This window comes from Syngnathus floridae, chromosome 22, assembly GCF_059516105.1.
Source record: "Syngnathus floridae isolate MCC-2025c chromosome 22, RoL_Sflo_1.0, whole genome shotgun sequence".
Lineage (NCBI taxonomy): Eukaryota > Metazoa > Chordata > Actinopteri > Syngnathiformes > Syngnathidae > Syngnathus > Syngnathus floridae.
Genome location: NC_142434.1, coordinates 8,694,979 through 8,767,067, shown reverse-complemented (window position 1 = coordinate 8,767,067; position 72,089 = coordinate 8,694,979). Strand labels below are relative to the sequence as shown.

Genomic DNA, 72,089 nt, shown 5'->3' with positions numbered 1-72,089 from the left:
CAGCGGGCACATGGATCAATACATGAGCACTGCTCAGAAAGGGATTGGTAAAAACACCAGAAGAGCAAAACATCAACTCCTGGTGGATAGAACAGTCACCCAAGACTGCAAAACCAGACGTACCAACCTGAGCACTGCCTGGATTGATTACAAGGCATATGACTCAATGCCACATACTTGGATCACTGAATGCTTGAGGCTGTACAACATCAATGGGACTCTGAGAACCTTCATCGCCAACTCGATGAAACAGTGGAAAACCACACTTGAAGCCAATGGCAAGCCACTTGCACACGTGACCATCAAATGTGGTATATACCAAGGAGACGCTCTGTCCCCAATGCTGTTCTGTTTAGGACTAAACCCCCTCAGCCAAATAATCAACAAGACGGGCTATGGATACCAACTCAGGAATGGGGCAACCATCAGCCACCTCCTCTACATGGATGACATAAAGCTGTACGCTAAGAACGAGCGGGACATTGACTCCCTGATCCACACTACCAGGATCTACAGCTCTCACATCGGAATGTCATTCGGACTTGAGAAATGTGGCCGCATGGTGACTAAAAAAGGAACGGTAATCCACACAGAGGGGGTCTCACTCCCAGAAGGAACAATAGCAGACATTGAGGACAGCTACAAATACCTTGGAATTCCACAGGCAAATGGCAACCTTGACGAGGAAACAAGGAAAGCAGCCACAGCCAAATACCTCCATCGAGTAAGGCAAGTCCTAAGAAGTCAGCTCAATGGCAAGAACAAGTCCCTAGCCATTAACAGCTACGCCCTACCAGTAATCAGATACCCTGCAGGAATCATACGGTGGCCAAAGGAGGATATACAGACCACAGATATCAAGACACGGAAGCTCCTAACCATGCATGGAGGGTTCCATCCCAAGTCCAGCACCCTGAGACTGTACACTAGCCGTAAAGAAGGAGGCCGAGGACTAGCGAGCGTGAGAGCCACTATCCAAGATGAAACATCGACGATCCATAAGTACATCAGGGATAAGGCCCCAACGGATCACGTGCTCAGTGAATGTCTCAGACAATGGGCATCAAAGGAAGATGAGGTGCTGGAGGGACCATCATGGGAGGACAAGCCCCTACATGGGATGTACCACCAAAACATAGCTGAAGTGGCTGATATCCAGAAATCCTACCAATGGCTAGAAAGAGCTGGTCTGAAGGACAGCACAGAGGCTGATCCTGGCTGCACAAGAACAGGCCTTGAGCACCAGAGCAATAGAGGCCCAAATCTACCACACCAGACAAGACCCCAGGTGCAGATTGTGCAAAGAAGTTCCTGAGACAATCCAGCACATAACTGCAGGGTGTAAGATGCTGGCAGGTAAAGCATACATGGAGCGCCATAACCAAGTAGCTGGAATAGTGTACAGGAACATCTGTGCAGAGTATGGACTGGAAGTCCCAAGATCCAAGTGGGAAACACCTCCAAAGGTGGTAGAGAATGACCAAGCCAAGATCCTCTGGGACTTCCAGATCCAGACAGACAGAATGGTAATGGCGAACCAACCGGACATTGTGGTGGTGGACAAAGAGCAGAGGAAAGCCGTTGTGGTTGACATAGCCAACCCAAATGATGGTAACATTAGGAAAAAGGAACATGAGAAACTTGAGAAATATCAAGGGCTCAGAGAAGAGCTGGAGAAGGCCTGGAGAGTGAAGACTTCAGTGGTACCTGTGGTCATTGGAGCACTAGGGGCAGTAACCCCCAAACTGGAGGAGTGGCTGAAACAGATCCCAGGAAAAACATCTGACATCTCAGTCCAGAAAAGTGCAGTACTAGGAACAGCAAAGATACTGCGTAGAACCCTCAAGCTCCCAGGCCTCTGGTAGAGGACCCGAGCTTGAAGGGAAAAAGAGACCACCCACAGGGGGTGAGAATGAAGTTTATATATATAAATTTTTTCTAACAATTCCCCCCTGTTTATCATAAGTTCTCGGGGACTAACTTATCACCCATATGGCCACTTCAAAAGATTTTCAGCCAAGGGATCACATTTCGCAAGAACTAACTTACGCTTGGGAGGAAATCTGAGTCTTAATCGTCAAAGCCAGAGTCAGGAAACAAATCGGACAGGTTTACCACAATAGATTCGCTGAAAGAGTCGTCACTAGAGAAAGAACTCCCGTCGATCGAAATGTCATCCCTTTGGAGCAACGGAAAAGTCTCAGCTGGTGGAGAGATAGCAGTTGTAATTAGCCTGTTAATTAAGGATCGGAGACAAGGAATGCAACAACATCCACACAGGGTCAAAATGGCAGAGAAAACGGCAATGGAGACCAGGACCGAGGAAACCAGCGTGCGGTACTTTCCGAACACGGTCAACCAGTCGGTCCAAACCTCCGTGTTCACCCCACTGTGTTCCTTCATCTTCCCATTCAAGGTCCGCAGACCCTCAAGGGCCCGGGACAGGCTTCCGTCGGCTGCAGTATTATTTGGAATAAATGTGCAACATTGCTCACCAAACATGGCGCAGACACCACCCTCTTTTGAGAGTAGCATGTCAAGGGCCATTCGATTCTGGAAAGCCATGAGGGAAGTAGCGGCCAGTTGGGAGTGGCCCGCCTTGAAACCCGCCTCGGTCCAGTTTCCAAACCTCTGCACGTTGTAATGGATGTAGTTAATCCTGTCAACATTTTTGTTAAGAGTACACCACCAACACAGGGCGGATTCAAAACCAGCTGCTATCTGATTCACCAGCTTATACTCATTCGGTACTCCTCTAGGAACACCAATGGCGTCTCTGTAAGTTGGATTAGCTGCGCCCTGCCATTCGGCGTTTCGCTTTGTTCTCGGCCAGAATTCGGGCACTACGGACTTAGCAAAATATGTTAGATCATAAGAGGGCATTGGTATCGAATGAACAGGAAACAATAAGGTTACCAAAGCGCAAATTCCAAAGCTGTTTAAAGGCAACCTATCATAAAGTTTGTTACTATTACACCAAAACCAAATATCACTACGAGCAATGGGCAAAAAAGGGGAAGTGACATTGGTCATGGACCCACACCATGGAGTAGGTAGGGCGCCGAGCTTCTCACCGGTACCAGGTAATCTAATGCATGTAAAATTACCCTTAGCTACATCGGACGAAAAAAGGGGTTTATATTTTGTCATAGAGGCAACAGGGTAAACCTTATCCCTTTTAAAACAATCATGAGTGGCTGAAATGGATGAGTTTAACATTAAAACAACAGCACACTTCGGAACTATATTTGCAGGTATGATTTTCAAAAGAGGTCTTGGACCCATGCAATGCAACTGGTGTTAGCCATCTTTGCGGCTTGCTCAGCCATAAGAAGCCAGTTGTTGGTTTGACCACTTATTCCTATGGAGGCTGCAAAATAGCTGTCTCCATCAGTGAGGAGCATACTTGTGATTTTTGCTCCTGCTGACAGGGTGTAATTATTTATAATGGGACGGTCTGCGATCGACATTGTTTTGTTAATGCAAATAGCAATAGGAAAGTGAGGATCAATTCCAGAGGACCAAGCCCACAATTGAAAACCCCAACAGGAAGTGTTAAACAAGGTGGCATTTGGAGGACGAATTTGACCATCAGGGAGTGTAAGAGTCAAAAGGAGGCTTGTGCCCTGATTCTTCAAAGTTAGTCGTTTAGCAAAGAACACAGCCTCTTCACTGGAACCAGAGGGCCAAAAATCTTGCGTTTGTGTGGTGACAAGGGTGCCCCAATTGGTGCTAACCGGGTGACTAGTTAAATACCACCAATATCCGAGCCATTTATCCCCAGTAGTGGGGTGACCATTTCGAAAACCTTTCAAACTTTTCATAGTTAAAATAATAGAAGAAGATGTATTAGGAGCCACAGTAAACATTAATGAGTTATTGTAAGTCCAAGACAAAAGCCATGGCACGCAAGTTGGAACGCAGACGGTTTCTGGTGTACAAACAACATGATCAAAAGGGGATTTAGTGTTGCGCTTATGTCTAGCAATTTTTTCCCATGAGCCATATTGATTAGAATCAGCGTTGGTAGTTGCCTGAGAGAAGAATGTTCGAGGCTCATGGTACTCTATCCATACAAATAAAATAACCCCCGAAAAAAATATAACAATAACACAAACCAGCAAAAGCAACCAAAAGCACATGGTAGACTTTGCGCAGGCTGCAGCCCGATTAAAGCACTTTACGAATGACTCTCTAATGCTCATGTTTTGGATCTCCTCAGAGTCAACACCCTGAGCTTCGGGTTGGCGTCTTGGAAAATTGGCTTTTGCTAGCTTTCGTATCAACCCTGGATCTTCGCACCAGGATCAGGCACTATTACCAGACTTTGCTCATCTTCCGTACTTAGGTTGGGTCTTTGCGTAGATCACCGTTTTACAATGAGATAAATGCAGAAAACAAATAAATGCAGAAAAAACAATATTCTTTCCCTTCACATTTATGTAATTGGATATAAACCATATGTATTGTCTGAAACGGATACAATGGAGTCGGGAACTTTCCTCTCTGAGGTCTTAAATTGCCTTGTGAAAAAGCTGCAAAACCGTATGTTGTATAAATAGCTTCAACTTGTTTCACCATACCCACCCGTCGAGACATGGGTGACCCTATGACTCAAAATAGCATCCCATTTGAACAAGTTACGAGGCAAGACAGGTTTGCCCAAAGGTCACACAAAAAGACCATCAGTGTTTTTAGTTGCACCACGCTTTTCCCAAGAGAGTCGTTCCTGGGAGGGGCTCTGAGACTGCATGTCAAGCAACACATCAGGGGAGATGTGTGACATCGAATCATGATCAGTGAGAGACGAGAGGACATGGAGCAGGCCTTCTGCAGCGGCCTTAGCGGATTTGTCAGCAAAAGCATTACCGAGAGAAACAGGATCAGAGCTCGCAGTGTGAGCAGCACATTTGCAAACCGCCACCTTTAAGGGCAGCTGGACAGCGTCCAAAAATTGAAGTAGTAATGTGGAATGGGTGACGGGCTTGCCCGTAGAAGTTATCATGCCACGGGTGCTCCACTGCTGAGCAAAAATGTGCACTGTAGCAAAACCATGCTGTCTATCAGTCCAGATAGTGACGGATTTGTTTGCAAACAATTTGCACGCCTCAGTTAGAGCAATGAGCTCAGCGGCCTGTGCTGACATATAGGATGGCAGATTAGCAGCCTCCAAAACTTCGTCAGCAGTAACAATGGCATACCCAGTAAGGGTCACACCAGATTCATTTTTCTTAGAAGACCCATCAACAAAAACCACATGACCATCTGGCAGAGGCGTATCTTCCAAATCAGGCCGAGCCTTTGCAATCTGTTGGGCAGCATCGACACAATCATGGAATTCGCCGTCGTCAGGAAGGGGAATGAGAGTGGCAGGATTGAGTGTCGTGCATCTTTCAACGGTCAGGTGCGGCTGAGACAGCAACGTAGCCATGCAAAAAAGATGACGTGCAGGCGACAGAATACTCACTCACTCACTCACTCACTCACTCACTCACTCACTCACTCACTCACTCACTCACTCACTCACTCACTCACTCACTCACTCAATCAACCAATCAATCAATCAATCAATCAATCAATCAATCAATCAATCAATCAATCAATCAATCAATCAATCAATCAATCAATCAATCAATCACACAGGTGTTAACTAATTTGTAATTATATTGCAAGCAATTCCTAATCTTATTTTACCTTTGTATAAGGCACAGGTGTCAAATTGTGCTTCATATTCACGTCATTACTCGAATTGCAAATTATCTTCCCGTTTAGTAATGTTGTAAGTTTAAATATTAGACCAGTTTGTATTTGTCTGATTTGAAAGCGAGTTACTCATCAGCTTGTTTTGCAGCTCCCACAATATGAGGCGCTCACACATCTACTCGGGTATGATAGTCATACCAGCCCTCCAAAAGAAGCCATGACCACACCGCGGCCCGTGAACAAATGAGTTTTGTTAGAGATTTGCTCACTCAAACAATATTTTGCAAGAACCACACGGGAGACAAGCAAGTCCTTTTTAGACACCTGCAGGTGGAGAGTTCACTCGTTCAAGGAATGAAGTCTGAACCCTCGTTCCTGCGAGGGGATATTAAGAGAAACAGAGTGGGGGTTGAGAGTGGGGGTCAGAGTAGACAAATGGCCGAAGCCCCTGGCTGATCAAAGCACAGCAGGGGGTCCTTCACGATGTTGTGTGAACAAAACAACTTTGATTGCTTCCTCTGCAGCTAGTCAATCAGTTCAAAAGATCTTAGCACTTTGTTCTACTACTTTTGTTAAGACAGGACAAGCGAGTTTAATTATTACAGGTTACATTCCAACATAATCATAGGATCAAACTAACCTGAAAACCCTAACATCTCCCTCCTGATTTATCATATGATTATGCCACCCCAAACAACAAAGACAAGCAAGAAAAAAAACATATATATATATGTATAATGAAGAAAGAAGAATAGGAAAAATAAAAAACAACAAACAATGATAGCAACACTTTCCAGTGAAGATTAGGTATTACCTTAAAACCCCAGATCAAACTCATTGTGTAAGCGAAAAACCTGCTGGCCAGATGTTATTAGCAGGAAAATTCTTACACGGTCCCTTTGGCCTAGGCGACCAGAATGCTATCAATAAAAAAGAAAAAGAAAAACACAGAAACAATACATCATTGTATCCATCACTTGCGTAGCATTTTTGATGGTCAAATCAACAAGTTTCTGTAAAACATGCTCAACAGAACAGCATCTACGCAATCCACGTCTCATTACCATCATCACATCTGTCACGTCTAAGAAGTTGTATATGTGCTCGTGTTTTCGTCAGCTGATGATGTTCTAGGATGTAGGTGAGGTCTGGCGCACACACTCGTGTCCAGTTGACGGGCAGCATCGGATAAACCTTGTGACCACAAAACCATGATCCGTACTGAATAGGCACGTGCACTCATAGGATGCAGGTGAGGCAGTGCCTCTGAACTTCTGGATGAAGTAGGTCCCGTCCGATGGTGCAGCCATGTTGGTAGTAGAGCCCTTACACCTTGAAAACGGCTCTCTCATCCTGGCACACAGCGGTGATGTCCAAAGCTCCCATCCAGTTTCCTCCTGGAGAGCAGTCGTCGTCAATGCATTTGTGGGTCCTGCAACCTTGGATGCAACATGTGTAGTCAGCAAGACTTGGAATGGTCCCTCCCGTCGTGGCTGGCCCAGTTCCTTCTTTTGATGACCTCGATGTAGACCCAGTCTCCTGGATTGATGGGGTTGTCGACCTGTGAGGAGGAAAGATCAAGCGGCAGTAAATTTGTCTTTGACACAGTTTGAGCGTCCTGATCATATAATCTGCCAAGGACTGCTCTTCATCTGTTGTTTGCAACTCTCGTAGTCAATTGTCGTGCCCATTTAACTGGCAAATAGGAGTGTTTGCGGGAAGAGTTTGAACACTTCCTAATGATTCCCTTTAACCAAAAACTATTTATGACAGGGGCGTTCCCATTTATTGCCTCCTGGTTTAAAAGAGATTGTCTTACCCATGCCTTCTTTCTCCTCACACGCTCGCACCCACACAGGGTGTGAACACACACACACACACACACACACACACACACACACACACACACACACACACAAACAAAGGGATTCTAATCCATCTCTCATGTAGCTTCTTTTGATAGAATCTCCCATCGGTAACTGTATAGCAGACGTTTTAGCATATAATCCCATACTCTGCTCTCTCACTTCTACTTTTTCATGTCGGTGCAGTCGTAGGTGGCCCCTATTGCAGTCATCGACTTGTTAACTGTCGCCTTGTGACTCCTATGCATGATTGTGTGAATGTCAAAAATTGAACGTACCTAACTTTCTGACCATCCAACCTCCACTGTGGTACAAAAAACCTTACTATTGTATTGAGTAGGTACATTGAGCAACCTAGCTTCCTCCTGACTGCCAAATGTCCTGTTCTAAAATTTATATAACTCGACCTCTACGTCTTAAGCTTGATGAGCCAAAATATCAGATCTTGCTCTTGTTTCCTACCGTTTTAGCCTATTTGTTTTATCCAAATCCGTTCAATCTCTGATTATAATGCTTTTCTCTGTAGCCCTAGTATTTTTCAAATTTTTATTTATTTATTTATCAAATCTCCTCAGTTCTGTCAAACTCAGTGCACAATGAACCTCCCTTCCACTTTGAACCAAGCTTCACCAAATTTGGTAACGCCGTAGCAAGGAGTGCGATTTGGTTGTCGGACGCTCCAAGTCCATATCTTTTTGCCGCACTTCACCCTCTCAAGTTGGTGTTCTTTTGTTGTTGCTTCAGAGCGACCCCATCCATCACTCTTGAATGAGTCCATTGTTCAAATGAGTCAATTTTCATCATTTTGAGTTCCTCCGCTTTTCACTGTCTTTTCTCGTCCCCGAGGATGTTGTCTGTCCTCCGGAGTGTACTTGTTTCCCTCCAAGCACAACAGCAACCTTTTCTTGTCCTTCGCCAAAGGTCAAAGGTGCTTCAGAGCCAGGCACCATTTTGTAGTTGTTCACGGCTGCAGGCGAAGTCTCGGATTGGGTTTCAGGGACCCTGACACTGAGAATGACAGGCTGGGACATCAAACTTGTAAGACTATCTCCAAATGTAGCTGCTTCCATCAATTTGCTGGTAACATTTGTTTACCAAACTTCAAATTCTTCTAATAACAGCGGTCTCGTTTTTATATCGTGAATCCTGCAACTCATCCTATTTTTGAGCTACATTTTATCTATTGTTCCAATTTAATCGGACAGTATGTTGTCTTCAGTATCATTATTGAAAATCAACTCATCGAGGTCTGCGTTCCACATCAAGCCCTGATCTGTATGTCTTGACCTCTCACATGTTATTGTCATGCTTGCTCAAAAATGTGACTTAGAGTATGGTGCTGTGAATTCTCAATCTCCCCAATGAAATTGGATCCCTCCTCGTAGTTCTTATCGTTCTCATGTTCCTGTTAGCCTGCAATTGTCCAAATCAAAAATGTTTTCTTTTAACTGTCTTTCTTTTGAACCTCTAAATCTCTCGTGTTGCTAATCTATCTACACCAGAACAAAAAATTTACCACAGTATAACACCAAATGTATTCGAAAATTCATTGTCATAAAGTGTTGTATTCTTACTATCTTCCACTATCTGTCCTACTCACTCCCTCCTTTTGAGGCTTGGCAACGCCTATGCCTCACACCTTGACAAACTTTTTGGGCGAATGCGTTCTGTACTACATACGATTCCATCATCATTTAGTTTGACTTCCTTTCCAACACGCTTCTCAATTTCTCAGTTCACACCTTCAACATGTGTTACTGGGTCTCCAGTTTTTTCTCTAGTTAATTATCAATCCAAAAGCTACGTGTTTCTTTCTAACATTCAACCTGCTCAAAATCACTCTTTCATCAAAGTCGCTCTACTAATTTTCTATAGTAGTCGCCAACGACTTCAACCATTCAACCTCTCATTCAGGCAATCATTCATCAATGCTCATCATATGCATCTCACACAGTCTCCAAAAAGGAGTCATACTATCAGATTGGTCCCAATTCATCCAAGCTCACCACACAACATTCATATATCATTTTCAACTCATGTTTCCTGGTAGAACAATCCACCAGTCCAAAAAAAACTTAACTAAAACAAACAACTGGCAAATTAATCTGAATTTTTTCTTTGTTTTTAAATTTGAAGAACTCAATCTCTCAGATTTAGCTTGCATTTAGAATTTTGTATAATCTTATAACACAACCAATCAATTATTCCTATTAAATGTAGCATTGCAAAATCTTAAATTCACAATTTAGCTCCTTCCAATTCCTGAAAGCATGTTCTGTTTTCTCATGTGGGCTTGACACTTAACATGCACTAGTGTGGATTAGTTTCTGCTCGCAAACAGACTTCTCTCTTTTCCTCTCATTTTTTTTTCGTCAAATTGTTTCTGTTCTGTGGTGTAAATTGAATAGACAACAGTCTAGCAAATTTCTTTATACTAAAAGTTTAGCCAATCTTCATCAATTTGGGACTTTAACTTTAACTTTAACACATACGCACACACATGCACAGCTCTCGTGTGCGGAAGGTAGGTCTCAGCAACAATGATTCGTCACAGGCTGGCCATTTCCTGTGGTCGATCATGAGCTGGTCCCTCCCATGCACACGAGGACAGCACATTCTAATTTTATTTATTTATCTTCTAGAAGCAAGTTGCATTTCTTTACCACTTGATTTGCATATTTTAACTTTAGTGTAACACAAATTGATCTCTAGTCATTTGTAATTTGCCACCTTATTATTATTATTATTATTATTATTAAACTCTTGCCCCTCGCTTGAGCCGCGGCTTGAGCTGTGGCCTTGCACCCGCTCACAGGGGCCTTATTGTGTCCTGCTCTGACGAACACTTATGACCTCATCAGTTTTCATCTTTCTAGCTTTTGTCTCTTGAATTTGTTCTCATCTCTTTGTGAAGATTTCAACCACACTCTAGCACTTCTACTACTTCTTCCACATTTCAAATTTTCTTGTACTCCATACATTTTCTTCCACTTCAGCATGTATTGCATACAATTAAGAAATCTACTTGCCATGAACTTCTCATCTCAAAGAAGAGCAGAGCAAGAGATTTACCGTTCTTATTTCCCATCTTAATTTTAGTAGTTTAAGGTTTTACAATATTTTTTTTTTCAAATTTTTTTTCTTTGAGGATCCTCAATGCAGGTTTAAATTGACCTTTCAACAAATTACTAGCCTGTATTAATGCCGTGGATCAACGCTAGAACTGCTATTTAGTCAATTTATCCTACCAGTCACACACTCAATCACACAAACTCCAGCGCTTTTTTAGGCCTATCCAGGGATGGGTGCAAAACCCTCCCAAACAGCTTTGGAAAAACGGACAAAAGAAAAAATCTACGCCCTTCTTCAATTAAGAAAAAGAAGCTCTGTTTTTCTTAGCCCGTTTCTTCCACTGGGACTTGAACCCAAGCTATTCTTTGGCTTGGAAAAACATACAAAGAAAAATCTACGCCCTTCTTTGATTAACAAAAAAGAAGCTCTGTGTTTCTTAGCACGTTCCTTCCACTGGGACTCTAACCCAAGCCAGATCCCTCAGCTCGGAAAAACAGACAAAGAAGAGTCTACACTCTTCTTCGATGAACGAAAAAGAAGCTCTGCCTTTCTTAGCCTGTTTCTTCCACTGGGACTTGAACCCAAGCTGGCTCTCGTGCACCTCTACGTGTTACGCGTTTAACAACACAACAACACAACTTCAGGCCCTTAACTTACTTGTCCCCTGGTTCGTTGCACTGCCGGGTCCCGTCAATCCACCTCTGTCAGACGAAGGCAGACCTAAGATGCTGGCCCAGCGAAGAATTCTCTTCCCAGGACTTTCTTCTCCAGGTCCTCCTAATGGACACTGGCTTGTCGACAATGCAGCACATCCTCCTTCGTCAGCCAGATAGCGGGTATGAGGGATCCCGGGTTTCGGCACCAAAATGTTAGAGATTTGCTCACTCCAACTTATTTTGCAAGAACCACACGGGAGACAAGTAAGTCCTTTTTGGACACCTGCAGGTGGAGAGTTCACTCGTTCAAGGAATGAAGTCTGAACCCTCGTTCCTGCGAGGGGACATTTATTAAGAGAAACAGAGTGGGGGTTTGGGTAAACTGGCTAAAGCCCTTGTCCTCTAGTCTAAACATGTCAGGGGATGTTTTACGACCTTGTGATAAGGAGGACAAGGTAAGGTTTTTATTACCTGTTGCATTCCAACATAATCCTATGATAAAGATAACCTGGAAAACCCTAACAAAGCACATTTCCCTTTAGCTTAATCATTCTGTCATTCAGTCTTGCATCCTGTTTGTTATTTATTTCCTTGGACAACATGTCAAAGGTCTCTAGATCAGTCATGGGCACCGCGTCACATTCTGAACGAGAGTTGAGGCTCCTCAGCCCTGGGATTGCCAAAGGGGGCTCCACAATGACCTTCCGAAACTCTGAGAATAAAGAGAAATAGAAATAAAATACTCACTTAAATTACTGCAGCTGTGACCTCATTTTAAATGACTAATGCCTACAAAAAAAAACTCTCACTTTTCCCTGTCATGGGCGTTTCACACTCACTTCCTAGCTGTCGAAGAATGAAGCAAATGTTAGCTGCAAGATTCAAATGTACCATTCTCCAATGATAAACTTTGCCCTCTGCTAGGGTTGATAGATTAGTTTGATCCTATGCTTATGTTGGAATGTAACCTGTAATAATTAACCAAACGTGTCCTGTCTTAACAAAGTAGTAAAACAAAGTGCCAAGATCCCTTGAACTGACTGACCATCTGCAGAGGAAGCAATCAAAGTTGTTCTGTTTACACCCCGTAAAGCACCCCCTGCTGTGATTCCCCGAGAGGCCAGGGGTTCACCCCCACCTTGGTCACTCTCACCCCCACCCTACTTCTCTCAATAAATATGCTCTTGCAGAGGCCTAAGTCAGACTTCGTTCGATCATCGCTGTACGCACAGTGACGACTGACTTCTCCACTTGCAAGTGCTTAAAGGGCATACTGTCTCCCGTGTGGTTCTTGCAAAATAAGTTAGAGTGAGCACCACTCTAACATTTTGGTGCCGTGACCCAGATCCCAAAAATACCCGTTGCTGACCGACAGAGGACGACTTTCCGTCGACGGGCCAGCGTCCATTAGCCGGACCTGGTGAAGAAAGACCTGGGAAGGAAATTCTTCGCTGGGCCAGCATCTTAGGTCTGCCTTCGTCTGACAGCGTCTGATTGACGGGATCCGGCAGTGCAACGAACCAGGGGACACACCCAACACCTGCCACTGACCATCGACGGTGCTGTGGTGGAGAGAGTGAGCAGCACCAGATTCCTGGGGGTGCACATCAGTGAGGACCTCTCCTGGTCCACCAACACCGCTGAAGGAATGAGGTCGAAATACAAAAAGTCCTGCCTCGCTACAAAAACAGATATGCTCAAACCTCATTGAATAAAGTACATAAGCAGACAAGTATATTCACATATTAAATAAATAAAAGAAACATTTGAAGCATATAATTATACCTACACACCAAATCAATAAAGAAGACATAACTAGACATTTTTGATAAGTGGTGATGAGAAAGGTTTTTATAACTTTATGATCTGATATATATATTTCTGAGGACTTTGAAATAACAAATGACTTTTGATATATTGCCTAAATACCTTAATGACCCTTAAGGAACTGTGGAATGCATGCCTGATGTTTTTTCTCTGAATCATGGACACGGCCAGAGTCGTCTTGACCGTTCAGTACTTGATTGTATCTTATGTTTTGACTAATGCTAGACGCCAGTTTTTGATTACTACTGAACGCTCTGCACAGAGGGAAATAGTTTGCCTAACAAAGCAAAGATACGGTTGAATGCGGTACGACAGTGTATGTCCAAGATTGGAGAAGAATGTTCACAGGAAGGTCACGTGGAGATAAAACCAGTGGGTGCCAGAAGGAGCCACCCGAGAACTCGGCCAAAGATGATCGCCAAGGCCGAGAGACGGGATGGAAGACAACAGCCCCCTCCACACACACACACCAACAGCCCCCCACCAACACACCGAATCGCCCATAACCAGCACCACTCCAATGGAAGCAGACTCTCCTTCGAACTTGCCCCACCCCGAAGACTCATCACCCATCAATCCCAGCCCACAATGTGCTACTGAATATAAAACTGATCTAACAACCTTGGACTTTGCCTTTTCTGAATGGAGACTTTCCGCTCTTGAAGGGCCCAGCGCTGTATTGCACTTTCCTGAAAACAGAGCTTTTTGAACAAGAATTGTGATTGAACTCAACCAGTCTGTCTAAGTCTAATTTCTGCTTCAGTGTCTTTGCATTTTCCTAAATCTGAAGAAATCAAACGAGCACGCAGTGAGTAAATTGAATAACAGGTGATTGGCAAAGGCTTTTGCCGTGAGGCGCAGATAACGCGCTCCCTAAATTGTGGACAGAATCCAACACCGCATCACTGGCGAAGAAAGCTCAGCGCCGCCTGTACTTCCTGCGGAAACTCAGGCAAGCAAGTGCTCCTCCGGCCGTCATGACTACATTCTACCGTGGCACCATTGAGAGCGTCCTCTCCAGTTGTATCGCTGTTTGGGGTGGTAGCTGCACTGAATACAACATGAAGGCCCTGCAGCGCATAGTGAACATGGCTGGTAAGATTACTGGTGCTTCACTCCCCTCCCTGAAGGACATTTACACCTCCCATCTCACCCGCAAGGCGACCACGATTGTGAGTGATGTGTGTCACCCCGCTCACTCTTTGTTTGGTCTTCTGCCGTCTGGGAAGAGGTACAGGAGCCTGCGCTCCCGCACCACCAGACTTACCAACAGCTTCATACTCCAGGCTGTTAGGATCCTGAACTCTCTCCCCCCTTCTGCGTAGCGTCCTGTACTTTTGCGCTATAATCTGACTGTCTGCTGTATGCACACTTGCTCCATTTTTGCTCCTCTTATTTGTTATGTTATTTGTTTATTTATTATTTATTCATCACTCTTATTTATTCATTGTTTGTGCCTTCTTGTTTTTATTTTATGTGTTTTTTACTTGTGTGTATATTGTGTACTATGTCTTGTCAGCGTGGGATAGTAGGAACGTAATTTCGATCTCTTTGTGTGTCTTGGCATGTGAAGAAATTGACAATAAAGCAGACTTTGACTTTGACAAGTAAGTTAAAGCCCTAAAGTTGTGTGATTGTGCTGTTCTGAAACGCGTAAGAGTGAAAAGTGCACGAAATATAGCTTGGGTTCAAGTCCTAGTGGAAGGAACAGGCTAAGAAAAGCAGAGCTTCTTTTTTGTTCATCGAAGAAGTGTGTAGATTCTTCTTTGTCTGTTTTTCCAAGCTATGGGATCTGGCTTGGGTTAGAGTCCCAGCGGAAGGAACGTGCTAAGAAACAGAGCTTCTTTTTTGTTAATCAAAGAAGAGCGTAGATTTTTCTTTGTCCGTTTTTCCGAGCCAAAGAACAGCTTGGGTCCAAGACCCAGTGGAAGGAACGGGTTAGAAAAAACAGAGCTTCTTTTTTTTAATTGAAGAATGGCGTAGATTCTTTTTTGCCCATTTTTCCAAGCTGTTTGGGAGGGTTTTACACCCATCCTGGATAGGCCTGAAAGTAAAAAAGCGATAGAGTTTGTGTGGTTGAGTGTGACGGGTAGAATAAACTGACTAAAAGGCAATTTTGTTGAAAGGTCAATTTAAACCTGCATTGATGATCCTCAAAATGAAAAAAAAAGAAATGTTGAAAAAAAAATGTCATAAATGCATAATGCCCTCCTGCGAGGTTGGCGTGAAGGCTGGGAACGCAACCATATCAAGTTGGTTCCGAGGAGCAAGTTAACATGGGCGGGTATACACTAGGCATCAGGTTAACTCGTACCCTCGCTGGGTAATTTGGTTTGGGCTATATTCAACATAATTTTGCCTAGTTGCAGTGGGTGTCCGATAGTATAGCGGTTAAGCCGATCCCGAGTGAGTCTTTTCTTCATTACTTTGCGTCACGGGTTCAAATCCCGCTTATGACTGTTCCATTTTTATTTTTTTGTGTTTGTTAATTCTTGCAGCCAATCGGAAATGTAAACGAGACGTTTAGTTCAACGTTTTTATTGAGAATTTGAACAGTTTTGTAGTGAAGCCTGGGAACGCGACCATGTCAAGTTGGTTCCGAGGAACAAGTTTACATCCCTGTCAGCCATAGACGGCTATTAGACGTCTGGTCAATGTATATACCTAATTTAGACATCTAAAATTGGTCTCGGTATAGACCTAAAAATAGACGTCTAAATTAGAAACATCAAATATGATCATGTTTCAAAATTTAAAAGTCTCAACAGGCTGTAAATTCTCCGGGCTTGGAGTCTGAAAAAGAGGGAAAGGGAAAAAGAAGATGTCTGATTTGACAAATCACCCATTAACCGCTGATAATAACATGACACAACACAATTTTAACTTTTGAAGTGATTTGCCTTGCAGTTCCAATCCCTCTGTGACACAAAAGTATTTCACTTCTAAAAGTGCCATTCACACTCTAAAAGTGTCATTCTTGACAAGGAATATTCTATTAATGGCGCTGATTGCCTTAAACTTCTTCCCCTGCAGTAATTGCAGATTGCTGAGATGCCTTGTGAGAGTTGTTCTATGGTTGTATGTCAAAAAAAAAAAGAGAGAGAGAGAGAGACTACAAGAGTACCAGAGACATCAGGTTCGCATACAGAAATGACGTAGACACAACCGGCATGGAGGGAAACAGGAGGAAACGCTCTACCACGAATTTACACATCAGAGTCAAAATTGCACTCGAGTCTCGAGCCAAACACTCAAACAAGATCGTAAACCGAGGTAGTTGGACCAGATCTGCCATTCACTGACCGGTATTAGCAGGTAGAAAAAGAAGAGACGGGACGATGAATTTGGCTTTCTCCACAGATCACATCTGAATGACGGCCGCAATTGTTATCCAAACTTCTAGTTTCATGCGGTATTCAGGTTATATTCAAACTTCCAGTTTGTTTGTTATTGCTGTATTCAAATCATTACTGTATTCAAATCATATTTTAACTTCCACTTTATTTGTTATTTCTGTATTCAAATCATATGATATTCTGGACAAATTTCTGTTTTCTTTGTTTTCTCTCTTTTCATTATTATTGTAGTATTATAATTAGTACTGTACAGGAGTAATGTGGATTTGTGTGTCTGGCAGTGAAACCTTGGTTGGAATCGGGAAGAGACTAGATAAGCAGAATTGCTTCAACCCACTTCCCCTTTCGACAAGTCATGTAAAACAAAGTGTTAAACGAAGTTGCACTAAGTGTGTTGCACTTGCCAAAATGAGCAAAATAACAAATAAAACCTCCTGAAAATTATGTATGAAGCACATCAACACATTTTATCAACTCGAAAAAATATGTTCCTGTTAGAATGGGTTTTGCAAACTAAATGAAAACATAGAACAAAACAAATGAAAAAGGTGTGTTTCAAGCCAAGGTTTCAGTTTGCGAAACAATCTTGAAAAAATTAAAACGTCTATTTCCATCTTTCTATTAAAACGTTTATTTCTATCTTATCTTCTTTCTTTTAGTTTGTAAAACAATCTTGAAAAAAAATGAAAACGTCTATTTCTATCATAAAGAAATGTGAACGCCAGAATTGAATCTGCAAGCTCTGCACTGAGGAGGATGTGCTAACTAGCCGACCAATGTGCTACCCAATTTGAAGTCATTTAGCTCATTTTCACTGCTTTCTGCTAACGTTTTAAGTGGTATTGTTCCTTTTTTTAATTTAAAGTTATAGAACTCTCTCTCTTCTTCAGCTTGTCCCGCTGTAGGACGTTGCCTCTTGAACCTTCCTGCGAAATAGCACTCTGTCTTCTTCTATTCTGCCAGCTTCTGTTGTTGTCGTCCCCAACCAGTCCTGTATGTCTTGCTCCCATCTTCTTGTTGGTCTTCCTCTTCCTCTTTTACCCCCCATCTGTGTTTCCAGAATGTGTTTTTCAAGTGACTCATGGCGTTTGATATGCCCAAAATATTGCAGTTTCAATTTTTTCACAGTCTTTAGCAGTACTGGTGATGCAACTCCCATTCGTGTCAACACCTCGCCATTTGATATCCTATCAATCCACCATATCCGCAGAATCCTTCTGTAGCATTTCATTTCGAAGGCGGTGATCTTTTTGCTGTCAGTACTGTTGATGGTCCACGCCTCACAACCGTAATTCTCATTTTTGTGTCTATACACTGTCCTTTCCAGAGCTTCTCCATCTTTTTCACTTTGGCAAATGTCATTGCCAGTCTTCTCCGTATTTCTGGTGTAGTTTTTCCATTTGCTTCTATTCTGGCTCCAAGATATTCAAAATGACTGACCCTTTCTATTTCTTCATCACCAATCGTTATTACCCCCTTCTCTTCACACTTGTCTATGTCCATAATTTTCGTTTTCTTCACATTCAGATATAGGTCTTTCTCTTCGCTGTGTTGTTTGACCGCCCTGATGAGATTTTCCAGCCCTCTTGGAGTAGTGGCCAGCAGCGCAGTGTCGTCGGCATACCTTAGGTGTCTGATGGTCAGCCCCTGGATTCTTGCTTCGTTGTATTCACATCTCCTATGGTCGTGTTCCACTTCCCTCATGATTCCTTCAGTGTAACGACTAAATAGGTGTGGTGAAAGTATGCACCCTTGTCTCACTCCCTTTTTTACTGGGAACCATTCTGTTGTTCCACATTCGAGTTGTACAGCTGATTGTTGGCCCTTGTAGAGTGATTTAATCAAGTTAATCAGATGTGGATGGAAGTTCATTTCTTGGCGAGTTAGCCAGAGCTTTTTATGATTGACACAGTCAAAGGCTTTTGAGTAGTCTATGAAGCATGTATGAAGATTTACATTCACTTCCCGATGTTTCTGAATCATCATTCGTAGATTGAAAATGTGGTCTCTCGTTCCTCTGTTTTTTCTAAATCCTGCTTGTCTTTTGCTAACTTCCTCTTCCAGTTTACTTTCCAGTCTTTTCATGATAACTTTGAGTAGTATTTTACTTGCATGGCTGATAAGCGATATTGTTCTGTAGTTGGAACACAATTGTAAGTCTCCCTTTTTTGGTAAAGTTATGAAAATTGCCCGTTTCCAGTCAGTCGGCCACTGTTTTTTTTGCCATATCTTTGTGCACAATTTATGGTATACCGCTACTCCTTCTTCTCCACTTGCTTTCAACATTTGTACTTGTATGTTGTCGCATCCAGGACTTTTTCCTTCTTTAAGGGATTTGATAGCCCATTCGATTTCTGATCTGAGTGATGGTAATTGTGGTTGTGTGTTTCTGGTTCTATCTGGTCCAATACTTCTTCTGCATCATTTTGTGCGTACATCCCCTCACAGTACCTCCTCCATCTGTCCACAATTGCCTGATTCTCAGTCAGTGTGTTGCCGTTTTCATCCGTTTACCCCAAGACCGGGTTGAAAAGTTTTTGTGAGACTCTTTATTTCTTCATACATTTCTCTGCTTTTGTTTTTTCTCATATGGTCCTCAATTTTCTGGCACTTTTTAACCAGGTATGTCTTCTTATCCTCCTTGCACATTTGCTTCACAACTTTTGCTATTGCTTTGTACTGTTTGCTATGTAGTCCATAGGATTTCTTTGCTTCTTTTCTTTCGTCGATCTTGTTTAGTGTCTCTTCTGTCATCCAAGGTTGTTTTTTGCCTCACTTTTTCTTTAGATGTTTTTTGGCTGTTTCCATTAATATGTTTTTTGCCTCATTTGCAATGTCGTCCGGTTCTTTTTCTTCAATGTCAATCAACAGTGCTTGGAAACGGTTTCTTGTTTCTATGGTGAAGTTCTGATCTATGTTTCGTACATCGTAACGGACAGGTCTTGTTGTTGTCTTCTTACACTTTAATTTCAGTTTCATTGTTCCTACGAGAAGTTCATGGTCTGTGTCACAGTCAGCACTTGGTTTTGTCGTGACAACTTGTATTATAGATGACCATCGCTTTTCAACCATGATGTCAATTTGATTTTTTGTTTTTCCTTCTGGTGGTGTCCATGTATACAGCCTTCTTGGATGTTTCTCCAACATTGTGTTTTTAATTGCCAATTGATTTGAGAGTGCAAATTCAACAAGTCTAGAGCCTCTCGCATTTCTTTCCCCGAGCCCTGACATTCCGATCAGTCCATCTTCCTCACTGTTTTTTTTGCTTCCGACTTTGGCATTGAAATCTCCTGAAATGATTAAGATGTCCTGCCGTTCTTTGTTGTCTACTTCTTTTTGTAAAGTCTTGTAGAATTCTTCTAATTCTTCATCTGTTGCTGCAGAAGTTGGTGCATATACTTGTATCAATGTGATATGTTTTGCCTGGCCCTTCAATAGTACTGTTATAATTCTGTCGTTCACTGGTTTGTAGCCTATGAGACCTTGAGCTGCTGCGCTTGACAAATATATTGCCACTCCTCCCTGGCCTGCCTTTTCCCTGCCTGAATATACCATGCGACCACCGCAATCTGTTGTAAAATGTCCGCTTCCTGGCCAGCGATGCTCGACCAGCCCTAGGATGTCTACTCCGATTCTAACTGCTTCCTTTGTGATGGTGTTCAGTCTACCAGCTAGCATACTACTACGTTCCATGTTCCCAGTTTGTGTCTCCGTTTAAGCCATTTATTCCGGTTGTTTCTCATTCCAGCACAATTAGGCGTTCTGCCTTCATCAGCTTGGGTGGTACTCCTCCCGGTGTCAGGCTCTTCCCCAATACACAGGAGAGACTCATCTAGCTTGGGGGTCTCACCACTGAGTCCCATATCGTTCTTCGCGTTATTTGCATTCATGGTTCAAGCTTCCACGGCATCGTTTACTGGTAGTAGTTTGCCATTGCTTTCTACCAGAGCAGTGACCATACTGGACAGGAGTCCCAGCCATTGTACCTACATTGGTATCTTCTGCCCGGCACAAAGAAATGCGAGACCAGTTCTGGCGCTCCCCCAGCTGCTCCCCCACTTCATCCATCGCCTGCCTGCCACGACTTTACGTAACCCAGATAGGGAGGCTAAGCGGGTACTCGGCCTTGCCCAAGGGCCTCCCGCAGACTAGTGGAGGGAAGGAGGCGTCTTACTTCTCCTGTTGACAGGTGTTGACAGGTGTTACCTGCTAACTACCTGTCCCACAGGTATTATAGAACAGGGGTTGAAAATTGGGAAATTTGAAAATTGTGTCTTTTAAGATGTGTAGACATATGCGTTGGCGTTCATCATGCCAGCATTGAGTTCTAGGAGACCAGTGTGTCTTATTTAAGACACTGGCTGCCAGTGATCATTCAAATCTTTCCCACTGAGGTGTTTTCGATGCTGTTTTATCTGCAGATATCTTACCTATTTAGCAAACAATGTTTGCACTTTAATTTCCATGTTGAAACTTGAATTTTTTAATGGAATTGTCTGTATCCTACTGTTTTGGGTTGTTTGCCAAAAGGTTTGTTTGTTTACTTGCATGAAGTAGTACTGCTTTGGCAGCTGCTGCTTGTTGCACAAAAATATGTTACAGTGTAATATTTTGTAAATGTATCCTCCAAATTGTAAAAATATTGTAAATGTATCCTCCTACAATATTTTGAGACCGTATATGATCTGATTGGTTGTGATCCCTGATTGGTGCCCCTCGTTCCCAGCCGACCCATCAGTGCAGGGGGGAGTGGCTTTATCAGTGATTGGTTTCAGATGTGCCACCAGGTGCACTAATTAAACCTCCTATTTAGAAAGGACTCTGTGCATTCAGGCTGGCTGTTTGTGTTGTGTGAGTTGTGTTGCGGAGTCAATCTGTCTACATAATTCCGTGGGTGTGTTTGTGCTGGTGCCCTTACTTTGTGTCAGGGTCCATTCACCTTGTGATGATGAGAAAACCTTCTTAACACAATAAAGCAGGGGTAGGCAATTCCGGTCCTCGAGGGCCGGTGTCCTGCATGTTTTATAGGTCTCCCTGCTGCAACACACCTGATTCAAATGATCAGGATTGTTATCCAGCTTCTGCAGACCTTGCTAATTATCTGACCATTTGAATTAGGTGTGTTGCAACAGGGTGACATTGAAAACATGCAGGACACCGGCCCTCGAGGACCGAAACTGCTCAGCCCTGCAATAAAGCATTCCAATCTAATGATGGCAAAATGAAGCTTAAGACATGAAGTGTTTCAGAAAAATGTGTGAAGAAGTTGTGATTCATGTCTTGAGACATTGTATGCTCATTAGCAACACCTATTTCTTGCAATCGTGTGGAAATCTTTGATGGCCAAAAAAGGAACAGGCTGTACAGCAGGGATTGCTTTTATGGCAGACAGTCGTTCCCTGTGCTCATCTAGAATAAATATGCTTCTCTTTGCTCTTACTTGTCCGTAAAGAGCCGCACATAGGCAACTCAGTTACAGGCCATTCCATTTTAACAATGGCAAATTTACCAGCCTTTTTGTTTGCTTTTTGAAGCCTTTACAATGTCATAAGTTCCTTTAGTCTTAACATTATTGGCAAAATTTCATGACAGTTTTGTTCCTTCATTTTAGCTTTTTCCAATGTCATTGATCTCGACAGAAATTTAAAAAAAATAAAGACATCATAAAAACACGTCACGTCCCGAACCCAAACTCGCATATGAGTGGGGATTCTGTCAGAATGTGAATTATGCTGGTGTAAATATGAACATTTTGCTTGGGGAATATTGAAACTAAGTCACTAGGTGAATTGAATGATCTTATCATATATATAAATCATTTCTTGAATGATTATATACATTGTTTATCACAGGCCACCGAACTGGCGTGCCGTGGGCCACTCGGAATATTCATCTCCCTGGTTCCACTGTTTTATATGTATTTGGCGGCAGCCATGATGTTCAGTTGAAATAAACTACAGTAATGGCAACCCTGGTGTGATCATTGACGCACTCGAGAGCAAACTTTTACATGGTGTCAGGAATAAGATGAGCCTTCTCGTCGGCGAGTTTTTACCTTTTGTTTACAGTGTACGTGCAGTGCATGTATATTACGTTACATTTTGTTCGCGTTGGCTACCATAACGCCAACAAGCCGCTCCTCTTCCCTGTAATGGCGGACGTATTTGGCAGACCCGACCGGCTCATTTTCAATGTGAACATCGCAGAGAATTGGCGTGTTTTTGAAAGGGAATATGATGTCTTCATTGCCGCGGCACAGCCAAGACCAAGCTTACATCCTCCTCAACATCGCTGCAACAGAGGCCATAGAGCGGGAGCGTTCATTTGTCTATGCCCCAAAGGTGCGGATTCCTGACGGTGAAGGATGGTTCAGGATTGTCACTACCGCCAAGTCCAGAGAGGATCCGATGTGCCTTAAAAGAAAGTTCAATGAAATCGGCAACCCACAAAATAACAGGATGATGACAGACCTTGTTGATGACCTTGTTGAGGGATAGCAGGCTGACTCTAGCCAAAGCCATTTCAATCGCCTGCATTTATGAGATGATTGAAGAAAGCAGTAAGACACTAGCATCAGCAGCTACCAGCATTGATGCGGTTAAGCCAGCACCAAGTAAGTAGTTTGGCCAAATTCCAAACCACTGGACGCGCCATAAACTATCTCACAATGCTTAAACTGTGGATTTAGCCACGCAACTAGGCGGGAAAGTTGCCCTGCATTCGGTACACAGTGCCACAGCTGCAGAACGCTTAATCATTACAAACAGTGCTGTAAGTCTAAACCATGCAACCAACTATGTAGAGCCACGAGACGATCGGTGAACGAAATCGAAGTGAATGCAATGAAGAGACATTTTATGTGGATGGTGTTGAGGTAGACAGTCAGGTGGTCTATATCAACTCGAGAATGACAAACGCATTGAAATGAAAGTTGATACCGGGGCAAAATGTGATGTGATACCACTAAAGACTCACAGAAGAGTAACAAACGGATAACAACTAATCAAGCAAGGGTCAGCCTCGTCTCTTATAGAGGCATCAGACATCAAATGTAGCCTAGATGTCCACCAGGTCACCGTGGAAAGTAACACTGACTTCAGCCTACAAGTACTAGCTCAGTACAAGGACCTATTCAGCAACGAGCAGGGAGAACTTCCTGTCACGTACTCCATGAAGCTGGATCCCAATGTGCAGCCTGTGGTCCGCCCTGCCCACCGCGTCCCTATTGCAATGAGCAAGAGAGTAAGCGCTTGAGCGTATGCAGTGCATTGATGTCATAACACCAGTCACAGAGCCAACTGACTGGGTCTCATCCATGGTCACGACACACAAGAAGGACAAGAACAAAATCAGGCTGTGTCAACTCTGAAAGTGCTCAGAAAGTTGAGGGATTTGTCACGATGGACATAAACGACAAACACGTTGAGATGAAGTAGACACGGCAGCAAAATGCAATGTGATGCCACTAAAGACTCACAGAAGAGCCGTGTGCGGCGTTGAATATGCCCCACCACCCAATATGCAGCGTGGAAGAAGTTGCAGCAAAGATGTTGGGAGCGACAGTATTCTCTGTTTTTGGATCCCAAGATTTCTTTCTGGCAGATAATAATAATAATAGTATAATACAGCCCGCTCTCGGTTCTTGACCACAATCCGTTCGAGAAGGCGGTTCGAGAACTGATTTGTTCGAATTCTGAATCTATTTTTCCCATGACAAATAATGAAAAATATTTTAATCCGTTCCAAGACTTAAGAAAACGCCTTTTTTAAGCATTTTTTTCATTATTCTACGCCATAAACTGCATAAACAAGTGAGTAGGTAATGTATAAATAAATAATATAAAAAATAATATAATAAATAAATAAACTGAATTAAAAGAGTAGGCTAGGCTGGTATTGCCGTATCTGTAGCAACTCGTACCCCAGCCTCGTTTACTGAAATTGCATAAAAGAAAAAAAGTGCAGAATTACAGCTTGTGTGTTTTATTCTAAAAGTAAGAGATCTGTTTAAATTGTAAGGGGGAAAAAAGCATATCAGAACATTTTTTTTTTTTTTTACCAATGAAAGACAACATATCAAAGATCATGTGCAAAAAACATCAAAAACATTTTCTCAATTTCACCAATTGTAAGAAATAAAATTAAAAAAAGTGCAGAAATTCTAATGAAAGATAACATACAATATACTGTGTCAAAGTTCGTGTGCAGCAAAAACATTTTCTTACGTACAGCATTTTCACCAATGAAAACAAAAATTTATTGGTTGGAAGGTGAATCCCCTTCCATAAAAACATCGGGAAACTCGTCTGTAGGTGTTGTCTCTCGCAAATCTCTTCGGTTGGGAAGACTCTTCCACTGGGTGTTCTTTCCTTTTTGCAAAGAACTTATCTAGAGTAACTTGTTTCTGCCTTCTTTTAAGAATTTTGTGGAAGTGGGTAATGACAATGTCAATAAAAGCATACATAGTTCTGGTGTCCCAAAGTCCCAATGATCATTGTCACACACACACACCTGTGTGTGGTGAAATTTGTCCTCTGCATTTAACCCATCCCCATGTGATTTTGATCCATCCCCTGGGGGAGAGGGGAGGAGTGAGCAGCAGCAGTGCCGCGCTCGGGAATCATTTGGTGATCTAACCCCCTCAATTCCAACCCTTCATGCTGAATGCCAAGCAGGGAGGCAATGGGTCCTAGTTTTATAGTCTTTGGTATGACCCGGCTGGGGTTTGAACCAACAACCGTCCAGTCTCAGGGTGAACACTCTACCACTAGGCCCACTGAGCTGGTTCCGGGTTTATCGGATTGATAAAGCTCGACAAAGTTCTGCAATTCATTCCAGCCCTGTCAGGTTTTCTCGGGTCCTCTTGGCTCATCTCGCAAGGTTCGACTTCCGAGTTTTTGTTCGACATCGGAAGCAAATAAATCTCAATTTTTTTTTGTTTGAATTCTGATTTGTTCGAGAACTGGGACGTTCGAAAACCGAGGTTCTGCTGTAATAATAAAAACTAGAAAATGCAATTCCTGGAGAAATTGTGTGTGAAGGCGAAGAAGTTGAATAAATACTTGGGGAATGCTTCAGAATGATGTTTAAAGTTGGAACGGTTTGAATCGGTTGAAAAATGTAGAAAATAGAAAACGAAATTTTGTGAAAAGTTGCAAAATTTTGCGCAAATTTTAAACGTTAAAATGTGAAATTTTTTAATTTGGCATTTTTGGTAATGTCCTTAATGTGATTTGAATGTGCTGAATCATGTGAATTTCAAACTGGAAGGAAGTAAATAAGTTGGAATGGGTCGAATCGGTTGAAAAATGTAGAAATTAGTAGTGAAAAAGGAAATTTTGTGCAAATTTTAAACGTGAGAACGTTAAAGTTTTTAATTTGGCAAGTTTGGTAATGTTCCCAATGTGATTTAAATGTGTTAAATTATGTGAATTTCAAACTGGAATGACGTAAATGTGAACTGTTGAATCTGCCATTAAGAATGAATGGGGAAAAATTTGACGTAAAATTGTGAATTTTGTGAAAACGGAAAATTTTTGGAACGAAAAAAATGTAAGCAGCCGTGTCATGAATATTTGGAATAAGTGAAAAGTGGAACGGAGTGAATCGGTTGAAGTATGTGGAAGTAGTTAAGCGTCAAAAAAGTGAGCGGAATAAGTAGAATAATAACTAGAATTTGCAATTCCTGAAGAAATTGCGTGTGAAGGTGAAGAAGTTGAATAAATACTTGGGGAATGCTGCAGAATGATGTTGAAACGAGTTGAATCGGTTGAAAAATGTAGAAAATAGAAGGGAAAAAGGAAATTTTGGAAAATTGGGTGTGAATTTCAAAATTGAAAATGTGGAGTTTTGGGTAAATGGGAAGTTGTGGAATAGGTAGGAAAATGATGAACAGTTGAAAGGTGGAATGGGTTGAATCAGTTGAAAAATATAGAAATTAGAGTAGAAAAACGAAATTTTGGAGACTTTGGTTGAATTTCAAATTTGGAATATTTGGTAAGTGGGAAGTTGTGGAATAGGTAAGTAAAAGATGAACAGTTGAAAGTTGGAATAGTTGAATCGGTTGAAAAATGTAGAAATTAGAGCAGAAAAAAAATTGTAGAGAATTTGATTGAATTTCAAATTTGAAAATTTGGAATTTTTGCTAAGTGGGAAGTTGTGAAATAGGTAGGCAAAAGATGAACAGTTGAAAGTTGGAACGGCTTGAATCGCTTAAAAAATGTAGAAGTAAGAGCAAATGTTAAATTCCCATAGAGAATGAGTGGGAATTTAAAAGAAAAAGCAATTGCGCCAAAAAAAATTTAAGTTTGGAACGAAACGAAATATACAGCTTCAGAAGGTTCACTTTTGGGGTTAAAATGTTGAAACGGGTTTAATCGGACAAAAATTGCAAAAGTTAGCGCAAATGTAGCTATTTGGGGTACTCTGTGTTGAAATAAGGTCACTTCCGGTTTTATTCGTGTCACTTTCGGTTTATTTGGGTCACTTCCAGTTTACCTAAGGTCACTTCCGGTTTATTTGGGGTCACTTCTGGTTTGGTTTGAGATACTTCCGGTTCATTCTGGGTTCATTGGGGCACTTCAGGGTCAATCCAAGATGGCCGCCACACCGGACGTGGGGGTCACTTCCGGTTTGATTTGGGTCACGTCCGGTCTATTGGGTCACTTCCTGTTTGATTAGAGGCACTCCCGGTCTAGCTGAGGTCACTTGCGGTATATTGGGGTCATTTCATGTTTAGAAATGTCACTTCCGGTTTATTTGGGGTCACTTCCGGTTTGATTTGGGGTCACTTCCGGTTTACCAAAGGTCACCTCCTGTTTACCTAAGGTCACTTGCGGTTTGATTTGGGGCACTTCCGGTACATTCTGGGTTCATTGGGGCACTTCAGGGTCAATCCAAGATGGCCGCCACACTGGAAGTGGGGGTCAAGGGTTGAATTGTGAAGTGGCGGTGAAGGGGGTGAATATGGTAATCATAAGGCTAACAAAGTGAATAAAGTTGGAATGGGTTGAATCGGTTGAAAAATGTAGAAATTAGAAGGGAAAAATAAATTTTTGGAAAATTTGGTGTGAATTTCAAAATTGAAAACGTGGAAATTTTGGTAAGTGGGAAGGTGTGGAATAGGTAGGCAAAAGATGAACAGTTGAAAGTTGGAACGAGTTGAAATTTAGAAAATAGAAGTGAAAAACTAAATTTGGTGAAATTTTGCAAAATTTTGTGCAAATCTTAAAAGTGAAAACGTGAAATTTTTGAATTTGGCAAGTTTGGGAATGTCCCCAATAGGATTTGAATGTATTGAATTAAGTGATTTTCAAACTGGAACAACGTAAATGTGAAATGTGGAATCTGCCATTAAGAATGAATGGGGAAAAATTTGCCCTAAAATTGTGAATTTAGTGAAAACGGAAAATTTTTTGAACGAAAAAAATGGAAGCATGAATATTTGGAATAAGTGAAAAGTGGAACGGAGTGAATCGGTTGAAGTATGTGGAAGTAGTTAAGCGTCAAAAAAGTGAGCGGAATAAGTAGAATAATAATAATAATAAAGGACAGCGATAACAATAGTGTGAAGGTCTTCACCTTCACACTAATAATAATAATAATAATAATAATAATAAAGGACAGCAATAACAATAGTGTGAAGGTCTTCACCTTCACACTAACTAGAAAATGCAATTTCTGGAGAAATTGCGTGTGAAGGCGAAGGCAAATGTCAAAAATGATAAGCGGGAAGAAAAGAAAAATAAATTATTATAAAATAAATGGGAAAATGACGAGAGTTACAAATGATAAGCGTTAAAAATGATAAGCGGGAAGAATGAAAAGGAAAATAAATTATAAAATAAATGGGAAAATGAGAAAAGATACAAATGATAAGCGTCAAAAATGACAAGCGGGAAGAATAAAAAGGAAAATAAATTATTATAAAATAAATGGGAAAATACGAGAGTTACAAATGATAAGCGTTATAAATGATAAGCGGGAAGAATAAAAAGGAAAATAAATTATTATAAAATAAATGGGGAAATGATAAAAATTACAAATGATAAGCGTTAAAAATGATAAGCGGGAAGAATAAAAAGGAAAATAAATTATTATAAAATAAATGGGGAAATGATAAAAATTACAAATGATAAGCGTTAAAAACGATGAGCGGGAAAAAAAAAGTTTATGAAAATACAAATGGGAAAATGGCGAGTTACAAATGTTAAGCGTTAAAAATGATGAGCGAGAAGAATGAAAAGGAAAATAAGTTATTATAAAATAAATGGGAAAATGACAAAAGTTACAAATGATAAGCAGGAAGAATAAAAAGAAAAAAAATGTTATGAAAATATAAATGGGAAAATGGTGAGTTACAAATATTAAGCGTTAAAAATGATAACCGGGAAGAATCAAAAGTAAATTGAATTATAATTAAAATAAATGGAAAAATCACGAGTTGCGTTAAAAATAATAAGCAGTGAATAAAAAGGAAAAAAAATTGCCCCCAGTTGGAATCGAACTCACACGGGGCAGATTTACGTGCTGAAAAACGCCCGCGCTACTAACTGCGCAAACGGTCCACTAAAGTGGTGGAAGTTGTTTAATGTGATGAATGTTGAAGTTGAATGGGCGAATGCGTAGTTTTATACCACAAATGTACTAATTATGCATAAACGGTAAATATTTAGAACGCCAAAAACTGCATTAAGTGTTCAAGTTTGTGAAATGATGAAACGCCCAATGTGACACATGTGAAATTTGAAACCTCGCATGAAGATGGCTCGTGTTGAAATTGCCATTCAGAATGAATGGCCACATATTGAATAAGCCAATGACACAAAAACAGTGAATGTCATGAACAAAAAATGCTAAGAATAAATGCATAATGTTATACCACAAATGTACTAATTAATCAAAAATGTTCAATGTTTAGAACGAAAAAAACTACAAACTCTGGCAGAAATCAATGCTTTTGACAAAATATTTAAGTGGCACAAAGAGCTATGCTTCCAAACAGAAAACTTAGTCTTCCCAATGAAAAGTGCAACTGCACCTCATCCAACCCCTAACTCTGACAGAAACCAATTGGGCAAATGGACAGCATTGGCAAAATAAAATCTTTATTGACATATTTCAACTACTTCACCCTGCGAATAAATGAGTTTTAGTAAGAGTCCACCTTGTGGTATTTGAGGCAGCTCAGCAAAAGTCTTGCTCCACACACTCGTGGCAATTGTTGTCTCAACCCCCTCCCCATCCACCAACGTGACCTCTTCTTCTTCGACCATCAATCCTATGGCCACTAAGTTGACAGTTGCATTGTAGACCTAGTGAATAAAAACACAATTAGGTTTACTCAGGTGTAAACTGACAACAATTATATAACTCTAAGGTTACAAATAAGTCTATAAACTTAAAGGTCAATTCAATACAGTCACATCCAGCAATTACTAGTAATTCACAAGGTGTCCATAAAATCCTTCCATTATCTGTACCGTTTTGGGGGGGGGGGTTTGCAAACAGGCTGGTCACAAGTCAACAGCATTTCTCATAAAGTTGTAAAATTTGAAGGAGATTGTATGGAAAGCCGGCATTCATAGTATTATACTCATTCATTCAAAACAACCTAAACTGATGACATTCCTTTTCCATTTTAAAGATTTTTCTTTACTCACCGATATCTTAGAATACTGTGTGGTGTTGAGCGACAGGCCAAATTCGTTAGTCACGGCACGAACGTGCGTGAATGTGTAAAAGGCCCCAACCTTGATCGGGGTCAATTCGCCTCCCTCCACACAGCCACGCGTACGACATCTTCGTTTTGCAATAGTTTAAAACCAAATATTACTTCAGTATGCATGCGTGAAGTGGAATAACAGTAAATCGATAGGTTGCTTACTTGTTTTATGTATACGATGCGCAATGGCACCAACCGAGCCCCACGTACAGAAACCATTCTGCTTGGCTGTTTCTAATTTGAAACAAACCGAAATACAATTGTGTTATCCTGCAACGTTTAATGGTAGAATTTTTTTTTTATTTTTAGTAGTTCTAAATAGATATTTAACATGCATGTGTGCGTGAAGTAAACTTACACTTTCAACCTGTCCCTCAATGTTTACCAGCCCCTCAGGAGGGTTTCTGATCACCTCGTTGAGAGACATTGGCAACGACTGGGGGAAAATGAGCTTGAGGGCCTCAGCCCTCAAAGCGTCGCTGATGTCCACCTCCGCCCCCATATATACTTTGCTGGTCTTCTGACAGAGAAGAACCTTGGGGTTTCCTGGTTCCTCCATAAAATGGACGAAAACATAACTGTTGCCCTCTGTGACTTTGCTCTCCAGATTATTGAAAAGAGTCATCTTGAAAGAGGCTGAACCATCACAGAGGGCAACAGTTATGTTTTCAAAATGCCCATCCATTTCACAGCCCGTAGCACCCAACTTCCACCCTCTGGCCCGAAGGTCTTTTCGCATCCCGACCGCTTGCGCTTTAATAACTTTTTTGTTCATTCTGAAAGAGAAAGTGCCAAATGATAATGATCAGAAATTTTTCAGATTTGTTTTATATACACACTTCCATTTCATTCCAAGTCTATGAAGAAAATTTTAAAAAATGTGCGAAGTACTTGTCAATCTGGCGAATGCATGTCCCACTGCAGCATTTACAAAAAGGAAAAGCACTTCACTCGAACAAATTGCAAAACGGATGACCGAAAGCGGCCAAAGCAACATGAAATGTTGCTTGTATTTGTAGTATGTGATTTTGCTAATCTTCCTTTGTTTGTTTGTGTAACCACTTTGACTTTAAACCACCAATGTCTCCAATTGCAAGCACATGGGTATGGCAGTGGCCATTTTGTCCCATTGTGCACACATGGACGGCCAATTTTCCTCGTGCAAAAGCCTTGCGCACAGACTTTGAACGGCCTTCTTATGATACAGCATTAATTTTCACAGGTAAAACAATATAGCAGATTTAAAAGTGCCGCCTATGCTTGTTTTACAACTTATTTTCACTTTCATGCATCTGATGGAGTTAATTCATTGCAAGTTCATCAGAATGTACCTCAGAAAAAGACCATTGCAACAACAGGACAATATTTTTTCCAAGTATAGTAAATGAACAGCAGAATCATAGAATACTTGATTAACTTCCACTCAGTTTGGAAACAATATTTTGCACACCAACACAACAGTCTAGGTTAAAAATAAATAAATAAATAACGAACTATGCACATGTCTGTGTTTATCAAAGTATTTATCCAAAATCAAATTTCAAGTTGGAGGAGAGATACCTGAGAAAACCACTTACCTCTGTCTTCAGGTTTGCAGTAACGAGGGCAGCTTGGGGTCTCCACCCGCTTCTATGCATGGTGGAGTAAAAAAAAAAAAAAAAAAAGCTGTTTGGGCATAGCGTCACAACTTTATTAGTTACACAGATAGATAAATAGATAGATCTTTATTGTCATTGTCACATGTACAACGAAATTAAAAATGCCAAACGATCAGTGCATCTGCTAAAAGTTAAAAAAAAAAAAAAAGCTCAAAGTTTATATAAACTAAAAGCAACACAAGCAACACAACTCAGTGGCCTAGTGGTAGAGTGTCCAACTTGAAACTTGAAGGTTGTGAGATCAAAACCCAGCCAGGTCACACCGAAGACTATTAAAATAGGACCCATTGCCGTAAACAATCACAGCAATGTGAATAATATCCGGAAGTAGGAAATAAAGTCAATTCACTTGTTTTTTTACCACAATAAACCGTCAGGACATGTAATGTTTTACTGATTCAATACATCCATCCATCCATCCATTGTCTGAACCGCTTAGTTCCCACAGGGGTCGCGGGCGTGCTGGAGCCTATCCCAGCCATCATCGGGTAGTAGGCGGGGGACACCCTGAACCGGATGCCAGCCAATCGCAGGGCACACACAGACAAACAACCATTTGCACTCACACTCACACCTAGTCTTCAATCGGCCTACCAAGCATGTTTTGGATGAGGGAGGAAACCAGAGTGCCCGGAGAAAACCCACGCAGGCCCGGGGAGAACATGCAAACTCTGCACAGGAGGTGGAATCGAACCCGCACCCTCCTAACTGCGAGGTGGACATGCGACCCAGTGCCTCACAGAGCCGCCTGATTCAATACATAATAAACATAAGAAAAAACATCAACAAAAATAAAATGAACAAACTGGATTTGATTTAAATGTATTCAATTTTAAATTGTGAAAACACAAAACATGATAAACCAAACCAAGTTGGTGATTTTTGTGGGCAAAAAACAGAATAATTTATTTTTTACAGCTGAATGAAAGACAGTAGTGGGGTAAAAGTACTGTTTTTGACTTGAAAAAGTTATGTTTGAACATGTTTTTTATTATTAATATCAAAAGTCAGTGATGTGGTATTATTGCATGTTGATACTATAATAATATATATATAGTGTGTTAGAGGAGGTCTCACATAATGTTGTCAGTGGGGTGTGCTGTGTTGCGCAAGAGGGATTGTACTGCTATGTGAGACAAGTGGGGAAAAATAAAAAGTTGCTGAATAAATTAGCATTCATCTCTACTCCGCATAAACAGAACAAGTGTTTTTCTTAAATTTAATTCAACTGTAGCATGATTGTAGATGGTATTAGACAGACTTGGGAAGCATATACAAAAGGTAATGTAAACATGGTTTGAGGCAAAGAAATGTAGAAAGTCCAGCCATTGTGCAAATCAAAATGATTACAACTTTAGAGTTCAAAGCACTGTCGAAAATAACAAAGTAACCAAATAAATGTATGATTAAACAATAAATAAGCAATCAAACAAGTTAACAAATAAATAAATAAATAAATCACAAGCAGTCTCAAAGGGCTTCACATAGACAAATTGGCAATTATTTTCAAAGCACCCCCTGATCTTAAGCTCCCAAAAGGGCAAGGAAAAACTCAAAAAACCCCTACCAGGGGAAAAATGAGAAACCTTCAGAAGGGACCACAGATGGGAGGATCCCCCTTTCAGGATCACCAGGCTGCAATGGATGCAGAGAGGGCACATAAAAGACATCATGTTAAAAAAAAAAAAAAAAAGTGGATGTCCAAGTCAAAGCGAAGAGCTGCCTGAGGTGCCCTTGATTGTTCCATAGATGAATCAGCAGAAGTCACGATTGCCACGCTGGTTTGGGAGTTTGCGTTCCATGATGCTGGCCTCCATCGTACAAGTGTTTTTGAAAGACTATAAATAAATAAAGGAGAACAGAAAACAGTTTCTAATGAATACAACCGTTAGATTTAGTCCCAGTTCTATATCTTTAATGCTTGCTATGCTAACAGTAATTACCAAGAGGCAGCCTTCACAGTTTAAATATTTCATGTATGCCAGAAAGATCAATACACAGCTATGAATCCTTCTCTGCGAGATTTCGGAAGAAGGTCTGCTGTCCTGTTTGTGACATCATACAGTAGAGTGTGGCACCATTTAAATTGGGAGTTTGAAATTTAAAAAGGCAAAAAAAAAAACATGTATGTCATATTTTTCCGCTAGTAAACAACCGATGTGAAACAAAGTGTGACTTACGTTGCACACATCGCGGGCACACCGGACAGATGGTCGACAGCTCACTGTCACGCCTTCCGTTTCTCTACTACAGGCAGACCATGACGGCAGCTTTGCAATTGAATAAAAAAGTGATATTTTTTTTACTACACACTTCCCTTTAACCAACGTAACCATACGTTATGACATTAAAACATTTATTTTCAAAAAGTACATCAATTTATCTTTTTTCTTTAGTAGGGTTGCAAGTGGCAGAGAACACCCTGGACCAGTGGGCAGCCAATTGCAAAGCACATTGAAAACACATTCTCACCCAAGGCCAATTTACACACATGTTTTTTGAATTGTAGGAGGACACCAATATACAGTGGCAAACATTTGGTGTTCCGGGAAGAGCTCTCATGCTCATGCATGGAAGTATTGTATTTTCTGGACTATAAACCGCTACTTTTTGCACAAGCTTTGAACCCTGCATTTTATAGTCCAGTGCGGATTATCGATGGGTTTTTCATGACTTTGATCATTCTGTATGATTTGTGCATATATATGGAAATAAGACATTAAAACACCTCCAGCTTATTATGCAGACTTTCCCCTAATTTTATCTGGCGTGGGTTTTATTCAGGTGCGGTTTTTAGTCCAGAAACGGTATTCATGCATCTACGGCCTTACAGACTTGGCTGGTGCGATTCACATTCAAAATAATCCTTGACTGGCGCCATCAGGTTGCAAATGGCGGCAACGCTCTAGGAACACCCCGGGACCCTCTGGCGCTGCAGGCAGTCCATGTTCTTCACATCCGTGTAGTGTTTGGGGAAACCAAAAACCTGCTCCATTTGGGTACACCACATGATGACGCCTTTCATGATGACAGGAAGTCCCAATTTCCCTTGAACCATGGAGTTTTTCTTGTGATGGTTCACACCTTGTCCAGCTTTGCTGCACGGCCAACTTCTAAACAATCCTGAAGATTCACTTTTTAATCCAGGGATGGGGCTGCCGGCCAATTCATACCTCGGAGGTTTCCCCAGAAGTAGCAAGCTCGATGTACAGGGCTGACAGTCACGGACGGCATCGATGATAATTGGAATGCACTCCAGGAATCTGCAGATGTCCGTCTTGTCTCTGCTGGACACGAACACCACATTTTCAAAGAGCCAGAAAAAAGGCCGGTCGTCACCCTCCTTCGGCATCGGCAACGTCAAAATGCGGTAGATTTCTAAGAAGAGTCTTCCGGTGCCCTCAAACAATCCTTTCCGTAGGATATTTGCCCATGGAAAGATCGTTGCTAGGACTTAGTTTAGTTTAGTTTAGTTTATTGTTTAGCACAAATAACAGTGCAAGGAGGGAGACGAAGCTTCGGGCTTGTAAGAAGCTCCACTCCTGTTTTATATACAAACAAAGTGCAGAAACAAAGTGCTGTGCAGTCAAATGTCATTCAAGTGTTTAAGAAAAAGAAAAAAAATATATATATATGTATAAGTAAATAAACAAAAGCATAACAAGCTAAATATTAATTTTTTCATATTTATATATGCATATATACGAGTGTATGTATACATACATAAACAGATACATGATACTAAAATAAGAAACAAGCGAAACAAAATAGACACTTATCGATGTTGAAGCAATCAAAGAGATACCAGATAGGAATAGCTAAAAGGAAACAGAAGAACTGTAAACAGAAAATAACAAAACAAAATGAAGGAATGAGGTCGAAATACAAAAAGTCCTGCCTCGCTACAAAAACAGATATGCTCAAACCTCATTGAATAAAGTACATAAGCAGACAAGTATATTCACATATTAAATAAATAAAAGAAACATTTGAAGCATATAATTATACCTACACACCAAATCAATAAAGAAGACATAACTAGACATTTTTGATAAGTGGTGATGAGAAAGGTTTTTATAACTTTATGATCTGATATATATATTTCTGAGGACTTTGAAATAACAAATGACTTTTGATATATTGCCTAAATAGCTCAATGACCCTTAAGGAACTGTGGAATGCATGCCTGATGTTTTTTCTGTGAATCATGGACACGGCCAGAGTCGTCTTGACCGTTCAGTACTTGATTGTATCTTATGTTTTGACTAATGCTAGACGCCAGTTTTTGATTACTACTGAACGCTCTGCACAGAGGGAAATAGTTTGCCTAACAAAGAAAAGATACGGTTGAATGCGGTACGACAGTGTATGTCCAAGATTGGAGAAGAATGTTCACAGGAAGGTCACGTGGAGATAAAACCAGTGGGTGCCAGAAGGAGCCACCCGAGAACTCGGCCAAAGATGATCGCCAAGGCCGAGAGACGGGATGGAAGACAACAGCCCCCTCCACACACACACACCAACAGCCCCCCACCAACACACCGAATCGCCCATAACCAGCACCACTCCCATGGAAGCAGACTCTCCTTCGAACTTGCCCCACCCCGAAGACTCATCGCCCATCAATCCCAGCCCACAATGTGCTACTGAATATAAAACTGATCTAACAACCTTGGACTTTGCCTTTTCTGAATGGAGACTTTCCGCTCTTGAAGGGCCCAGCGCTGTATTGCACTTTCCTGAAAACAGAGCTTTTTGAACAAGAATTGTGATTGAACTCAACCAAGCTGTCTAAGTCTAATTTCTGCTTCAGTGTCTTTGCATTTTCCTAAATCTGAAGAAATCAAACGAGCACGCAGTGAGTAAATTGAATAACAGGTGATTGGCAAAGGCTTTTGCCGTGAGGCGCAGATAACGCGCTCCCTAAATTGTGGACAGAATCTAACAAAAACATGGAAGAATCGGAGTCAAAATTGTGGATTAAGTTGATGATCATAGTATAGATCAGCTGAGTGCGGTGGAGTAATTATGGACTGGTAGGATCATGAGTGGAGAAGGTGGTGTTTCAGGTGCTTTGTAAAAGCAGCCTGTGCAGATATGGATCGGATATGGATTGGTAGCTTATTCCAGAGTGAGGGCCCTCTAAAATGGCTATTATATTGATGGCGTGATGTTCGACAGAAAGGTGGGTGAAGATTGTCCCTCTGACTTGTTGGATAAGAATGAAAGTCTGATGGAAATGTGAAGAAATTATGAAAAGTGGCTGGAAGACAGTGTTTCCTATATATGTATTTATGGATGAGTAGACAGGTTTGATGAATGTTTACTTTATCAATTGGCAGTAATGAATAATTTCTAAACAGTGGTGCCGATGGTTCATATCTATTTGAATAAGAGATTATTCTCCGGAACTTCTTTTGTAAGATGAGTAATTTGTTGAGGTATGTTGGATATGTGGCTGCCCAGATTATGTTGCAGTAATTGAGTACAGGAAACAGGAAACTATCATACAGAGTGCGATGAGCAGAAGGATGGACCAAGGGACAAACTTTTCGTAAAATACCTAGAATTTTCATAGATCTTTTGCAAACCAAATCAATATGTTCGGACCAATTTAAGTGTTCGTCTACTATAACTCCTAGGAATTTGGTGCTAGTAACTTGATGGATTTCGTTATTGTTTATGTAAATTTTGGTCTGTTCTTTGGGGTAAGATTTGTTTATATTGCAGAAGCTCATGAAGTTACATTTTTTTATATTTAGTGTCAACTTATTTATTTTGAACCATTTTGTAATAGCGTACAACTCAGCATTCACACTTGCAATGAGGGAATTAAAGTCATCGTGGGTGGCAATGAGGTTGGTATCATCCGCAAATAACAAAGGGAGAAAATTTGAACAAGACATGGAAAAATCATTTATGTACACCAAAAATAATAGAGGACCCAATATTGAGCCCTGCGGGACCCCATGAAAAGTGAAACAATAAATATACGTATTGTTCTCTGTTGGCAAAATAGTTTGTGAACCATTTCAGGGCAGAATCCTTCACTCCATATCTCTCTAGCTTAGCGATAAGGATCTTATGGTCGACAGTATCAAATGCTTTAGTTAGATCTAGAAAGACACTGTTAGATAAATTGTATATATATGTTATCATGCGTTCCCTAAAGAGTATTTATTAATAAAATTATTGCACAGAATGCTTGCTGTTTCGCCTTGCAGACGTCCACCAGTCCACAAGTCATACGATGCTGTCTGGAGCTTCCTGACCTTCTACATCTCTGGGAATCCAAGAAAGCTGTTGATAGCTCAAACTATCTTGTTGATGTCTGTGACTTCTTATTTCACATAGCATTTTGTCCTTGCACTCTTTTTGTTTCTCATGGCATCCTGTCTGCAACTTCTCTTTTCACATAGAATCATGAGACAAAGCCCGCGCTTTCCCCCACCCCAGGGGCTAGTCTCACATTGTGGGTAGGGCATTTCCTAAATAAAAAGAGTGAGGGGTGTAAACAGACCTTTAGTGTATTTGGATTGCTGTAAGTCTGGATGCACTCCTCGCGAGAAAAGACTCAATATTCTGCCTCACTGGTTTTGTCTGCTGATCCTTTTGCTGATCTTGAACCTGATAGACACCAAGAGCGAATTTCTTATTGTCAAGAGCTGTTGAGATATGGTTGACAAGCTGAAGCAGTGCATGCTCAGTGGAAAACGTTTTGCGGAAACCATATTGGTGCTTGTAAAGAATATTATTTGTTTCTAGATGCTTTGCCAATCTTGAATAAACCAATTTTTCTAGAATCTTGGAGAAGCATGGAAGAATGGATATGGGCCGAAAATTACCATATTCATTTGTCTCGCCAGCTTTGAAAATAGGAATGACTTTAGCAATTTTTAGTTCTTGGGGTACAATGCCAAATTTTAAAGATAAGGAGAAAATGTGTGTTATTGGGATTATTATTAAATGGATGATTCTCTTAATGAGTAAGCTTCTGATCTCGTCATGGCCAGGGGCCGAGTTTTTCAAGCTCATGACAATGCTGTAAACTTCCTCAACACTAGGAGGGTCAAGAATGGAGAGTGAAGGAAACTGCCCTTTAATTAGGCAACAGGGGCTTGTATCAGAGGTTGAGAAGCTAGATGCCAAGGTAGCGCCAACATTTACAAAGAAATCATTGAAACCATTAGAAATATCTACTGGGTTTGAATGGGCTCCATTTTTCCCCAGCATCTCATTTGGGGTAGATGTTTTAGATTTTTTGCGATGTAATAAATGGTTGATAAGATTCCATGTTGTTTTGATGTCACCAGAGGCTTGAGTAAATTTATCAGCATAGTAAGTTTGTTTGGTTTTCCTTAGCAATACTGTAAATTTATTTTTATATTTCTTGTATGTTTCTATATTTATAGGAGTGGGATTTGCAATAGATTTTCTATAAAGTTTTTTTTTTTTTTATGTGAAGATTTTTTTAGTTCATCCGTTATCCTTTGGAGTTATTTTTACGATTAGAAATTAAAGGAAATGAAGACTCTAATACATATGTGAGTATTGTTAGAAAGGAGTGATAGGCTTTGTTGACATCTTGCAACAGGATAACCTCATCCCATGACACAGAGCTGATGATAGATATAAAATGTTTTATAAATGTTTTTCTCGGTAAATTTGCGGAATTTCATTTGATCACCAGTATAACCTTTGATTTTTGGACCACTATCATTGTGGATGAAATTGAAGACAGGAAGATGATCAGATACATCACAGATCAACAGGCCAGATGTCATTTTGTAGTCTAGAGAATTAAATAAAATGTTGTCAATGAGAGTGGCCGTTGAGCTTGTGATCCTGGAGGGTTTGTTAATAAGAGGGAAGAAGTTACTGGAGTATAATGTATTAAAGAAGTCTGCTGTATGTGACTGCTTAGTTTCAAGTAAATTAATATTATAGTCACACAATTTATTTTCTTTGTTTATGATTTCTAGAGTGGAGTCGAGGGCTTCATTGAAAGTGATTTTATCAGAATCTGGTGGTCTATATATACATCCAATTATCACATTTTTGTTGTTTATAAGTGAGCAAGATGAAAGTTCTATAAACACAGATTCTGCTACAGTCATATCAAAGTTAGCACTTAGATCCTTTCTGGGAGAGAAATTGAAATTATCAATCACATACAGTGAGACACCACCACCTTGCTTGTTTGGTCTACATGAGTGTATAGGAGTGTAGTGAGAGAGAGGGTAGCCAGATGTATTATCAACCATCCAGGTTTCAGTAAGAGCTATTACTGAAAATGAATGTGTTAAGGTTGATAAATAGGTTTGGAGACCATGATTTTTAGAGATACTCCGTACATTAAAGTGGACAGTGGAGAATACATTTGTTTGGCAGTGGCCAGGAGGAGTGTTGCACAGTTTGTTAAACATATCTTCAGAAAAATATTCGCATGACAATTCAACAGATTTTAGGGAAGTGTAATTAGTATCTGGGTTCAAGAAGGACTCATAAATACCAGCAGTAACATTCTCTAGGTCAAATGAATTAAATAATAAAGAGTCTAGATTCGGTGGGACAGAAATTCCTGCATTATTGAGAGTGTCACTGGATGCCATGAAGGGTGTCAGGGGACGGTCTACCTGAGTTGGATGTCCTCCCCGCCAGTTTCTGTTTGCCATGTTGTGCTCCGCTGTAATCCACCATTCTCGTCAGGAGAGTCCAATAGGTACCAGTTTATGGTCATCAGTTCAGCCATTGTAGGTGTTAGGTTGCACCAGGCCATTGATCTTCAGTTCTTCCAGTTCACTCACAACGAGGGTTTTGACATCTTCTGGTGTTGCTCCGTTTGTTTTAATCCATACTTTGCAGTTTCTGACCCACGTTGCGAGAATCTTGTTTTCCTTCTTCAGTTTGCGTGCGTTCCAGGCTATCTCAGCATTCTTCGTAGTGAGGTGTTCATTTAGGTAAACATCCGTTCCTTTTAGTTTCCTCCCTTGCTTCAAAAGATCCACCTTATGTTTCCTATTGACGAACCAAATAATAATTTTCGGAGTATCTTTTGGTCGTTTTCGGTTTCTTGGGAGTGTGTGACAAGCGGCAATGTTTCCTTTCTGGAGATCCATATGCTTACTCTCGAAAAACTGTACTACCTGATTTTCCAGTGTTGACAGTTCATCCGATGGAGAGTCATCTGTTGAGGGATCCGAAGGACCCGCCGCCCTGGCATAGGAGCGGTGTGTTGTTTTAAGACCAGTGATTATGAGGTCTTCTTGTCGGGAGTACTGCTCTACTGTGCATCTACTCTCGGTACAAGCGACAGGATTTTCTCATTTTTCTCCTTGGATAATTTCTTAAGCTCCGTTAGTTCAGACGTTAGCTGGAGCAGGGTGGCTTGCTGCTCTAGGAGTGTGGTAAGGTCTAGCTGTATCAAGTCAATGGATGATTTGAGTTCGTCGTAGCCCTCATTTTTTTTGGGCGGCATGGCGAAAAGTTTGGAAATGAAAACCTGAAAACATTTGGCTGCCTCCCTCCCTCACAGTAGGATTAGTGTCCAAGGGTCCTGTTTAATTGGGCTTGATTATCAGTCACCAGTGCTGCGGAGAGAAAGGTCACTTGGTCACTGGACTTCCTCCAATCAGCAGGTCAAAAGGGCCCCATTCAGCAAGGTGTTTCCTTGTGATGGTGCGGACGTCGTTGACGTATTCAATCTTGCCAGTAAAGGAAAATGTGTTTTTGGGAGTTTGCAAACATATTTTTTAAGGTTGTGTTAAACTTATAATCATATTAATATCTAGTATTGAAGTGCTCGTGTGGATTGGTGGGGGCCGAGGAATGTGCAGGCAAACTGCATGAACTTGTTTTCTTGGAAGTGTTGTGTATAGGCCCAGACAGGGAGTACCGGACGAGATAATCTCAAGGTCGGTGAGAAACAAGAACAACAGCACATCTATGGGACTGGGCATCGAGGGGAAAACCCTCTCCGCTCTCTCCAACCGCCTGACCTCAGCGACACCTGGACGGGGAGGAGATGGCCATCCACCAATCATCTCACAATATTTTGCATGCTTTAATATTCATATTGTGTTTCTTTAAAACTGGGCAACCCGGAAGAATGTGTCGTCTTTTGGTGGTCACAAAAACGCACGAGTTTTAGTGTGAGGGACCCGGGACCCAGGCCTGTATTAGTGCGCTTTGTCAGGAATAAATAATTGGTAAATTTGGTCTAATTGATCTACTGGTCTTCTCTTTGACAGAACGAACTCGCAAAATTGTTAGGTGCGCCAGTGTGTGGATTAGGACATAGCAATTTATGAGTTAAGTGTTGATCGCAATTTGGAGTCAGATCAATAACTAGAATCCGTAACCTAACAATTTCTTGGTGACCGCGGACGTGATGTCAAGAGAAGGGTAATTGACAACTCGTGGTCTTTAGCCAAGACACCGGACAGTGTCAGGGACACTGTCTCCCGGTCGGCGAACCGTTTGGAATAAGCGCACAACGTTGAGCTGGTACGACGTCTCCTAAACCCTGAGCTCATCACCGATAAGGTAAGCAGAATACCTGTTACTATAAGTCGAAATGCTGCAAATTGAAAGAGGAAATTTAAGAGGAGACTGTCGTTCAGATCAAATAAGGAGTGCATGAAGTTAAGATACATACGGTGAATAAGTTTGGAACTTACGTGTGTAACGTGTACGGTAAAGTCAGGGACTTACGCGTACTAAGGATAGGTCAGGGACCTAGTGCTTCGTCGTGGCGGACAAGGGTGCGGTGACGATCGTATTCAAATAGCTGGGGTTAATAAAGAGATCCCCGAGGGGAAGTGAGGCCTCCTCCAAAAATATCCGGTGGTAACAGTTCCTCCTGTGAGAGATCAGACCGCTAAAATATCCAAAATGAACCAAATTGGGGGGAGAGTGTGTGTGCGCGCAGAGGATCCTCATGAGTGGGTGTGTATATCAGTGTGTGTGAGTGAGATGTGTGTTCTATGGAAGAAATCAGTAATGGAGAATGTTTAGGAGGCTTTTGAGCGATAATAGGGAAATTGAGAAGTGTACAATGGTGTGTTTAAGTTGGTTAGAGAAACTAAGATGAGCAAGGTGTGGCAGTAGAGAAAATAGGGCGTGTGTGCAATAGAGAAAATAAGACGTGTGTGGCAGAAAGTTACTAGAACGGTGGCTTGATAGGATGAGAATAAGAGACAACAAATGTTGTGTAGAAGACATTGAAAGATGTCGAATGTGAACATGATGAAGGGCGCAACAGCAAAGTTGGCCTGCCCTTTGAGAAGTTGAGACTGATGAGCGTGCCTGCACTCGCGCGTAGTCGCGGGTCTGGGCTGTGCGCGTGGGCCTGTGCTATGCTCGTGCGGGCGGTGGGCCGGCATCATGATTGTTGCAGGAAATGGCCAGCCTGTAACCGGTCAACATTGATGCCGCGACCCCCCCCTCGCACGGGGGGGGTGCTATGGCCCGGGCGGGGCAGGGACAGTGTGAGTTTCTCAGTGAATGTTTGAAGCAGTGAGATTGAAGGAATGTATATGCTGATGTGGAAGCGCAAATTGTGAATGGTATTGACCGATAGAAAGTGGCAAAGAAGCTACATGAGAGATGGATTGTGCGTGCGTGCGTGCGTGCGTGCGTGCAGATGCGTGTGTGTGTGTGTACGTGCGGTTGTGTGCGCGCTCGGTGTGTGCGTTTATGTGCACACCCTGTGTGGGTGCAGGCGTGTGAGGAGGAAGACTGCATGGATCAGAGAATGTTCAAGAAAGGGGGGGCTAACTCGTAAATAATGAGGAGCTATTGGGAGTAACCTGTTGGTCCTTTCTTTAAGGTTAGGTTAAGTTAGCAACATGAGCGATTTAGAGGTTCAAAAGAAAGACAATTAAAAGAAAATAACATTTTTGATTTGGACAATTGCAGGCTAACAGGAGCATAGATTGTTTTTGTTTGTTTTTAAAGATATATTTAACAGTTTATCTCGGTGCAGTAAGGATATAGCAATTTTGAAAGACTTAAAAGCAAAATTACATTTTAATTCTGACACATGCCAGCTAACATGAGGATGGCAAATAAATGAATAAATACTCGCTCAAATGCGGCATGTGTTTTAAATTGGGCGATAAGACATTCACTTTCAAGCACTATCATTTAGCGCTGCTGACAACAATAATTTATGAGATGGTAAACCAAGGAGGAGTGTCATAGTTGGAACACAGGCGCTGTATGACCTATAGATTGAACAATAACATTCACCGCATATACAACCATGTTGGTAGATTGTTAAATTACATTACAGTTTATTATAAAGGATTTCGGAACTTTATTTGATGATAAACACTGGAACGAGGATTTTAGCCGTGTTAATGGGTAGGGTGGATGGATTACTCAAAAAAAAAAAAAAAAACATTTGATAAGGGCGGCTTGATAGTAAGATGATGAGTGTGCGCAACTGATAGGATACAAAATGTTAATAGGAAGATTTGGGGTGTAAGGAACAAATACTACACATGAAGACTGATAACACGAAGATAGTTTTGTGAAATTTGTGTCCCAGTGTGTTCTGCCCTAGCGCATGCCACAAGTCCTGAACTGAGTCCTTGTACTCTACTGGCTGCCTCAAAATCAACAGAGGACTGTCCCTGGTCATGAGACACCTTTGACCTTTGGGAGAACAACAGGAACTATTATCATGCTTGAAGGGGGCAAGCACGGCTCTTCACAGGACAAGAACCATACAGTTGGTGGAATACACACAGTCGCAGATCAAAAAAAATAGACTGAAAGAACAAAGACAAGATGGATGCATTTGAGAATGGCGGACGGTCCAGCCCTGAATCATCATCATGAGAATCTAAGAGGAGAGGCTGCTAAAGACTTGCACGAGTCACATGAAGTCAAACTGGACACATTGCTAAAGACTGCTGAAGCATTACAAAGTTGGTGGAGTATGGGACAAAAGGGATGGAAGTGTGTTTGGGTGCTGGGGCAGACATAACTGAGGAGTTTTGATAAAAGAGGGAATAATAAGGATGCTTATTGACACTGAAACGGGGATAAAAAACAAAATACATAGATATGGTCAGTGAAGATGCACTGACAAATTATACGACAGCGTGATCAGAAACTTTGCAAAGTGGACATTGATCAATAGAAATTAAATAATTTGAATCATACATTTTTATATGTAACTTAGCATTTCGAATACATAATTAATCTAACTGAAATAATGAAATTTTTTAATTGGACCAGTGAAAATTTGGATTCGGGCAACAGAAGGCTGAATTGCTAAACTTAATTGACCTTTATCAAAGCAACAGAATTTAATTACACATCAACTGCGACTGATTTATAGGATGCATATTTCAGCTTGAAGGGGTGAGGGGCCATAAGAAAGTTGGAATTCTGGATAGTCAGCAAAATAGTAATAAAGGGCACTACTTAATTAAAAAAAGAATACAGTAGGGCTTTAAATAACAAATACATTGACATGACCCTTGCGACAATTGATGTAAATGGCAATTTATGATAGGCATTTGGGGTTAGGATTAACAATCCATCCATCCATCCATTACTGGTGCGGCTTGTCCTTACGAGGGCCACGGATGATTAACAATAATAACTAGAATTATTAATTTCCGTAGAAATTGCGTGTGAAGGCGAAGAGGCTGAATAAAAATTCGGGGAAAGCCACAAGATTATGTTTAAATTTGGAACGTGTTGAATTGGTCAGAAAATTGATAAAAATATAGAAAGAATTTTGTAAAATTGGGCGTGAATTTTAAAGTTGAAAATTTGAGAGGGGGGAGTGAGACTCGCCAAGAGGGGCAATAAAGTGAAGCAGACTGAGAAACATATTTGAGCTAGACAACAGGAAAAAGGGGGAGAGCCAAATGATGACGTAAAAATCCAGAGGGAATAGTCGGACCCATCTTTATTGAATTTAATTAGGATAAGTAATAGAGACCGAGTTTGTAGGAGCAATCTGAGGTTATGGAGGCTCCCCTGACACGCGGGTCCCACAGTCGGCCCCCCCAGATAGACATATATGACAATTTGCGATGAATCTGATGGGCGAGTTTATGGAAAATTGAATTGGAGATTTTACAATAGGTCATGTTGACAACTATGTCCAAATGTGAAGAGTTACTATTAGGAGTCAATGTTTGCCTGCACACTAACATACTAACTTTGAGTGTGTGTGCGCAGTATGATTGGCCAGAGAGGTCTGAAGTTGGGGTGATGTGTTTGCAATTGAGGATAAAATTCCTCTCACCTGAAGGGGTGGTACAGACTGGAGGGTCTGGAACTGGTAAGTGATGAGTTCTGACCGGAACCATGGCTCAATGATCAATCAGGGGCACCATCGACAACAAAACGGTGTGATGGAGAAGGCCCATTTCAGTGATATGGTCAGACAAGACAGAACTAGTATCGAACAGCAAGACTTTGGACGATTTGACGTGTGACGACTTTGAGCTCACCCGACGGGGTGACGGACTAGGTGGACAGTGACCAATTGTTTGACGCTTGAACGTGTTTGCGACAATAGCACGCTCTGCTTTGTTTTTCTGTGTGACTTGATTTTTTTTTTTTTTTGCAGCACCAGCCACCAGCCAAGGAGCGGATTACGCGTTGCTTGCATAACTTGTTTTCATTCTTGCAGGTTGTCGATTGCGTTCGTGGAAAGTTTGTGTTGGATTTACAAGAATATGTTAACCCTTGCCCTTTTGGTTTTTATGATGAAGTTGTTGATGACGTGGTTTTCAGGACTTGATCCGCGGGCGCCAGGATTCATTTTATGACTGTTTTTGTTTTGATACTTGATGTCTGTTTTTGTTTTTGTGTGTACAAATGTCCGCTGTCAGCAGGGCTATAAGCTCACTGACAGGAGTGCGATGATTTTTGTTTGTGTTGCCTAGTGTGTGGTGGACAGTCAAGTTTCAAGGACTTGGGGTGATGGTCCCGGGGCCCAGATGGGAGCTAGAGGTTCCGCGGGCCTGGCTACAATGAGAGTGGTGATGAGAGGGGACGCTTTGCAGGTTCCTTTTGATACGTAATGACACATTGGGTGAATGTGTCAAAGGGGGAGTGGTAAAATAGAAATGGGTGAGTAGGTTTCAATTTGTAATTGTGATATACAAAGTTTTTTCCAAATTCACTTGTTTTCAAGCTTTAACAGGACATGCCAGAATTCACCCAGCAGTGATGGAAGGAGCAGAGGAAAACCAGTGACATCTGGTTGTGGTGTGGTGATGACAAATTATAGGATCTCTTGCCGAAGAATCCATCAGGTATCTGTGCCCTCGTGTCTTTGATAATGCCTGTGGTGGTTGTCCCCATTGAAATACAGAATCTCAATTGGGACCTGGAGTCCCCACTGGCGGGGCTCCTGAAGCGAGCCAAAAGAGACGTTTTGCCCCCGTGATTGAGCGACGACGATCCCACATATATTGACACTATAGGAGTGCCCCGGGGTGTGTCAGATAAGTATAAACTCGTTAATCAAGTGTTCTCGGGATTCGAAAGTATCTTCCTATGGATCACCCCCAATAAAAATGTAGACAGTATTAATTACGTTCATTACAATGTCCAACGACTGGGTAATTATACAGCTGAATCATTCGCCGCAGTTCATGAACGACCCTTAAGGAACTGTGTAATGTATGCCTGATGTTTTTTCTCTAAATCATGGCCCCGGCCAGAGTCGTCTTGACCGTTTAGTACTTGATTGTATCTTATGTTTTAACTAATGCTAGACGCCAGTTTTTGATTACTACTGAACGCTCTGCACATAGGGAAACATTTTGCCTGCCAAAGAAAAGATACGGTTGGAAGCATGGTTAAACTAAGAATAAGCAAAGACATGAAGTATCAAAAGAACAGCAATAGATTAATGATGTCACAGCCAAAAGCTAACATAATTTTGTACAAAATGACAAAATTGAAAGAATGAGGTACGACAGTGTATGTCCAAGATTGGAGAAGAATGTTCACAGGAAGGTCACGTGGAGATAAAACCAGCAGGTGCCAGAGGGAGCCAGCCAAGGACTCGGCCAAAGATGATCGCCAAGGCCGAAAGACAGGATGGAAGACAACAGCCCCCACACACACCAAATCGCCCATAACCAGCACCCACTCCCATGGCGAACTTGCCCTACCCCAAAGACTCATCACCCATCAAACTCGGCCCACACTGGCATGTGCAACTGATATAAGCTAACCAAAGAACCTTGAACGTTGCCTTTTCTGAATGGAGACTTTCCGCTCTTGAAGGGCCCAGCGCTGTATTGTACTTTCCTGAAAACAGAGCTGTCTGAACAAGAATTGTGATTGAACTCAACCAACCTGTGTAAGTCTAATTTGTGCTTCAGTGTCTTGGCATTTTCCTAAATCTGAAAAAATCAAACGAGCACGCAGTGAGTAAATGGGATAACAGGTGATTGGCAATGGCTTTTGCCGTGAGGCGCAGATAACGCTCTCCCTAAATTGTGGACAAAATCCAACAGTCCTCTTTGACAACTGACACCGCCTCGTAACACAAAAGTTATACCGGTATTTCTCCTTGAAGCACAAACAAGTGTTCACCTTCCCATCTTTCTTGAAACAGTCTTCTGTCTGCATCAGGTTTTCTCTTTCTGGACATTTTGGGATCATTATTTATATCTAAATTCCACTCGTTGGCATGGACACTGCCGCAGCTATCGTAGTTGAAAGGCATTGTGGGAAATGTAGTTTTTGGTCAAAGCAAGCTCTTAATTTATTTTTTGGTATTTATTTTTAGACACTCAAAACTTTTAAGCTCTCGTGGGCCACATAAAATGACATTGTTCAACAATTTGATGGTCTAAACCAGAAATGGGCAAACTACGGCCCGCCAGCCCACGGGGCCGTTTAATCCGGCCCGCCAGACCTGAATAAATTGAATTATTAAACATTTTTTGGGTAATTTTCCCTGCAATGACTACGTTTTCCCAGTCGATGGGGAAACGCCCGCCCGCGCATTTGCTCCCGGAAGACGTGTCTGCACACTCGCAAGTGCTTGTACGTACTCAGTAGTACGGACCCGGCGCACTCCGTGCTCTATTTCTATCAGTGCCCAATTTCGAGTGTGGGCTGTGACGTTTGCATTCTTCTCTCATACGCTAAATCTACCCATAAACCTTCCCCTGGAATCCTTTCATTAAAATGAGTGGGCCAAGGAAAAGAAAGGTGGACACTGACTGCCGAGTGTTTAAAAAAGATTGGAGAGCAAAATATTTTTTCGCTGAAGTCCGATCAATGCCGGTTTGTCTGATATGCCAAGAAACGGTTGCAGTATTCAAGGAGTACAATATTCGCCGTTACTTTGGTACGAAGCATGCTAACTACTCTAGCAGTCAACACATGAACAGGCGGTCACATCGGAGAGGTTGACAGCTAATTTGAAGACTTAGGAAAATCTTACTCACCGACAAACTGAGGATCAAAAGTCAAATACAGAGTTTTTGATGCACCACCTGTTTTCGACTAATTTTTAAATAATTTTTAAAGTTTTTAAGGCCGATTTTAAGGTTTCCTTACCTCTGTCAGCAGGTGTTTGTGAGTTGAACCTGTCCTCTGATTTTCAGATATCCGTCACCGTGTTGCCGTTTTGATTTCTTTATTACTTTATTTAGATGTATTCTTTCACAGATTCTTCAAGATGATGTATATGGTCAGAATGTTTGCCGTTTGGTGTGATTTCGCCTCATAAGATAAATATCTTTCTTAAATCTGACCTGCAGGCACTGAAGTGATGGAAACTGTTATTCATAATAATAGTGTCGTATTTAATGAGAATCAGTGATAGTATTTTTTGGGTGAAATATTTTTTTAATGCTGTTAATAAATGCATTTGTTCTCAAAAAAACTTTTTTGAAGATCTATGCTTTACTACCTACAAAAGGCCAAAACCTTTTATGCAATGACCCTTACATGTCATTTAAATTACTTCACACAAACACTACATAACATCTGCTCCTGGTTCGGCCCCCGGTCAAAAGTTAGAACCCAATTCGGCCCGCGAGTCAAAAGGTTTGCCCACCCCTACTCTAAACCTTTTCCAAATTAAGTCAAATCCATGGAAAATAAATAGACAGCTCCCCTTTTCCCCAGTGCTATGACTTTTGGAGACACTGTTGTTCCCGATAAGTCTTTTTTGGCCTCTCTTTTAAATCAATATTTTGTTAATTCAGCTAGTAATCTCCCAGTCATACCCCCACTGCTGCCCTTTCACATTCTTCTATGTTTTCCAGCCCTGTGACTTTCTCCTTTAGATCCATCCTGACCTCAGAGGTTTTAGAGGAACACTCCAAGCTGGACATGAAGGTTACGACGGGCTGGACTCAAGATTTTTAAAAATTGCTGCTCCCATTGTTGCTGCCCCCATCCCATGGCTCTTTAACATGTACCTGGAGTTGTCTGTACTCCCTGCAGACTGGAAATCTGCATTGATTTTTCCACTCTTTAAAGGTGGTTCTGGCTCTGACCCCAACTGTTATAGACCTATTTCTATCCTGTCTTGCTTGAAAAAGTGGTTCACAAACTTAGTCTTTATTTGGCCTCAAACAACATCCTGTCCGAACTGCAGTCTGGGTTCCGGCCTGGCTATAGATGCGCCATCAGCTACTCCGAAGGTCCTAGATGATATCATCACTTCCATGGATTCCAAGCAGATTTGTGTTAATACCTTCATCGATGTGACCAAAGCCTTCGATTCCGTCATCCATTCCATCCTACTGCAGAGGCTCTCTAGTATTGGCCTGTCATAACACACTTGTAATTGGTTTGCCAGCTACCTAAACAATCGAGTCCAGCAAGTTAAATAGGAAAACATTCTTTCTGACCCTCTCACCATCTCCAAAGGGGTGCTCAAGGCTCGATCTTAGGCCTGACGCTATATCTATTTGTTAGAGTGGTGCTCACTCTAATTTATTTGCAAGAACCACACTAGAGACAGTATGCCCTTTTAGCACTTGCAAGTGGAGAAAATGTCCGTCACTGTGCATACAGCGATGTTCGAACGAAGTCTGATTTAGGCCTCCTCCAAGAGCATATTTATTGAGAGAAGCAGGGTGGGGGTGAGAATGGACAGGTTTGGTGAACCCTCGGCCTCTGGTCAAATCAGAGCAGGATGTATTTTCCGACGTTGGGGGAAACAGAACAATTTTGATTGCTTTCTCTGCAGCTGGTCAATCAAGCAGAGGATGCAACCACTTTATTTTACTGCGTTGTGAGAACAGGACAAATTTGGTTAATCATTATAGTCTACATTCCAACATAATCATACGATCAAAATAATCTATGAACCCTAACATTCCCCTCCTGTTTATCATATGATTATGTCACCCCGATCAACAAAGATAAGCAAGAAAATATAATGAAGATAGAAAAAATAAAAATAAAAAACACAGAAACAGTACATCATTGTATCCATCACTTGCGAGGCATTTTCGATGGTCAAATCATCAAGTTTCTGTAAAACATATTCAGCTAAACAGCATTATTGCAGTCGTCCTTCCGCAGCGCACTAAGGTTATCACCTTCGACATGTCTTAGATGTTGTATTTGCACCTGAGCTACGGTAGAAGACACAAACCTTAACACAGCAGACTTCAAACATGGGATAACACAGGTCGTAAATGAGCAAAATAATACCACCACAACAAGCACAGGAGTGACAAGTTTCAACAGCAGTTGCCACCAGGCGCCAGAGAATAGCCATGCAAAGAAATCCCATTGATGTAGGAACTTGTCCTCCGACATGGCCTGCTGTAAATTCTTCAGTGAGTTCATGCCGTCGTCGATGTAAATGTCATTATCTCTTGGAATGTAAGTGCAACAGGAAGTCCCAATAATTTGGCACACGCCACCTTGCGCTGCAGTCATCAAGTCCAGAACCATCCTGTTTAGCAAGACCATTAGTCTAATAGCCTGAATCTCTCTGTTTTGTTCATCAGTGAGATTGACAAAAGATTGAAAAGAATAGTTCAGTGTCTCTATGATGAGTGATTGTTTTCCAACTCCAAGAAAACAGTGCATGAACGACTTTGTCAATGCATTTGTGGGTTTCATTTCCTTAGATGTAACGTGTAGTTCATTCGAGGTGGCCTTTTTGTATAGGCGGCTCGTGGCATCTTTCGTCCTTCAACAGTCACATTGAGATTAATCCAAAAGAGTTCGATCATAGGTTTCTTTCTGTGAGTCCAGGGCGGTAGGGGTAGCATCAGTGACTGTGACAGCACGGTGTTGGCATCCAACTCCTCCCATAGAGGCCATACATTTCGCTTCACTAATGTCCATTACTTGGCCTCCAGGTGAACTTGCGTGGAGGAAGGCGGGAGGTTGGAACACGCATAAGTCAAAGTCAAAGTCAGCTTTATTGTCAATTTCTCCACATGCCAAAGACACACAAAGAAACTGAAATTTCGTTCCCTGCTATCCCACGGTGACAAGACATGGCCCACAATAGACAATCAAGTAAACAAGTAAACAACAGCGTGCTGAATGAATAATGAATAAATAACACAACAAATAAATAAATAAATAAATAAGAGGAGCAAAAAGGAGCAAGTGAGCGTACAGCAGACATTCCAGAAAATAGCGCAACAGTGCCGCACGCTACGCAGAAGGGGGTAGCGAGTTGAGGGTCCTAACAGCCTGGAGAAAGAAGCTGTTGGCGAGTCTGGTGGTGCGGGAGCGCAGGCTCCTGTACCTCTTCCCAGAGGGCAGAAGGTCAAACAAAGAGTGAGCTGGGTAACTCACACCACTCGCAATCGTGGTTGCCTTGCGGGCGAGATGGGAGGTGTAAATGTCCTTCAGGGAGGGGAGCGAAGCACCAATAATCTTACCAGCCGTATTCACTATGCGCTGCAGGGCCTTCAAGTTCTGTTCAGTGCAGCTACCACCCCACACAGCGATGCAACTGGTGAGGACGCTCTCAATGGTGCCACGGTAGAATGTAGACAGGACTGCCTGAGGAGCACACGTACGCCTGAGCTTCCGCGGGAAGTACAGGCGGCGCTGAGCTTTCTTTGCCAGTGACGCGGTGTTTGCGGACCAGGAGAGGTCCTCACTGATGTGCACCCCCAGGAACTTGGTGCAGCTCACCCTCTCCACCACAGCACCGTCGATGATCAGCGGCAGGTGTTTTGTGTGACCCTTCCGGAAGTCAACAACGATTTCCTTGGTCTTGTTTACGTTCAGCAGGAGGTTGTTGTCCCCGCACCACGTGGTCAGAAGGTCAACTTCCGACCTGTACCGAGTCTCGTCGCCCTTCGTGATGAGACCCACCAGAGTCGTGTCGTCAGCAAACTTCACTATGCGGTTGTCGCTGTAGGTCGCAGTGCAGTCATGCGTCAGCAGGGTGAAGAGCAATGGACTGAGCACGCAGCCCTGGGGGGCCCCCGTGCTTAGCGTGATGCTGGCGGAGATTTTGTCGCCAACACGCACCACCTGAGGCCTCTGACAGAGGAAGTCCAGTAGCCGGTTGCAGAGGGAGGTACTGAGGCCCAGCTCGTCGACTTTGCAGATGAGTCGCTTCAGCACAATGGTGTTGAAGGCAGAGCTTAAGTCCACAAACAGCAATCCTTTCTCTCCAGGTGGGTGAGGGCCGAGTGGAGGGCAGAGCAGATGGCATCCTCAGAGGACTGTTTGGCACGGTACGCAAACAGGAAAGGGTCAATGGTGGGGGGGGAGAATGGATTTGATGTGCTCCATGACAAGCCGCTCAAAGCACTTCATGATGATGGGCGTCAGTGCCACGGGGCGGTAGTCATTGAAGCAGGACGGTGCAGGTTTCTTCGGCACAGGAACGATGGTGGCAGCCTTGAAACACGAGGAGACGATGGCCTGCCGCAGGGTAAAGTTAAAGATGTCCGTGAAGACACCCGACAGCTCCCCAACGCAGTCCTTCAGCACTCGACCCGGGATGTTGTCAGGGCCCGCCGCCTTATGGGTGTCAATAGCGGCAGGCGGTCTCCTCACTCCGTCGGCAGAGAGGCGCAGGGGCTGCTCGTGTGGGGGGGGAGTGGTCTTCAGCGGGCAAGTGCTGTTCTGGGCGTCGAAGCGAGCAAAGAAGCGGTTAAGATCGTTCAGCAGACGGATGTCGCCCTCACAGCTCCTCATCACGGGCTTGTAGTCCGTGATGGTCTGAATGCCCTGCCAAAGGCTCCGTGCGTCCTTGCTGTCCTTGAAGTGGGTGGAGACCTTGCACGAGAACGCCTTTTTCGCTTCTTTGACGCCCCGGGACAGGTCGGCCCTCGCTGTTCTCAAGCCAGCCTCATCCCCCGCTCTGAAAGCCTTGTCCATGGCCCTCAGCAGTCTGAGGACAGCCCCTGTCAGCCACGGCTTCCAGTTCGCGCGAGTGACGACGGATTTTGAGCGAGTCACATCATCTATGCACTTCGCGATGTAAGAGGAAACAGAGTCAGTATACTCCTCTATGTCCGTCCGATCGTTGTAGGTGGCGGCCTGCTTAAACAAATCCCAGTCAGTGGTGTCGAAGCAGTGACGAAGTGCATCGGAGGCACCCTCAGGCCACACCCGAACCCGCCTCCGAACCGGCCTGGATGCCTTTACCAATTGTCTGTATGCGGGCAAAAGCAAAACGGTGAGATGGTCAGAAAGCCCAAGATGGGGGAGGGGGGTGGCTTTGAAAGCTTCCTTATGCGCAGAGTAGACTAGGCCCAGGAAGCTGTCTCCATGTGTCGGAAAAGTAAAATGCTGGTGAAGCCTCGGGAAAACAGACTTCAGGTTGGCATGATTAAAGTCTCCAGCGAAGATGGTGAAACCGTCAGGGTGCGCTGTCTGTTGTTCACTGACAGCCTGGTACAGTTCACCAAGCGCCGCAATTCTGTCGCCTTCGATGTTGGAAGGCGGGATGTACACCGCGACTAGCAGAATCGCAGTAAATTCCCTCGGCAGGTAAAAAGGACGGCACTTGATGATCACAAACTCCGCAAGTGGCGAGCAGTGCTTACACCACAGAGTCCCGGCACCATTCTTCTTGGATGTAGACGCATATTCCACCTCCTCGCGACTTTCCCCCTCGTACAATGGCACGGTCCGCCCGATAGCCCGCTAGCCGCTCCAGATGCACGGCAGAGTCCGGAATGTTGTCAGTCAACTAGGTCTCGGTGATTTTGTTGTCCAATGATCGAACATTCGCCAGAAGAATGGAAGGCACCGCCGGGCGAGCTGGGTTGGCCGCCAGCCTGGCCCGGACGCCTCCGTGCTTGCCCCTCTTCTGCCTTCTCGCACACCGTTTCCGACGGCTCCCAACCGGGGGAGGAATAGCGGGCGAGGTCGGCGACGTTTCAGGACGTAGCAGTCCGAGCGCCTTTAATGTCACCGCTTCAAAGTCCAGAACGCCACAAAACCCACTTCTGCCGATGTCGAGCAGAACCTGCCTGCTGTACTTGTAGCACGATATAGCACGACGAGACGAACACATAAGACTGTCGGACGAACACTCATTAAACGAACAAATCACCGTACAGACGGGACAGGGAGTGGCCGCTGCGTGTGCACGCGCCTCCATCTTGAAAAGATGCGTAGGATCTCACAGTGAACTTCACACACCGGTACCAAGTGTTGGTTTCGTATGTGTTTTCTGGGGTCCCATGACCAGTCCTCATGGTTTTCCTCATGTGACCATCTTCTCCTTTGGTTGACTTTGACAATGGATCTATTCAGATGAGTCAATAGACCATAGCACGCTACAACCACAACGCAGCAGAGGATCCACCTGGCATGTTTAGATTAGATTAGATTCAAATTTATTGTCAGTGTACAGCACAAGTACAGTACAGCAAAAAGAACTTTGTCATCCAACCAGAAGTGCAAAAAGCAGTAAAGTGCAAAGTAAAAAGAATACTGAGCAGTGGATATCGTGCAATCAGGTAAATATGAGGTGAGTTATACTATGCGGGGTAATATACAAGAGGGATGAGTGCGTATGTGACTGGCTAAGTATTTACAATAAGGTGCAGTAGAACAAATATTTGCAGGCGGTACTAGAATGCTAATTATAAATAGGGTTATAAAATATATAATATAGTCACAGTATAACCAGATATGAACAGATATGTACAAGCAGAGTAAGAGTGATGAATAAATATATAGATTACCGTAATTTTGGGACTATAAATCGCATTTTTTTTTCATAGTTTGGGTGGGGGGGCGACTTATAATAAGGAGCTTATGTGTTTTATTTCAAAAACTTTAAAAAAAAAAAAAAGTGAAACCGCGATAAACGAACCGCAATGTAGCAAGGGATTACTGTAATTTGAATTTCAAGTAACGTCAGCAGTGCGACGCGGCATGGCGGTTGTTTACAAAAAGGACAAAGATTGATCACGGGATGACGAAGATGACGAAGGGCCCCACGTACTACCGGCATCATTAGCGGCTTTGTTTCTAAGTGACACGGAGGACGAAGAGTTTGAAGGATTTAAGGATTTGGAGTGACACAGAAGGTTTGAAAAACTATTATGGTTTTTACGCACGCCCACACCTACTCTACGGAGCTCTCTTTCACCTCCGTGGATGGAAGTCGTGGGCCGGCGCTCGGCCGGGTGGCTGTCCGGGGACGGTGGATGGGGGTCGGTCATGGCTTTCACGTACGCCCGGTCCTATTCTATGGATCTCTCTTCCACCTCTGTAGTTGGAAGTCCACGCCGCCACGTGTCTGGAAGTTTGTTTTGTTAAATAAAGAGCCGTTTACCAAACCCACGTCTTTCCTCGTACTTTGTTAACGCTACAATGTAGTTATATACTAGACCTGTGGAATAACGATGAAACTGACGTCAGGGCGCAGGCGTGGTGTTGTTGACAAAGGACGAGGAATTTGATCAATGGATTTAATGATTTAGAGTGCACAGATGGTTTGATAATATTATTGCTTATATAATAGTTATTTGATATCTAATTTATATATCGTTATATGGGCCTGTGGAATATTTTGAAGTGCAAGCGAGCACCTATTGTTGACAAAGGACGATCGATGGATTTAATGAATTGGAGTGACACAGATGGTTTTATAAACATGTTATTTATGTAATAGTTTTTTTAATAACTCTGTTACGTCAGGCCAGTTCTCAGCTCTTCGTTTGTGTTCATGTCACATTAGCATACCTATCGTTTAGCCCAGGGGTGGGCAAACTTTTTGACTGGTGGGCCGAATTTGGTTCTAAATTTTGATCGGGGGCCGAACCAGGAGCAGATGGATGTAGTGTTTGTGTGAAGTAATAGAAATGACATGTAAAGGTCATTGCATAAAAGGTTTGTACTTTTAGTAGGTAGTAAAGCATGCATATTCAAAAAAGCTTTTTGAAAAAAAATGCATTTATTAACAGCATTAAAAAAGTATTTCACCAAAAAACTACTCTCAGTGATTCTCATTAAATACGAGACTGTTATTATGAATAATAGTTTCCATCACTTCAGCGCCTGCAGGTCAGATTTATGGAATATGTTTATCTAATGAGGCGAAATCACATCAAACGGCAAACATTCTGACCAAATACATCATCTTGAAGAATCAGTGAAAGCATACTTCTAAATAAAGTAATAAAGAAATCAATAGTATTGTTGGTCTCCCTTTTTTGCGAGTGCATCATGGTCTGGAGTAAAATTTGTTGTGGTAATTCTTAGGATAGAGTCGAGGTGTCGGTCCGTTAACCTAGAGCTGTGACGGGCGTTGTTGACGTTCATGTGGTGGAACGTCTGCTCACACACGTAGGTCGAGCCAAATTGTCCTCTTTTTTTTTTTAAACACTTGGCACTCAGTGTCCACCTTTCTTTTCCTTGGGCCACTCATTTTAGTGGAAGGATTCCAGGGGAAGGTTAGTGGGTGGCATTAACGTAAAACTGTATCTGAAAGCTCAGCGCGCAAATTACGAGAATGCTGACGTCACAGCCCACACTCGAAATTCGGCACTGATGGAAATAGAGCGCGGAGTGCGCCGGGTCCGTACTACTTAGTACGTACACGCACTTATGAGTGTGCACCGAGCTTTCTGACACGGCTTCCGGGAGTTAATGCGCGGGCGGGCGCTTCCCCATCTATTGGGGAAACATACTAATTGCAGGGAAAATGCCCCCCAAAAAGTTTAATAATACAATTTATTAAGGTTTGGCGGGCCGGATTAAACGGCCCCGTGGGCCGGATGTGGCCCGCGGGCCGTAGTTTGCCCAGGTCTGGTTTAGCCTGTTGTTGCTCGTTCATGTCTGTTCTTGGTGTTGGATTTTGTCGAATAAATTTCCCCCCAAAATGCGACTTATACTCCGGAGCTACTTATATATGTTTTTTTTCACGTTATTGTGCATTTTATGGCTAATGCGACCTATATTCCGGAGCGACTTTTAGTCCGAAAATTACGGTATATAGAATTATGTGCAGGTATGGACAGTATATGCAGGTAACACAGGTGTTGTTGTGGTGGGGTTATTGTGCTACAGGGTTCAGAATGATAAGAGTTCAGGGGGATGACAGGGGAGTTGTGCTCGAAGTTCAGGGTGATGATGGCAGAGGGAAAAAGTTTACTCAGTAAACTTCCTCAGTTTACTCGTCTTGACCCTAAGAGTCCGGTATCGCTTCCTGGAGGGAAGAAGAGTAAACTGTGGTTGGGATGACTGGAGTCTTTGATGATGCTGCGAGCCTTCTTTGGGCATCGTTTTTTGTAGTAGACTCGATGTGGAGTCCCCCTTGCTACTCGGTTGGCAGAGACACCGGGACATCCCATCGCTTGTCAGAGTGAGCTGAATTCTTCACTGACATTGAGACGCACCACCCTAAACGATGGAGCCCCTTTGTAGTCAGAACTTCCCTACCACTCCGAATACAGGGGTCCAGCACTCTCTCTAACTTGCAGTGGCTGAGGTGAATCCAACTGGGGCTTCCAGCAACGTTCAGTGGAGTCAACAAGACTTGGAATGGTCCCTCGCACCCTGGCTTTCCCAGTTTTTCCTTTTCACGACCTTTATGTCAACTCAGTCTCCTGGCTTGAAGGTGTAATGTCTCCGGGTCCCGTCAAAGAATAAGAGAAGGATGCCTCGCTTGGATGTGTTGATCGTCTTGTACTTTATTGCCACCCGCGCATTACCAACACCGTTCCTCGTTGTATACCAACCCTCTTTCCGGATCCCCTACACTTCGCCACCAGGGGCGCTACACATACATGGCACAGTATATTCAGATCTGCTGAGAACATTATATCACTCTTCCTTTTTTTTTTTGAAACAAGAAACAACTAGAATGCAGTTTTCCTCATAGATTCTTTACCGCTAATTTGTTCGTAGCGATACCTGAAACCAAACCTCTATATTGGGACAAAACAACTTAATACTTTGTGCATAAACCCTGCTCCAATAAAACAGTTTACATGGCATCACACTTCACTTCCAAACTGAGTTTAAACGTTTTCAGTGTATGCAGAAATTCAAGATTCCTCGTAATCACGAAGATACGAAGGAGGACGTCTATTGTGTCGCGATGGATATCGTGGAGGTGGTGTATCCTCAGCAGGTACGTCGCGGCTATGGACAAAGTCTGGGGGAGCGTTCTGCAACGCGGCATGGAGTTTTTTGAAGAAGGATGAGTGTCCATCTTTTGATGCTGTAATCATTGAGCCTTTGATCCTTCATATTTTGTATGGTTCAGTATTGTAGGGTGTGGGGAGCTTGTTGTGCTTGGGCTGATGGTAAAGCAATGTGTCTCCTGGGGTGAATGTGCTTAGCGCTGCATGACGACGTGTGTCAGCGTAGGTTTTCATCTTGCTTTTAGCAGCGTGATCCTTTGCTCTGATGGCGCGATCTGAGCTGATGACTGTGGCTGTAGGAATTTTCGTGTAGATCTTTCATTGGAGTTCTTCCGGTGAAGCACCTGTGGTGTGGAACGATATTGCCTGAGGAAGGTGTTGAGGTGTTGTTCCCAAGGAATGTTCAGTGTTCCTGAGACACAGATGCTCTTGCCTAGTGTGCGCATAAAACGCTCGGCAGTGGCGTTAGCTTGAGGCCACAGTGGTGTGATCTTGTGATGGTGGAAGCCTAAATAAGTTGCAAACTTCGCTAACTGGTCACCATTAAAAGGGGGGCCATTGTCCGTCTTAAGGACCCTTGGAATGCCAAATGTGGAAAACACTTTGTCCATGACTGGTATGACTGTGTTAGCAGAAGTTAACAACTTCAACCACTGGGTACCGGGTGTAGTCATCTATACAATGACCAACAGATATTCGCCAGTGGGAAGAGGTCCATAAAAGTCTGCACTCGCGCTGTGCCAGGGAGCTTAGGGCAGCTCTGACATCTGTAATGGCTCCATGTGAGTGACTGGTGTGTTTGCCTGGCATGCTATACAGTTGTTGACTATGGCCTCTGCTTGCTGGTATGTGTTTGGGAACCACACTTTTGTTCTGAGAAGTTTTTTTTGTTTTTACTATTCCCTGATGTCCCTCGTGTGCGAGCTGTAGGACTCTGTTTTGTAGGGTTGATGGGATGACAATTCATGTGTTTCTCAGAATGATGTCATCAGCAGGGGATACTGTCAGCTCGCTGCTGATTTGTTTGAACTGTCTCAGAATGTTAGCGTGTTGAGCGTTCTCTGTGATTTTGTTCCACGTGTTGTGTCTGATGTGTTCACTGACCTTCTGTAAGACGGGGTCTTTCTCTTCTTTGATCTCTGTGAGGGTCATCGCTTTTGGTGTGGCGTGATGAGACGTGAAGTTGATGTACTCTTCTGCAATATTCGCTGTTCGTGTGCAGTTGTTGGTCTGAAAGTCGTTCAGCTTGCCAATTCCTTTGAACTGCTCAGGGTGGCTGTTGACGAGCTCTTCTGCAACGGTCGTGGCGCTTGGTGAGGGCGACAGGGCGGTGATTATTTTGATCAGTCCTAGCTCCGTGGACGTGTTATAGCTTAGTATGGAAAAACTGTCCCCTTGAATCACGTAGAACAAGCTTTGAGACTGTTTGTCTCCTTTCTTGGCTTGTCCTTTAAATGCACCAACAACAGGGAGAGGAACATTGGAACGATATGGGAATATTTTTGTTGCAGTCTGTTTGGGCTCTGGGCGTGCCTCTAGTCTCTTATACGTTGTCTGGCTAATGATGTTCGCTGTGGCTCCAGAGTCTATCAAGACTGACATGCTCAGATTGTTTAATTTGATGTTAGTCCGTGGCAGCTTTGTGGTCTTCGTGTTTATAACAAACACATATTCATCATCACTGCTCGATGAGTCTGCCTGGTTGTTGTCACTGGGTGCAGTGCTGGCCACATGATGTACTTTCTGATGTGTGTACTGGTAACTTCTGTTGTATTTGTGTTGTTTTGCGTCTTTATTTCTGAACGTGGAGCGGCATTGTTCTGCAAAATGGTTTTGTTTACCACATGCTCTGCACATTTTTCCTTTGGTGGGGCAGTCTTCTTTTCTTCTTCTTCTTGCCTCCACAGTTCCTGCACTGGGCATTTGGTTTGCTCGATGCTGTGTATTTGTTCTCAGCTGGATGTCTGTACTGAGCTGTCTGATGCACTGCATTCACACCTTGCTCCATACCTGTAGCTTGTATTTCGGAGAGCTGCAGTGTTCTGCCGTGGTCTAAAAGTTCATTCAACGTTAATTCAGGCTCTCTCAACTCCTTTCTGTGCAGTCTAGACGACGTGCAGCTTTGAATCAGTTGTGGTTCAATTTCCGAGTCTATGTCAACGAACTCACAGTTCTTTGCAAGCATACGTAGCCTGGTGTGGTACCTATCCAGGTCTTCTCCTGATTGCTGCACTGCTCTTCTGAACATGTATATTTCGTATTGCACATTCTTTATGGGTGAAAAGTAGTCAGTGAGTTGTTTTTTGTATCAGCATACTTGTCTGTTGCTGCCGCCATTGTGTCGTAAATGTCATGCACTCGTTCTCCAGCTAAGTGCAACAGCAATGCTTTTAGCCTAGCATCTCCATTTATGTTCATGTCACTGGTGTAGTTTTCAAACTTTTGTGTCCACTTTATCCAACGAGGTCCAATGGAGCTGACTTCGCTCTCTGTGTCAAACTGGGGGACTGTGACACTGCTCGAGAGCGACATGACGGCGTTGTTCCGAGTTAGCTCCGTTAGCTTAGCAACTCACTCGGTGCGTCGTGTCGTCCTTCTTCCTCTTTCTGTTTTCTTTTCAAGTCCGACGAACGTTTCTGTTGTCGCGCGTGACGTGCTCCTCCTCGTCGCCAGTGTAATGTCTCCAGGTCCCGTTAAAGAATAAAAGAAGGATGCCTCGCCTGGATGTGTTGATCGTCTTGTACTTTATTGCCACCCGCGCATTACCAACACCGTTCCCCGTTGTACACCAACCATCTTTCCGGATCCCTTACACTTCGCCACCAGGAGCGCGACACATACATGGCAGAGTATATTCAGATCTGCTGTGAACATTACAGATGGGGTTGTTGACCTGTTGGGAAGAAAGATCAAGCGGCATTAAATTTGCATTTGACACATCTTTCAGTTTGTTTTCAAAAGGTGTTAACCCTTCTGAAGTGGGAGTGATTCTCATATAGAGCTTCTTTTAGGTTTCCGTGTGGATTATGCTTCACACAAACAGGATATGCTTTAAAAAAGTTGTTTTTAGTAAGAATCCAAACCAAGGGTGACTCATCCCTTCTGTTGACTCATGACGTGTCACAATTGCTGTTGCCTTAAAAAGCAATTTTGTTATTGATGCGGCAGATATCTTTATCCATTATTGCACTATTTGTCGTCCACTTTTGTTTTTCCAATAATGAAGCATTGTTCTGCATGTCTGGAGTGTGTGTAGATGGGGCACATTTGGTGCTCATCTGTCCTGCATCATTCACTGCTCGTAAATCTTGTGTCATTCACCAATTAATTTCATTGGCCTTTTGAAGGGGGAAAAACAGGAGTGTTTGCAAGGAGAGTCTGAGCACTTCCTAATGATTCCTCTTGACCAAAGACCATTTATAACTAGGGCTATCCCATTTATTGCCTCCTGTTCTCAAGGAGATTCTCTGATCTTGGACTGGGGCAATGGACGTTAAGTCCTGTAGCAGATGGTTCCTTTGCCCACAGTTTTTCAGGGAACGCAGCTAATTTCTCCTCCTCCTTATCAGTCAAACAAAAGATGATTAATCAGGAAAGCGCTTAAACACGTGCCTTTCCAACAGCTACATCACTTCCTCATAGCTTCTTTAGTCACTTGTCAACCATTTTCCGATTGTTTACAGCAAAAGTTTGAGAAAATGTTAACGTAATGGTATGACGCTAAATGTATTAGAGAATCTATATGTTATAAAGTGTTGTATTATTACTATCTTCCACTATCTGTCCTACACTTTCCCTCCTTTTGAGGCTTGGCAACGCCCATGCCTCACACCTTTTTGGAAGGATGTGTTCGTTACGACATGATTCTATCATCATTTAATTTGACCTTTTTTCCAAAACACATCTCTGTTTTCCAGTTCACACATCTTCCGCATATGTTACGGGTTGTGTTGGATTTTGTCCACAATTTAGGGAGCGCGTTATCTGCGCCTCACGGCAAAAGCCTTTGCCAATCACCTGTTATTCAATTTACTCACTGCGTGCTCGTTTGATTTCTTCAGATTTAGGAAAATGCAAAGACACTGAAGCAGAAATTAGACTTAGACAGCTTGGTTGAGTTCAATCACAATTCTTGTTCAAAGAATTCAGAAATATATATATCAGATCATAAAGTTATAAAAACCTTTCTCATCACCACTTGTCAAAAATGTCTAGTTATGTCTTCTTTATTGATTTGGTGTGTAGGTATAATTATATGCTTCAAATGTTTCTTTTATTTATTTAATATGTGAATATACTTGTCTGCTTATGTACTTTATTCAATGAGGTTTGAGCATATCTGTTTTTGTAGCGAGGCAGGACTTTTTGTATTTCGACCTCATTCCTTCAGTTGTCCAGTTTTTTTTCTGTAATTCTTTATTTATTTATTTACTTATCAAAAGCAACTCTTTATTCATTTATTTTTTCATAGCATTTAACTTGCTCAAAATCACTCTTTCTTCAAACTTGTTCTACTAATTTTCCATAGTAGTCTCCAACAACTTCAACCATTAAACCTGTATTTTCTTTTCATCCAGTCAATGATTCATCCTTGCTCATTTGCATCTCACACACAGTCTCCATCACATATTGGTCTCACTCTCTTCAAGATCTTCACACATTCCTATATCATTCTCAACTCATATTCCTTATCCTATTTTTTCCTGTCTCAAGGTTCATGATAAAACAATCCACCAATAAAACAAAACACAAAAACGTGCTGGCATTATAATCAGATTTTTTTTTTTATCCGATTTTAAATGTAACCAACTCAATCTCTTGGATTTAACTCACATATAGAAGTTTGTATAATGTTATAACACAACCTGTTAAGGATCGGACAGTACAGCCAAGTGCGTAGCGACAGACTGTATTGTGGAAGCGGATGATGGGAACAGCTGGCGCTGGAGCGGCGATTGGGCTGGAGAGGAGAAACGATTCTGCGGGGTTTCAAATGGTCAAGCGAGTCAGTATCTCAGGGACTGATGAGCGAAGCAGCATCAAGGGACAGACTGACACTCGGGTTTGCGCTGGCGGCGCTGATATAGCGCTGTCCATGAACCCGTGGCAGGTGGCGGTGATTCCACTGACAGGGGGGCGTGGTCCTGTCGCAGGTGGCACCAGCACGTGACAGACCCCCCCCCCCCCCCCCCCCCACAAGGGACGGTTCCCGACGTCCCCGGGAACCGAAAACAACAAAACCAAAAAAAAGGAAGCCAATACCCCGGGCGACCAGGTGGAGGGGTCAGCACACCGCTGAAACGTCCGACACCTCGCCAGACGCAGGATCGACGGACGCGGGGGCAGAAGACCCCGGTACCGGCGGACAAGACCTCCCCGGACCCTCACCCCTGGTCCCCTCGTCCCTCCTCGGGCGCCCGCGCCGAGGACCCGGTTGGTCCGGATGACAGCGATGGAACTCCGTGATGAGCGAACGGTCAGGTATCCAGCGGCTCGGAACCCAGGAGCGATGCGCGTCGTCATAACCCTCCCAATCCACGAGGTATTGTAGGCAACGACCGCGCCGCCGCGATCGGAGCAGGGAGCGGACAGCGTAATGGCCCCCCATCGACGAGCTGGGGCGGCGGTGGCGGAACGGGCGCCGGCGCCAACGCGCTCTCATGGATGGGCCGCACACGGGACACGTGGAACGTGGGATGAACCTTCATGGAATCTGGAAGGAGAAGACGGACTGCGGCCGGGACAATCACCTTCTGAATAGGGAACGGTCCAACAAAGCGGGGCGCTGGTTTGCGGGATCCCGTTCGCAGCGGCAAATCCCGCGTCGAGAGCCACACACGCTGCCCCACTCTGTACTCCGGAGCCGGCGTCCGGTGCTTGTTCGCCTGGCGGGCGTAGCCTGAAACAGAGCGGAGAAGAGTGACCCGGCCCCTTGCCCAGGCACGATGACAACGGCGGACACAAGCCTGGGCCGACGGGCACGCCGCACCACGCTCCTGGTGGGCGAACAAGGGTGGCTGGTACCTGAAGACGCAGTGGAAAGGCGAAAGTCCCGTGGCCGAGCTGGGGAGGGAATTGTGAGCATACTCTACCCAGGGAAGCTGTTGGACCCACCCGCGCTGGTCCCCGGCGGCCATGCATCGGAGAGACCTGCCCAGTTCCTGGTTCAGGCGCTTGACCATTGGACTGAGGGTGAAACCCCGATGAGAGGCTGGCTGTGGCGCCGTGGAGTCGGCAGAACTCCGTCCAGAAGGTGGAAGCGAATTGAGGGCCTCGGTCTGACACGACGTCTTGTGGGAGACCGTGGTGACGAAACACCTCCCGCACCATGATGGACGCAGTCTGCTTCGCAGATGGGAGCTTAGGCAGAGGGATGAAATGCGTCATCTTGCTGAAACGGTCCACCACCGTGAGGACCACCGTGTTTCCCTCTGAGGGGGGGAGGCCCGTGACAAAGTCGATTGACAGGTGAGACCAGGGACGCTGGGGAACCGGCATGGGTTGAAGCAGCCCGGCCGGAGGACGAGTCGTCTTGTAGCGGTTACAAATTGAGCAGGCTCTGACGTAATCGCTGGTGTCCACTTGCCAGGTGGGCCACCAGAAACACTGTGCCACCACGTACCTCGTGCGTGCAGCGCCGGGATGACAAGCCAGGCGTGAGTCGTGCGCCCATTGCAGCATGGACGATCGCAGGCCTTCAGGGATGAACAGGCGACCCTCCGGGCAGTTGCTGGGGCCGGGTTGATCGCGTGATGCGGCTTCCACTTGGCGCTCGATCTCCCATGTAAGAGCCGCCACCCGAACCGAGCTCGGAAGGATAGTGGGAGGCGGACCCTGTCCCTCCTTCCCACCAGGAAACAAACGCGACAGGGCGTCCGCCTTCGCGTTACGGGAACCCGGTCTGTAGGAAAGAGAGAACTCAAACCGGTCAAAGAACAGAGCCCACCGTGCTTGTCTCGCCTTCAGTCTCTTGGCCGATCTCAGATACTCCAAGTTGCGGTGGTCGGTCCAGACAATGAACGGAGTGGTGGCGCCCTCCAGCCAATGCCGCCACTCCTCCAAAGCCAACTTGGCGGCGAGGAGCTCCCGATTACCGATGTCATAGTTCCATTCTGAGGCTGACAAACGGCGAGAAAAGAAGGCGCACGGGTGGAGACGATCGTCTTGGCGGCTACGTTGAGACAACACCGGCCCGACACCCACGTTCGAGGCGTCCACTTCGACCACGAACTGTCTGTCGGGATCGGGAACTCTGAGGATGGGAGCAGATGTGAACCTCCTCTTAAGCTCCTGAAATGCCTGTTCCGCCCGTTCTGTCCATTTGTACGGGTAGGCGGGGCTGGTAAGGGGGGTGAGGGCCGCGGCCGCCGTGCTGTATCCACGGATAAAACGGCGATAAAAGTTCGCGAATCCTAAGAATTGTTGCAGCCGCTTGCGTGTCTCGGGAACAGGCCATGACGTGACCGCTTCCACCTTCCCAGGGTCCATTTCGATGGATCCCTCACGCACCACGTAGCCGAGGAATTTGACAGAGGAGGCGTGGAACTCGGACTTCTCTGCCTTCACATAGAGCGAATTCTCTAGGAGGCGTCGCAGCACCGCCCGAACATGCTTGATGTGCTCAGGGAGCGAGCGGGAGAAGATGAGGATGTCGTCCAAATAAACAAACACGAATTTGTCCAGCATGTTTCGTAACACGTCGTTTATCAGGGACTGGAAAACCGCTGGGGCGTTGGTGAGCCCAAACGGAACCACCAAGTACTCGTAGTGTCCGCTCGGGGTGTTGAAAGCCGTCTTCCACTCGTCTCCCTCCCGGATGCGGATCAGGTGGTAGGCGTTGCGAAGATCCAGCTTTGTGAAGATGGTGGCACCCTGAAGGCTCTCAAAGGCGGAAGAAAGAAGAGGCAGAGGGTATCGGATCTTTACAGTGATCTCGTTTATTCCCCGGTAGTCGATACACGGGCGGAGCGTGCCCTCTGTCTTCTTCACGAAGAAAAACCCCGCTCCCGCAGGTGAAGAGGACGGCCGTATGATACCGGCTGCCAGGGACTTCCTCCATAGCCCGGCGCTCAGGAGCGGACAGGGAGTAGACGCGTCCCTTGGGAGGGAAGGTGCCGGGCAACAGGTCGATGGCGCAATCGTAGGACCGGTTTGGAGGAAGAGAAGCGGCCCTGGCTTTACTAAAAACCTCCTTGAGTTCGTGATAAAATGCTGGGACATTGGAGATGTCGGGACTGTACCTGGGCGGGGCTCTGCCGAGTGGGCTGGTGGCCGCCTTCAGGCACACTCGATGGCAGCGTTCGCTCCACTGCCGAACAATCCCCACCTCCCAGTCCAGCACCGGGTTGTGCTGCCGCAACCAAGGGAACCCCAGTATGAGCTGCTGTCCTGGGAGGGAAAGAAGAAAAAACTGGATGGTCTCGTGGTGATTGCCGGAGAGCAGTAACTTAACTGGTTCCGTAACGAAAGCCACCTCGCCGATCAGACGCCATCAATGGCACGCGCGGGAATGGACGGGCTCAGAGGGAGGAAACCGACACCCCACTGACGTGCCAGGCTAATGTCCATGATGTTCCCCTCCGCGCCGGAATCCACCAAGGCCCCCACATTCTGGTCGCCCGCCGCAAGCTGGACACGTGCCTGTAGCGTGAGCGTGCTGGGTCTGGGAGAGCCGGTGCTGGTTGAGCTCACACGGATCCCCCTGACGCCGCGTGAGCTCCGGCCTTTCAACGGGCACCCCGCCACCCGATGACCCCCTTCCCCACAGTAAAAACACAAGCCCAGTGAGAGGCGTCGACGGTGCTCCTCCGAGGGAACCCGAGCCCCTCCCAGATCCATGGGCTCGGCAGGTGGTGTGGTTGACGGGTCCCCAGCAGACGGAAGAATGTGACCACGCGGGTTCCGCGGGGACCTCCTCTCCCGATCGCGCCGCCGCGTCCGGATCCGCCGGTCTACTCGGGCCGCCTAGTCCATCGCGCCCTTCAGGGTTCGCGGGCGATCGTAAGAAACCAGTTCGTCTTTCATATACTCAGCGAGGCCGTTTAGGAATGTGCTAACGAGCGTCGGCGTGTTCCATCCGCTGCTGCCGGCCAACGTCTGGAACTTAAGGACCTGCGTGAAGTTGGCCCCCCCAACCTCGCAAAATTTAAGGAAAATAGTCCGATTCGTTTGTGCTTCGTTTGTGCCGGTTTGTGCAGCAAAAATCATCGTTTGTGCTGCTATGGTTTTTTAGTTATGAACGATTATTTTATAGGTCATCCAGAGTTCACCCAGACCCCCCTTTCCCCCGGTACCAATTTGGGTCCATTTGGAGAAAAAGGGGGGGCCAAGTTCACGGTGACGTCATCGCTAGAAATTAAATGCCTAATATCTCCGAAACGGAAGCAGCACAAACGAAACTTTTTGCTGCACAAACGAGCACAAACGAAGCACAAACGAACGGTACCAATTTGGGTCCATTTGGAGAAAAAGGGGGGGCTCGATGACGTCATCGCTAAAAAATAAATGTGTAATATCTCCGAAACGAAAGCAGCACAAACGAAAATTTTTGCTGCACAAACCAGCACAAACGAAGCACAAACGGACGGTACCATTTTGGGTCCATTTGGGGGGAAAGGGGGGGCTGGGTGAACTCTGGATGACCTATAAAATAATCGTTCATAACTAAAAAACCATAGCAGCACAAACGATGATTTTTGCTGCACAAACCGGCACAAACGAAGCACAAACGAATGGGACTATTTTCCTTAAATTTTGCGAGGTTGGGGGGGCCAACTTCACGCAGGTATGGAATAGTGCTGGAGATTTATAGAAGAATGAATGTCAGTATCAGTTGCAGACAGAGAATTAAAGAAATCACAGAATCCCTGTCAAGGAAGAAGCTGACGGATGGTGGCAAAGCCAGGAAAGCCCACATCGTTGACAAAGTCCTCTTCAAAGCCAAGCAAAGTCGTCTCATGATTCAGTTTTGTCAGTCTGCTCTGCCAATCTTGAAAAGGTATGTCTGTCTTTTCCAGAGCACAGAACCACTAATCCATATCGTCCATGACAAGCTTGAAGAGTTATTCCGTGATTTTTGGGCATGCTACGTCAAGCCTGAAAGGATTCCGGCATCCTCCCGTGAGCTGAAAACCATGGATTTAGAAGATGCAGAGATTTTCTTACGAGAGAAGGACATCTTCACAGGCGCAGCTGTTCAAGCCATCATTAAAGACAGCAGAAAGGATGACTCTACAGTTCTGCACTTTATGAGGAAAGCCACCAGGGCATTCCAGGTATGCGGGAAGTACCTGCAAAAGAAGATGCCATTGAGCTTCTAAGATCCATTTCGTGCATCCTGCAGCTAGAGGGCATGCTGTGACATCCCAAGGCCTGAAGTAGCTCCAGGAAATGGTTGCAGTTTTGAATGAGGAAGAAAAGGAGAGGTTTTCTTCACAAGTTCAACAGATGCAGTCAGATATCAACCTTCGTTTGTACAACAGTAAAGAGATGAAGGTGGATGAATGGTGGGCTAAGGTTGCTGTTTTTGACAAGTATGATGCTGTCTGCAAATTGGTGTTCTTGGTTTTGAGCATCTTTCATGGACCGCAGGTTGAATCATCTTTTAATACTATGGATGACATCATGGACATTAGATCATGTCGTATGACTATAGAGACTTGTCGTGCCATTCAAACAGTGAAGTACCATGTGAAAACTAGGGATTCCTCTGCTGTCACTTATTTCAAGAGAAAAGATACCCAGCATGATGTTGTGGACAAGAAACTGTGTGTTAATTTGCGACAATGTGCCAGTGAGTACAAAAAAGACCTTAAAAGACACAGTTAAGAATATCACATCAAGGAGAATGCATGGTTTGACTACAAATACTACCACGCAGGACAAATCCACCAACGGACACACATTGGTGCAATCTACATCAGTCCCCTTGATCTCAACAACGGCAAATCCTCATACAGGAACATAATAGTCCATCTCTGAAGCAGCAAATACATCAGGCCCAGTGCATCAACCACCACTAACTGTCTCCAGGCCGTCAGACACTCAGTCCTCCACTACTAGAGCACCACAACCCAGCACTTCAACTCCACAAGTAGACACGAATGTTCCCATTTCACAGCGTAAGCGTGAAGCCAGACTGAATGTGCTGGAAATGTTGATGAAGAAAAGAAAGAAAAATAACTGAACATTATGACTGCACAGCAGCATGTACATATTGATGTAAATATTTTTATATAAACTTCTGAATGAAACACACAGATTAACTCTCATTGTATTATAAGAAAGACTGGATAAAGGCGCTCACAACAATCTGTGGCAAGGTACTTCAGTGTTTATATATTTGTCATATGTTTTGATTTATATGCTTACCATGTCTTTATAATTTATCTTTCACAATTCATTTCCAAAAGATAGGTATTATGAGTGTTCTTTGATAACAAGATATGTGGTTGTAGATATACTATGTTGCAAAAAATTAACAGTTTTCATCAAAAGGAAAAACTCCAGAATTGATTGTGCCATTTTGATGTATTATATTCACCTTGGTAGCCCACCAAGCAGGAATATTTTTTTAACAAAACTGTTGAAATTGAGTGATGAAATTATTGGTTTTGGGGTTGCTTTACGGCCAAAATCCAGGACTTTCCAGGGAGCTTTGCCCCTAGGCCCCCTCCGGGTCGTTGCCCCTGGCCCCCTGCTGCCCCCAATGGGGGCCTGTGGGCCCCGTGGCCTCCAATAGGGGCCTGTGGCCCCTGGCCCCCTGCGGCCCGTGATGGGGGCCTGTGGCCCCTGCCCCACTGCGGCCCCCATTTGGGGGGGGGGGGGGGGCTACGGCCCCTGGCCCCCTGCGGCCTCCAGACGCCGGCTACTCTTCATTGTTTTTTTTCATTTGCCGTTGTCATCCCTGATTACTGCAGTGACTGACAGGTACAGCTCTTTCAACATCCAGCTGATAAAGTCCATCAGCTCTTTGAGCTTCGAGTCCAAAAAGAGTGCCATTTTTTCCACGTAGTATGTAGTAGCAAGACTTCTAGAAACTGCACTATATTTCCTTTTCTAGTAGCAGCTCCCACTGAGTACTGATTTCCAGCGAGCTTTGGAACATAGAGAACATTATACATCTTGACATGTTTTGCATCACTTATTGCGAAGATCATTTTTGTAGTAGTAGTAAAGACTACTATTCCCAGCATGCTTAGGGATTCTCGTAAGGCACAGATGTCAAACTCAAGGCCCGGGGGCCAGATACGGCCCCCCCACATCATTTTATTTGGCCCGTGAAGACAAATTGTGCATCAAATTCGTGTGTCATTGCTAGAATTGCAAGCTTTTACTGTATATAATATGAGGTGCTCTTACATTTATTTGAATTGACAGTCATAATGGCCCTCCGAAAGAAGCTATGACTACAATGCGGCCCGCGAAAAAAATGAGTTTGACACCCCTGCCGTAAGGCATTGCATGTAATGTGGGCACAAGGTTTGGAAGTAAACAGAACACGAAGCAACACGTCAGTGTCCAGTGTCATCATCATACATGGTGTCAGAAGTGGCGAACTGTAGGTCTCCGCGGTAGTTTGAGCAAAAGTGTTAGCTGACGAAACGTTTTAGTGCAGTTTGAACCGATATTGACCGCTACGAACACAACGACAGAGCCCCGAGCGGAGTGCTA

The 72,089-nt window shown here is 43.6% G+C and overlaps 1 long non-coding RNA gene across 1 annotated transcript; it reads right to left on the bottom strand.

Annotated features, from left to right (window-relative positions):
* Nucleotides 1–32,663: 32,663 nt before the first annotated feature.
* On the bottom strand, nucleotides 32,664–62,425 carry LOC148379555 (uncharacterized). Its single transcript, XR_015855354.1, has 3 exons — nucleotides 60,522–62,425; nucleotides 33,804–34,130; nucleotides 32,664–33,698 (listed from the first exon to the last, which is right to left on the bottom strand). It is a non-coding gene; the product is annotated as an uncharacterized LOC148379555 (long non-coding RNA).
* Nucleotides 62,426–72,089: the final 9,664 nt, after the last annotated feature.